The sequence below is a fragment of the Equus asinus genome, chromosome 20 (genome assembly GCF_041296235.1).
Source record: "Equus asinus isolate D_3611 breed Donkey chromosome 20, EquAss-T2T_v2, whole genome shotgun sequence".
NCBI classification, from domain to species: Eukaryota; Metazoa; Chordata; class Mammalia; order Perissodactyla; family Equidae; genus Equus; species Equus asinus.
In genome coordinates this window covers 71,934,874-71,995,821 of record NC_091809.1, presented here as the reverse complement: position 1 = coordinate 71,995,821, position 60,948 = coordinate 71,934,874, and the positions used below count along the sequence as shown (strand labels likewise).

At 38.4% G+C, this 60,948-nt stretch overlaps 1 pseudogene; it reads right to left on the bottom strand.

Moving 5' to 3' along the window:
• Window positions 1-2,788: 2,788 nt before the first annotated feature.
• On the bottom strand, window positions 2,789-32,244 carry LOC106848228 (ferritin heavy chain-like; annotated as a pseudogene).
• Between the last annotated feature and the right edge of the window lie 28,704 nt (window positions 32,245-60,948).

The window sequence follows — 60,948 nt, the reverse complement described above, 5'->3', positions numbered from 1 at the left end:
GATCATTTCAAATGCAGTCATGACAAAATGATTAACTATTAATCAAGAATCTTAGTGATTAGATGGGCTCACAGAACAAAGTAATTGTGTCATCCATTTGAAGCTGTGGGAATTGATTCTAGAAAAACCACAGTGTCTCAGGATTGAGTTGGCCTTGGGTAAAACCAGGAAAGACAACATGTTTTATCCCACACTAATGCTTCTCAAACATTGGTGTGCATCAAATCACTGGAGGGCTTGTTAAAACACAGATGGCTGGGCTTTATCTCTAGAGTTTCTTGTTCAGTATATCTTGGATGAGGCTTGCTAATTTGCTTTTCTAACAAGTTCATAGCTGAGGGTAACGCTGCTAGTCTGGGAACCACAGTTTGAGAACTACTGCCCTAGTAAACATGCTGCCCTAGAAGAAAAAATGTATTACTCATCCTTGTATATCCAAAACTAATATGCCACATTTTCAAATTAGTGAATGAATACAATGGTAATTAACACATATTGAGCATCTACATGGCGTCTACTAGGCCTTATGTAATCGGTCATTTAATTCTCTCAAGAGTCCTCTTAGGTGAGTACTTTTATTACCTCCATTTACAGATGGGAAAACTGAAGATAAAGAAAGGTTAAGTAAGTAGCTTGAAGTCACATAGATAGTAAAAGACGGAGCTTGCTTCTGGGCCTAGGCAGTCAGACCCTAGAGTACAGTGTTGACCTTTGATCTATGGATATGCCTCTCAAAGAGACATTATCACGTAGTGTCAAGAGAACAAGCTTTGAGGTCAGACAGAATTGCAGTGATCCTTAACTTTATATCACGTTTACAAACTATAAGTGACAAATTAATACCTTTTAACTTTAGTGTTCTTATAGGGCAAATGGGGATAATATCTATCTACGCAGGAATATTGGAAAATAAAAAATAATGTATTTAAAACACTTAGATAAAGGTCTTGCATGTGTGGTGATCAACAAATGGTAGCCATCATCTGCTTGCATCAACTGTAGCTCTAGACACATCAAGAATTAACTTCTCAATTCTATCATCCATCCATCTAGCCAATTGTCATATGTTAAACAGATATTATGAAACAAACATTGAAATGTTTTCCAAGAGCTGTAGCTCTGTAGCTATAGATCTATAAATCACTAACATTCTGTAAACACTAATGATGAACTGGGTTCAGATAGAGACCAGACAACTGATGGATTGAGACAGTGTTAACCAATTCAGGTCTGAGGTTTCTACTGGAGCTGTCTTCACAGCAGTCCCTTTGGCCTACCCACTTCAAGTGCGAGCCCAGCATCTGTCTATTCAGTCTTTCAGATCAAATGGCTTTTTGAATTTTGGTTATTGCCAAGACACAGGCAACGTAGCATATTTAACAGATGGCTCAACCTTTAAGATGTTGAATCTACTTGTGGAAAGAGTTTCTCCTTGCCTCCTTTGGCTGCAGTAAGTTTGCCATATGGTACACTGCAGCACTGCAGGTGTGGTGCTCCCCAGAATGTGATTCATGTCTGCAGATAGTATGGGGAGATTTCCATAGCAACAGGCCACCAAAAAATGAGACAATGAAAAGTCTATGTTATATAACAGGGTTTTTTGTTTTGTTTTCGTTCCTATGCTGTGTGGGCAACTGGTTTGTATTTCTTATGGATTTTAATGAGGTAATACACTCAATTTCATAATAAGTTTCTCCTATAGATCATGCCACAAAGAAAGGAACACAGAAACTCAAAAGTACCTGAACTTTCTATCATCAGTTAATCAAATTTCAAATTCAGATCTCTTTATCTTATCCTAATTATAAATCCAGAAATGTGCTTCATAAGTAATCAATAAAGAACAAGAAAATGTGGTTTGATATAGAATTTTCTAATATTTGTTTATCAATATACATTGCGTACCCATTGTAGCCGCCCCTGACGCAGAAAGGGTTAATAATCACTGCAAAAGGCTTGCCAACAAACTGTGACCCAGAGGTGAGGAGGCCAGTTAGCCAATGATGGGTAAGACCTCCAGGGGGAGGCAACCTAAGCCAGGCACCAGTCGCCCGGGGGCACAGATGGAGACGCGATATCAGGAGCAGGAGTGGCCGTTGCCTAGGAGGCCTTGCATGCTCCAAGATAAAATATACGAGCACAGCAATAACATGATAATATTAAAACAGAGGCCAAGGGAGGGCTCCTTGAGAAATCACTAAGAATTCTTGGCATTCGCTAATTACATTGTCCAGAACACCTGTGTATGTTTAACAGCTGTAAGCCATGTATATATTGAAACGCTGGTTATGATAAACTCAGAGTGGCCATCAGCCCGTTCCACATCTATCCTGATGCGTACATTGGACTGTGACACCGACACCCATTATAAGCAAGACACTGAGATGAACAACAGTCTTTGTCTTTGAGAAGCTCCAAGTCTAGAAGGGAAGAAAAACACAAGCAAGTACATTCACTACATTATAATTGACAGATATTGTGCTCTGAGCAGCAGCAGGATTGTTCTTATTGATAATGCAGGAGGTCAGTTTCCTGGATCAACCTTCTCTGATGAAACATCTTAAAAATCCTGAATATAACATTAAAAGTAAAATTTCAGCACTAATAAGCTCTCAGGAAAGTAAGAAATTCTCAGGTCAGTCACCGATAAAGAATAGCAATTTAACTTTTTTTTGGGGGGTGGGGGGGAGTCACCAAGTTACTTTATTTGAAGGAATGGTACAAATGAAAGAATTTAAGTAGATGTTTTGGTACAACTTACAGAAAAGATAAATGTAACCCCAACATTCATGCGCTGCCTGGTGACCAGGGAAGTCCTCTCATGGCTATGGGAAACATCCTAAGGCTCAGTTCTTCCTATCATTGTCTTCCAGGGTGTGCTTGTCAAAGAGATACCCTGCCATGCCAGATTCTGGGGACCCCATAATGGAAAAATTGGTTACAGTGGTCATCCAATTCTTTGAAGAATTTTGTCTGCTTATTTAAGTAATGACTCTCAATGAGGGCACACAAATGGGGGCTATTTTCGTCAGTGGCCAGTTTGTGAGTACAGTCCCAGTAGTGACTGATTCATGCTTTTTCCCAAGTGTAACACACACTCTGTTGCATTCAGCCCATTTTCCCAGTCATCGTGATCTGGTTTCTTGATATCCTGAAGGAATGGCCACCTCGTTGGTTCTGCAGCTTTATCCGTTTCTCAGCATGTTTCCTCGTCTTATGAGATTGGTGAAGAAAGCATTTGGCAAAATTCTTCAAAGCCACATCATCTCAAAGTAGTAAGACATGGACAGGAAGATGTAGGAGGCATAGAGCTCCAGGTTGATCTGGCGGTTGATGGTGGCCTCTGAGTCAAGGTGGTAGTCCTGGCATACCTGTGAGGGGGACGTGGTCCTCATAGCACATGGCTGAGGAGAGGTGGTGGTGGTGGTGGAGGCTGGGGTAGTCTGAGGGAGCTGTGAAGAGGCGATGAAAGGTTGGCTCTGAGCACTAGGCAGGGTGGGGGATGAGTGCCCGTTCAGTCCAAGCACTGTTGAGGCAGGAAACTGCGGGACTCTTGGTGAAGAGCTAACAAATGAATTCAGTAAAGTTGTAGGACACAAAATCAATACACAAAATTCTGCACTATTTCTTCATACTAATAATGAACTATCAGAAAGAGCAATTAAGAAAACAATCCTATTTACAAATTCATCAAAAATAATAAAATACATAGGAATAAACTTAACTAAGGAGGTGAAAGACCTGTATGTTGAAAAGTACAAGGCATTACTGAAAGAAATTGAAAACATAAATAAATGGAAAGATATTCTGTGCTTATGGATTGCAAGAATTAATATTGTTAAAATGTCTATACTACCTGAAGCAATGTACAGATTCAATGTGATCTCTATCAAAATTCCAATAGTACCTTTTACAGAAATGGAACAAACTGGTCTAACATTTGTATGGAACCATAAAAGACACCAAATAGCCAAAAAAATCTTCAAAAAGAAGAACAAAGCTGGAGGCATCATGCTTCCTGGTTTAAAATTATATTACAAAGCTATAGTAATTAAAACAGTATGGTATTGGCATAAAAACAGACACATAGATCAATGGAACAGAATAGAGAGCCCAGAAATAAGCCCAAGTATATACGGTCAATTAATTTACAACAAAGGAGCCAAGATTATACAATGAGGAAAGGACAGTCTCTTCAATAAATGGTGTTGGGAAAATTGGACAGCCACACACAAAAGAATGAACCTAGACCACTGTCTTGCACCATACACAAAAGTTAACTCAATGGATTAAAGACTTGCACATAAGACCTGAAACCGTAAAACTCCTAAAAGAAAACATAGGTGGTAAGCTCCTTAATATAGGTCTTGGCAATGATTTTTTTTAATCTGACACCAAAAGAGAAAGCAAAATATAAACAAGTGGAACTACGTCAAACTAAAAAGCTTCTGCACAGAAAAGGAAATCATCAACAAAATGAAAAGGCAACCTACTGAAAGAGAGAAAATAATTGCAAATCTATATCTGATAAGGGGCTAATATCCAAAGTATACAAAGATTTCATACAACAATAGCAAAAAATCAAACAATCTGATTAAAAAACGGGCAGAAGTTCTGAACAGACATTTCTCCAAAAAAGAAATACACATACATGGCCAATAGGTATATGAAAAGATGCTCAATATCATTAATCATCAGGGAAGTGCAAATCAAAACTACCATGAGATGTCACCTCACACCTGTTTGAATGGTTATTATCAAAAAGACATGAAATAAATGTTGGTGAGGATGTGGAGAAAGGGGAACTCTTGTACACTATTAATGGGAATGTAAGTTTGTATAATCCTTGTGGAAATCAGTATGGAAGTTCCTCAAAAAATTAAAAATAGAACTACCACATGATGCAGCAATTCCACTTCAGGGTATTTATCCAAAGAAAATGAAATCACTAATTTGAAGAGATATCTGCACCCCCATGTTCATTTAAGCATTATTTATAATAGCCAAGATATGGAAACAACCCAAGTGTTCATCAATGGATAAAGAAATTGTGGCATATATATATAGATATATAATAAATAGATAAATAGATAGATATAGATATAGACATTGGAGTATTATTGAGCCATAAAAGGAATGAAATATTGCCATTTGTGATGACACAGATGGACTTTGAGGGCATTATGCTAAGTGAAATAAGTCAGGCAGAGAAAGACAAATACTGTATGATCTCTCATAAGTGGAATCTAAAAAAGAAACAAAAACAAGTTTATAGATGTAGAGAACACACTGGTAGTTATAAGAGAAGGGTGGGTAGGAGGGAGGTGGGAGAAATGAGTAAACTTTTTTTTTAGTTTAAATGTATTGAATATGATTTTTTAAAATAAATAAATTTGAAGCATTAATAAACTCTTGGGAAAGTAAGAAATTCTCAGCTCAGGCACTGATAAAGAATGGCAACTCACGGGCCGGCCCATGGCCTAGTAGTCAAAGTTCCACCTGCTCCACTTCGGCAGCCCAGGTTTATGGGTTCAGATCCGGGGTGTGGACCTACTCCACTTATCAGCCATGCTGTGCAGGCATCTCACATACAAAGTGGAGGAAGAGTGGCATGGCTGTTAGCTCAGGGCTAATCTTCCTCAAGGGGAAAAAAAAAAGAGGAAGATTGGCAACGGATGTTAGCTCAGGGGAATCTTCCTCACACACACAAAAGAATGGCAATGCAAAGAACTAAGTAAAGCTTTGCAGGTGGAATTCACTCTAAGGACAATCACCAAACTATAGGAATTTGAGTTCAGGTTTTCATGGACTCATGGAATGAAGGAGACAGGAAGCAAAGCCCAAGGCCTGCCAAAAGCAAGGAGTCAATAGATTTCTCTGTTCAAGTTAGGGCCTCGAGTGTATAAGGACCTCTTTAGTATAAGGATGATGTAGAACCAAAAACAAAGGTAATAAAATCTCTTTTGGTGGATTGAAAGATTGTCTTGAACCTTGAGAATGGGTCCCAAATGAAAAATGACCAGCAAGAATTGAGAACCATAACAGCCCTGACTCAGGTTTGCAATCTATAATCTCACCATCTGATTCAAAAGAAACCCAGTCACATCTTTAAATTACGGTGATCCTGTATTGGCAGCACTTGGCAAAAGCAAATTCAAATTGCCTCTGTAGTACTCACCTTTATCCAAGGCCTCAAATAATTCCCATGAATAAAACTCCAAGGATAATAGGCTCATGAAAAGAAAGAAAGACAATAAACTAAATTCACAAGGAAGCAAAGTAACATAAATAAGAACCAGCATGAAATAGACAGCAGACATTGTCTTACAAAAACAGATAATTAAATAACCAGATACAGATCATAAAATAACTATTTAATATGCTTAAAGAAATAAAACATGAGCTTGAAAATATGTATAGAAAAAAAAAGGAACTAGAATCAATGACCAGATTAAAAATAGTTTAAATGAAACAATTGGGTTCAGCAGCATATTAGAGAGAGAAGAATAGAGAATCAGTAAAGTAGAAGAAGGATCTGAAGAAATTATCTCAAGCCAGTATGGAGAGATGACATGGAATGTACAAAAGAGAAGCAAAGGGACATGGATAGTGGAGTAAGAAAATCTAACATACATCTCAGAGTTCCAAGAGGATTAAAGGGAGGGATAGAAGCAATATTGGAACGAATTTCGGCTAAGAATTTTTTAGTACAAATAAGAGACCAATCCACATTTCTAAGAAGCCCAACAGATCACAAGTAGGATAAACAAGAAGAACTTGGATAAATTATAGTGAAACTACAGGACAATAAAGAAAAAGAGAACATCTTAAAAGCAGACAAGCAGAAATATTAGAAACATTCAAAGAAGTGAAACAAGGGGAGCCAGTTTCTCAGGAATGACAATAGAAATCAGGATGACATAGTCAATGTACTGAAAGACAATAACTGCAACCTAGAATTCTAAACCCATTAGAATTATCTCTGAAAAACAAGAGTGGAACAAAGATGTTTTCAGACAAATGGAACCTGAAAGTTTTTACCAGCAATTGCCCTATACGAAAAAATTCTTAAGGGTGTATTTAAGGCAGAAGGAAATTCCTCCCAGATATAACTGCAAACAGCAATTGGAAGCAAAGAGAGTAATAAAAATGTGACTAAATATAAACAGACACTGACTATAAAACATAAAAAAATACTGGGGATTCAGAAAGTAAAGGCAGAATATATGATAATGACAGCATTAGCGCCCACCCTAATCACCTTATTTTAACTTAATCACCTCTTTAAAGGCCCTATCTCCAAGTAAAGTCATATTCTGAGGTACTGGGTGTTAGGGTTTCAACATACAAATTTTAGGGGGACACAGTTCAGTGCATAGCAGAAGCCTACAAAGGAAGCAGTCCTGGGTGAGGCTGGAGGACAAGGGGTCAGGGAAGGATGTCGCCAAGAAAAAAAAAGAGATTATTGGATGTATTTGCTATTGAGAGGTAATTGACTCTTCCATGGGAGAGTTTGGGAAGAAAGAATAATAGATACATAATTTTTAAACAAATCATGAGACAATTATTAATTCCAGGGAACCAAAATGTACAAAATAAACACAAGAAACTGCATAGTTCAGCTGTGAACTATATTTAAATAGTTATAGCAATGCTGTATAATGATTTCATGAAAAATCCAGTGATATAACTATATTGGGAGGATGGAGAGGAATGCTGGGAAATTGGGTAGTGGTACAAGACACAAGTTTTTATCTTCCAAAGTAGAAAGTCAATAGACGTTTAAAATGGAAAATTTGAGGACTAACGTATGAATGTTATTTAGAAACATGAAGGCATATAACGGGAGAAACAATGACAAGATTTGAAAATGATATCCTTTGGGGATCAGGATTGAGTTGATAGGAAGTGGCAGGAGAGGGGTTGTGTATATATGTTACTCAGATAAAATACATTTAATGTGGATTGTTAGAAGAGTACAACATTGTTTTATTTCAGATTATAGAATTAATGCATGTTCATTGCAGAAAATTTGAAAAATACGGAGGTGCCAAGAGAAAATACTTCACTGTTAACCTGATTATCTCAACACATGCTGCACCTGATACTGAGCAACAGCTTGATCTGCTCACTGCAAGATAAAAGGCCAAGCAGGTGGTGGTAGAGAAAGAACTTTAATAAGCGATAAGCTAGCATATTGGAAGATGGTGGACTATCGTTCTAAAAAATCCATCTTAAAGGGAACCGATTTGGAAATGAGGTTAGGGAAGGGGCTAAGGAGTGTCAGGTGATGGATGACTGCAGCAAGTTGGGTGCCTCTCCATGGCAGATCTGCTGAATGCAACATTCCTGAGGAATCTAAGTAAACCTCAGTTACTACTTTATCTGGGACAGAAGGAACAATTTGGGCAGAGGACATAAATTTTCTGCTAACAAGTTATTCTTTCTACCGGTTACAGATTAGCTTGCCTACATGCAGTTCTAAGCGTTTGTCTAAAACACATTGTGAGAATAAGCCAGGGAGGGGAGCATGTGGCCTTGGGGGCTGAAGTTCTAAGAGTCCTTTGCGCAGCGGTGACTGTCTTTCATATTTCTTAAGACGTGAGAAGCTCACTATTGGTCACGTTAGCTTCTCAATGCTCCTGCGTGATGCTTAGTCAGGCGGAGGGCTGTCAGCAAGCTACTCTCCAATCAGTGGCCCTCCTGCTGTTCTGCAAGGCAAGCTCAGGAATTTTGATTCCTTTGTTTCCCATGTTAACCTTGTGGGTACAGGCAGAGTTTCATCCTAATCCAGGGAAACTTTAACTCATTTGTCCTCGGTTTCACACCTGCTGTTTTATAATCTTATTACTTAAAAGCATATGAAAATTTTCCCATGACAATCCTTTCTATATTTAAAAAAAATTAAAATGTGAAAGGAAATCCAAAGAAGGTGATCACTAATTCTCCATGGAAATGAGAGGAAGACTCCACAAAAGAAGTAACATTTGAACTGGGTCTCAAAATAGTAGAAGTAACAAAATAATTGAGCTCTTACTATGGGTCAGACAGCTAAATGCTTTACATGCATCATACCATTTAATTCTCATAATAAATCTGAAAGATAGCTACTGTTATCAATCTCAGTTTTACATAGTTGGAAATTAAGGCTTAGTGAGGTTTTTGCTCAAGGTCATTTGTCTAATGTATGGCAGTGTGAGAATTTTAAATACCATGACCACATGGTAAAGAGTGCCCTACATGTTGCTCTACAATGGGCCAGATGCCCAGTCTCCCTGCCTCCAAGGCCTGTGTCATTAACCTCTTCACCATACGTAGGAATTGGCTAAGTGAAGAAACGGAGGAGGATACTAAAGACAGAAGGAACCATACATTTATTAGTATAGAAGCATGAAGACTTAAGGCCTGGATTTGAGACAAACTTTTTTTCTGTGTGGAAATCATGCTATTTGTAGAAAGAGGTTTGGTTGAAGAGGTTAATTGGGGCCACAACAAAAACACCTTGATAAGCACAGACTTCTATCAGCAGGTTCTGCTTGTCAAACAGGGACATCCATATGCCCGACCATCAGCAAGAAAGGAGGCTTATGACAGCACGACATAAACAGGACTCAGTTTTGACTTGTTAGTAAGTCATTTAAAACACTAATTTCATATGAAAACAAATGCAAATATATCATGGAGTAGAATGCAAAACTTATATGAATTCTTAAGTTAAAGCTGAAGACTTCAAAGATTCTTTTGCTTTTGGCAGGCTCCTATGACAAGCTGCTAAATCTCAAGGGTCTGAGTTTGATTCTCTCTCATTAGGAGTCTTTAGTGGAAAGTTTTTAAGGAATACTCTATGGAAAATATAAATCTAATTGAGAATGACATGGTTGATCAGATTACTTAAAATGTTATTTATCCCTAAGGAAGTATCATAACATATAACCATAATAATAAAAGAAATGCAATCATAGTTTTTCTTCCTTTTACTGACTCTAAACTGGAAATATATTAACCTGCATCAATGGTAGTGTTGATTTAGGAAGAATGTCAGCAAGTCAGAAGCCATAGCCTAATTTGAGACATAAAAATCTCTAAATCTGTATTACTGCCATATACTGATCTGACTCAGAAAATTTCTTGACACTCAGTCTGTCTTCCCACTACCAAAATAATCAGTTCACCTGGAGACAAGAGTTATTTGGAGAACTTTAGACAAAACCATCAGTAGATTGAATGTATCTCTTTTCAAATAGAAACTCAGAAACTGATGCAAACCGCACCTTACAAAATGGAGAAAATAGGTGTCTGCTGTAGTTAGCTTTCTAGAGGGAAAAGATGAGATTAAAACCTAGCAGCTTCGAAATGCAATGTGGTGTCCCAGATTGGATTTTGGAACAGAAAAAGGACAGTAGTGAAAAAACTAGTGAAATTCAAACATGGCCTGGAATTTAAGTAATAGTAATTTACCAATGTTGGCTTCTTCGTTTTGACAAATGTACCGTGATAATGCATAATTAACATTAGGGAAAAGTGGGTGAAGGATATATGGGAATTTCCTGTGCTATCTTTGCAACATTTCTGTAAATCAAAATTATTCCAAAATAAAACATTAAAAACATTTAAAAACCATTAACTTCAATATTATGAATTGATGCCAAGTCCACAAAGAATTCTTAAAACTGTTGTAAGGCATGCTTAAGGCTTCCAAAATTTTCACCTTGTTGTTAGATTAGCTATTCAGAATGCATTGTTCGTTCATCATTAACAACTTTGTTATATTTATTAGAATTTTAATCTAGTTCCATCTGGATATTCAAGTCAGATCTCCATTTTTAAATCTCCATTCATCTATGCTTGGCAGTTAAAAATGTTTAAGATCTATGACTGTCTCCCGTCTGTGCTACAGACAGTAGGTTTGCATCCCTCTCTGCTGGCATAAAACGTGTAATTATGTGTGGAAAGTAAAGGTGGGGAGAGGTGCTCTCTGCCTTCTGACTGTTTAGCTTCAATAGTTTCTGCTTGTAAATCACTCGAGACCTGGACCACAGAACATTCTCAGAGAATTCAGCTTGGTTAGTATCCAGACTGGAACCTCCTAGGGCATACAAAAGCAAGGCTCTTTGAGGACTGGGTGATGCTAAGTGGGACGCCCTGAGTAATCCCTCTGAAGACCCCTGCACCTAAAAGAGCCATTGCTCCAGCTGGTCTCCCTTGTCTTATCTGGCTGTTTCAAATAATTCTTCTTCCTAGATGTCCCCAGATTCCTAGATTTGGACACAACTCTTTTTTAGAGAACTGACTGTTTAATCATCACTTCTTTATCCTCTTTCTATGCTCCTTGAACTCACGTTTTCTAGTTCCCTGAATTCTCCATGGTGATTGGACTCTCAGAACACCTGTTCTAATGCATTTGCTGGAGAATTGCAGTTTCACCAAACATGCATAGCCCTCCCCTGCCACACACACAATTACCATCTGTGGGAAAAGCTGGGGGCATTCCAGTTGTTCCCTCAAATTCCAAGAGGGAAAGTCATTGACAGGTAAGAGGGTTCCAGGACCTGTAGTGAACAAGAAAGACAATTACCCAGAGCAGGCGGAAAATCAACATCTCTGCCAGAGAGAAGCCAATGACCATTTCTGTTTAGAAGCCTTTGCAAATAGCATAATAATTATATTATTGAAGTCTCAGATTGCTCATCAATACAATGGGATAAACATCACCTATGTCCCAGAGCTATTTTGAAGATTTAAAAAAACTGCAGCATTTAGTGGTACAGATACACCATAAGTCCTAAGTACTCAGTAAATGGTAGTTATTTTTCATGTTTTTATTTTTATTGTGTCAGAATGATATTTTAAAATATTAACTGATTTATCTTTCAATCAATCTTGTGCCCTATAACTTATTCATTACTCGTTCATGTGGATCATATCCTCCAGTACATCAAGGAAGGAAAGTTCTAATCAACTTAGAGAAAAGTGCTTTGAGTTTCTAAAGTCTAAGTCCTGTAGAAAGGTGGAACACAGAAAATACAAGAAGTCTCAGAGCTCTGCATTGTACAGTGATTAGATAGCATCCTGAGGCAGGAAGGTTGGGGAAACTCTAAGGAAAAGCTAGAGGAAAAGTTGGGTCCTTGATACAGGGGAATTTTTATGCTGCCTTCCAGACACAGTCAAATGAGGGAGAACTATGGAAATCACAAACAGGTGAACACCAATTTTCCAATGACTGGTCCACAAAAAGCTCTTTAAGCTCAGAACTGAAAGAAGAAAAGGAGGAAATAAGACAGGTTGTAGCAAGGGGGTGGGATAGTGAAGGAAGCATCCTAGGCAGAGAATTCTGGATAGACAAAGATGGGTGAGAAAATACTGGTATTTCTGAGGGACTACAAGTAGGTCATTGTGATTGCAGCCTGGTGAGAAAGGGTAGAGCAACGCAAAGAGAGGCTAGAGAAGAAAAAGAACATGGGACCTCACAAGTCCCTGTGGTCAGAATGAGGAACTTAGACATCAGAGCAATGGAAGCTATAGAGTGACATGACTTTAACACACTTTAGAGGATCACACTAACTGCTGTGTGGGAAGGGTCTGGAAGGGGCAGGAACTAAAGCAGGGAACTGGGTTAGAAGTCCATTGGGACAGTCCACATAAAAGACTGCTTTGGGGCAATGGAGACAAGAGTAATTGAACATCTTGAGAGATATGTTGGAGGCTGTGGTAGGCTGAATAATCCACCCCACCCCCAAAGGTGTCCATACCTTAATTTCCAGAATTTTTGAATATGTGATGTTACACGGCAGAAGGGACTTTGCAGATGTATTAAGGTTATGTGGCTTCACATGAGAAGATTGTCTTCGATTATCCAAGGGGACTCCAATCTAATCACATGAGCCTTTAAAAGGAGAAGTCTTAAAACTCCAGCTGGAAGCTAAAGAGGACTTTAGAAAGATGTGGTATAAAGAGAAAGATAGTCAAAGACTGAGAATGATTTGACAGCCTATTGCTGGCTCCACAGCACAGCACAGGCTTTGCCTAAACTGAGGGGTCTAACACAGCTCACAGGGTCCCCAGGGCCCTGATGTGGGCAGGTGCAGTAGCATGTCTCCTGTGTGCCCAATAGCATCTTGGAAATGGTAAAGGGTCAGAGAAAGCCCTGGTGAGTTTTTTATTCTCCGACGGCTAAGGAGTATCAGAAGGATCCTGCGATCTACAAAGAGGAATAGAAGTTTGGTTGAAAGAATGACGAATCCCAAAGGCCATGCTGCCTCTACCCCACTGCCTTGTCACTGTGTGACAACACAGATACAGCCCTGGGGGAAGAATTTGGGGAGATTATGAGTTTCCTTGGAAGAACTGAAATGAAATATAAATTCAGCTTAGATGTAGAAAAATAAAATAAAGGTACATTTCTTGCAGATGTGAATTTCTGGACTGTCATTCATACTCATATAGTTAAACCACTGTCATCATCACTAGCATCGCCACCACAGTCATCATTATCATCATCGTAGAAGATTGAGAGGCAAATCTGGAGTCTAGAGAGTAAAACAGGGTAGGAAGAGGTGAAGATGTGCGGTGGAAAAGGAAAGCTATGGAAGCGCATTTTATTCTGTGTCTGGCGTATGTTGCCAGGGGAGAGGGGGCCAGGGGAAGATCATTAGGTTGTTCTTACTCAGAGGCAAGTGCTGGGCAATGACACTACAGAGGCTCATCCTGCGCACACAGGCGTGGCCTCCATGCCCTACTTCCTAATCTATCCCTTTGTTAACCGTTCTCCAGTAATTGCTTATTCATTGACTTTTTCTGTAATTATGTTTTTTCAATTTGTTCATCAGCTTTTCTGATTACCAAACAACATGCTTTAAATTTGGCAAGCTAGCTGACTGTGATGAATGATTATACATGCACATATTTATTTTCTTTCTTAACAAACACTTTTAAGAGCTAATTCATCTACAACTTCCTATTTGAACAATGCAATCATTTAAACAGATTTAGGAAAGGTCATACTCTATAGTAATCTTTAGTTAAGAATACATTAGAGGGGCTGGCCCCAATGGCGTAGTGGTTAGTGGTAAGGTTTGTACTCTGCTTCAGCAGCCTTGGGGTTCGCAGGTTTGGATCCTGGGCATGGACCTATCGACCATTCATCAAGCCATGCTGTGATTAAGTCCCATATACAAAATAGGTGAAGATGGGCACAGATGTTAGGGACAATCTTCCTCAAGCAAAAAGAGGAAGATTGGCAACAGATGTTAGCTCAGGGCCAATCTTCCTCACCCCCCACCCTCCAAAAAAGAATATATTTGAGACAACACCTTCAGGAGAATTAATCTGTGATTCACCTTGAAAGTTCTTTGACAAATCTTCGCTCTTTGGCCTCTATGCCTAGAAAATTATGCTGTTCTCTGATTGACTTGGGATAAAATATTGCATGCTTTGTTAAATTTTTGGAACACTCATACAAAGGAGTTGGTATTAGATTCATTTTCAAAGTGAGGAAATAGAGGATTAGAAAGGCAACTAACTGCACACATAGAAAATCTAGGGATGAGCAGACAAGAAACTTTTCAGAGTAGGTACCTGTAAGCAGAGGGAATAGAGATGGGTGAGGTTAGAGGCAAGATTACCTCCCTTCTCCATTGCTGGAATTTCATTTTTATTAAAAGCACACATTAATTTATAATTTAAAATTTTCAAAAAATGAAATTACCTGATGATTATGACTTCTCTGTTCCTTATTTCATATGATTTATTTACAACGGAATAATTAGTGGCTATCTTCACTTCCCAAATTATTTCCTGGTTTCTAATTGAATTCTCAAATAATACTACTTTGAACCCTTTTTCTGATTTTCCTCTGCTAGATTAGCCATGTAATCTAGCCTATTTTTCAACAATTGTTTATTAAAGGGTATTTATCCAGCACCTACTGTGTGTCTAGCCTAGTGCTAGACATTGGGGAAGGTATAGAATAGTGGTAAAGGTAATGATAAAAAATAACATTGGACAACAGTTACTGATCGCTTACATTCCAGAGAGTATTTAAAGAGCTCTATGTAAGTTAAATTCTTTTATTTCTTACCACAACAATCCAGTGAAGTATACTATTATTCTCTCCATTTTATAGATGAGAAAATTAAGTTTTAGGGAAATTAAGGAAATTGCTCAAGGTCAAAGAGGTGCATATGAGTGACAGCCAGGATTTGAATGTAGCCTATTTGACTCCAGAGCCTGATGCTCAAACTCTTAGGTGGCTGTGAGGGGTTTACTGTAGAGCTGGAGAGACAAGATTTACATACACACACACCAACCTACTAAAAGCCATCCAAAACAGTATTGGGCAAAGGTCCTAGTTTATGCCTAGCACAATGTCTGTCACATCAAAGACATGCAGTTTAGAATTGTGGAATAAACTAAATAGATAAATTCAGAAGAGCACGGATCAGAGTTCAGTGCTCTAGGAAATCAGAGAAGGAGATCAACAGATTGTGTAGTTAAGGAAGACCTTGTAAGAAGGAGGTGGGCTTTGAAGTTGGGGCAGGGGCAATATTTAGAATGGGAGGCCAGAAAGAGCACAAGGAAAACCTAGGGTAACAGTGAGTTGCGTATGTTTCTCCGACAGAAAGGAGAGAGCTTGGCTTGCACAATGAGTGTGTACTGAGGAATGGTGAGAGAGAAGTCAGAGAGGACAGGAAAAGTGGCTGTGAGACAGGCCCCCTGAAAGCTTGGCTCAGCAGTCTACATTTTATCCAGTATGAAATTGGGAGTGATGGTAATAATACTAACAATACAGTTGGCCATGTTCTTTGAGAGACAGTATCTCACTTAACGTGTTTGTGGAATGTTAATCTGGCAGGAGAAAGATTGGAAGAGTGAGTGAAGCCCATCAGGACATGACAATTAACCAGAAGTGCAATGAGAAGCTTCTGAACAGGGGTCAGAATACCTAAGGGGAAACAGAAGACATAATGGCTATTGAACGCCTACTATGTGTCAGAGACTTTATACATACTCTCTTAATGTTCAAAACAATTACATGTCATGTGGTATTCTGGCATGAACTCAAGGCCTGGTTCAAACACTTACTAATTATGTGACATTAAGCAAGTTACATAAACTTTCATTGTCCTATTTTTTGCGACAAAATACTTTTTGAGCACCTACCATATGCTAGGCATTGGGCTAAGTCTCAGGCATAGAGTTGTGAGCTAAACAGACACAGTACCTGTACTTATAAAACACAGTCCATGAGGGAGACTGACATCAATACGTAAAGGTATTAGTTTCCTATCGATGCCATGACTAATTACCACAAATTCAGTGGCTGAAAACAAAACAACAAATAAATTAAAAACCTAAAAAAGAGTATTTTCCACCAGTCTGTAGTTCAGACATCCAGGCTGGCTCAGCTCTTTTCTCTGCTCTTGGCTTCATGAGGCCAAAAATCAAGGTATCAGCCAGCTTGGCTCTTACTGGAAGGCTTTGAAAAGAATCTGCTTCCAAGCTCATTCAGGTTGTTGGCAGAATTAGTTGCTTGTGGCTGTAGGACTGAGGCCCATTTCTTTGCTGGCTGTCAACTGGTGGCCTCCCTTCTTCTCTTAAGGTCTCTCTCCAGTCCTAGCACACAAGCCTCTACATCTCAGAGCCGGCAATGGCATGCCACACCCTTATCACACTTGGAATCTGACCTCCTTATACCACCTCTCTCTGAAGTCCCCTTCTGCTTCCAGCTGGAGTAGTTCTCTCCTTTTAAGGGCTCATCTGTTTAGATCAGACCCACCTGGATACTTCAGATACTCTCCCTATTTTAAAGTCGGTAACCTTATTACATCTTCAAAGTCCCTTTTGCTATGTAACACAACATATTCACAAATTCCAGAGATTAGGGCATGGGGATCTTTGGAGGGGGTAGGCAGACCTCATTCAGCCTACCACAACCTCCAATGTATATCTCAAATATATTCAATTCTCTTTATTTCCATTGCCCTACACCAACCTTTCATGTGGACTGTCCCCATGGACTTCTAATCAGTTTCCCTGCTTCTGTGCTTGCCCCTTCTGGTCCCTTTCCACATAGCAGTCAGAGTGACCCTCCAAAGATGTTACTCAAGTCATGCCACTCTATAGCGTCCATTGTTCAGTTCTGAGCTTAAAGAGATTTGTGTTGACACTTGTTAGAAAATTGGTCTCCCACCTGTTTCTTATAGCACACTTTTTTCCTTCAGAATAAGTATCAATTTGTAATTATACAAATATATAATTTCATATTATAGACAAGATTGAGCATAGCACTTACTATCTACCCGGAATTGTTCTAAAAAGATAGATATAGTAATGCATTTAATATTCCCGAGAATCCTGTGAGGTAAGGACTATCATTATTTCCATTTTAAAGTGAAAAAACTGAAGCACAGAGAGGTTAAGTAACTTGTTCAAGTTGATAGCCAATAGGTGAAAAAGGCCAAGAAGTCCAGCTCCATAGACTCTGCTCTTAACCAATATGTAACATTGCTCTTATCTGTGTGTAATGAGATATTTATGTGTTTGCTTAGGCAGAATAGTGTCCTCCAAAAGAAGTCCATACCCTCATCCCAAAACTTGTGAATATGTTCCGTTACATGGCCAAATAGGTTTTGCAGATGCAATTGTGGTCATTACCCAGCTGGCTTTAAGATAAGAAGAGTATTCTAGATTATCCTCTATCTAATTACATAAGACTTGCAAAGCAGAGACTCTGGCTGGACGAAGGGTGATGCAGCGGAAGGGGAAGTCAGAGGGAGTCAAAGCATGAGGGGAACTGGGGACACTCACTGGAGAAACCCATGGAAGGCAGGGAAAGAGATGCTGTCAATCTCTAGACTCAAAGACCAGCCCCCAGCTGCCAAACAGCAAGGAAATTGAGACTTCAGTCACAACCACAAGGAACCGAACTCAGTCAACAATCTTAATAATCTTGGAAAAAGATTCACATGCAGAGCCTCCAGAAGGAAACACATCCCCGCCAACATCTTAATTTTAGCCTTGTAAAACCCTAGGATGGGAACCAGCTGAGCCATGCTGGACCCAGACGTCTGACCTCCAGAACTGTGGTCATTTAAACTGCTACATTTGTAGTCATTTGTCACAGTAGCGATAGAAACCTAATATAGAGGCTAACTAATCAGGGTTTGGGTATGACTGGAAGTGGGGGAGGTGAAAAAATGAGGGGTACTAACAAGAACAAAGGTTTTAGCCTTGAGAAACTTTGCTGTTTTCATTTATTGAGTAGTTGGGAAGGAATTTGAGCTCGAGAGTTCATTTTTAATATATTAGCTTTGCAATTAGTCAAGTTGGCAGTTGGATATATTCAGTTAAGAGCTCAGAAGTTAGGTCTTGTGTTTGGAAGAAGCATTTGGGAGTCACTGACATGTAGCATCATTTCTTCACCTATAAAACTGATATTAATAATAATAATACTAGTTATGGTAAGGGGTTGTTATGAGAAGCAAATGGCATAATGTACATAAAACCAGAACAGTGCCTGGAATTTGAAAAGGGACCAATAAATGTTTGGCATTATATATCATGATTTAAAATTTACTTATGAGGAAACTAATGCTCAGTTTCAGAAACTATCCTGTTTCTGGTAAATAGTAGAGCCAAAACTTAAACTAGATCTGCCTACTCTGTGGTCTGTTCTTTTCCTTCTGTACCATAAGAAATAGTTAAGTCTCAATTCAACATGTGGAAGAATCTCTAGATGCTTTCTTTAGCTGTCAGGGTTTTTGGTTAGAAATGTGAGAAACCCTATCTGACTAATTGGATCGGAGAAAGTAAAGCATTGGGGGCCTCTTAGAATCCTGGAAAAGCTGGAGAACTAGGCTAGGAAAATGGGCAGAAACAACTGGAAGCCAAGCAGCAGGAAGCAGCCAGAAGAACAATCAGGTGGGTGAGCCTACCTCTGCCACCAACTGGAACTAGGTCGTGTCTTTGGCAGTGTCACCAAAGGCACTGAATGTTGGGCACACTGGCTGTTAATACCGGTCTGGATCCTGGATGTTTGACACCATCTCTGATACCTTTGGAATGGGTTCCCTACTGTCTCTGCTGTCTCTGAATCACTCCCTTCATATTAAGTTCTGGCTTAGGGCATTTTACCAAAGGTACTCTTATGGGCTGAATTCTGTCTGCCTTGCACCTAGTTTCATAGGTTGAAATCCGAACTCCCAGTACCTCAGAATATGATCATATTTGGAGAGAGGGTCTTCACAGAAGTAACAAAATTAAAATTAGGTCATTTGGTCAGGCCCTAATCCAATATGACTAGTACCTTTTTAAGAAAGGAAATTTGGTCACGGGCATGTACGGAGGGAAGACGACGTGAAGACACAGGGAGAAGATAGTCATCTACGAGCCAAGTGGAGAGGCCTGGAACAGATCCTTCTCTCACGGCCCTCAGAAGGAACCAACTCTGCCAACACCTACACCTCAGACTTCCAGCATGCAGAACTGTGAGAACATAAATTACTATTATTTATGCCACCCAGTCTATGGCACTTTGTATTAGCAAACCAACACTGCTGTGAAAGTGGTTGGGACAGTAACCCACTGCTTGATCTGCTGCGTCCATTCTCCCCATTGACATCAGGACATCTATTCTTCTCCACGTTGAATCAAGTACAGGATACCAAATATGGTTTTTAACCTGCACTTTTTCTTCAACAAGTCTCAAAATTCCACATAATATACAGCTGTGATAAAGTGGGGACAGTTTCTACAATAACGCAATTTCCCTATAAAAGGAATGATTAACAAGCAGATTGTTCCCACTGACTTTTTATGAAAGACTTGAACCCTTTAGACAAATTCACCTCTGAAAACTCCATTTAAAACCAACTTTTGGTATTGCACAGATAATCATGCAATTATATAACTAAACTCAATATATTTCTCTTTATTCTGTCCTTTCTCTGGCATTTCCTTTTCCAACAAATGAAAATTCTGTCCACCTGGTTTCCTAGTCCAGAAACCTGTGAGATATTTTTGACTACTTTCTCATTCAACTTCCTCCTTCAATTAATCACCATCTGCTGTTGACTCAACTACCTAAAATAGTTGTCTACCCCATCCACTTCTCTCATCCTCTCTGCTGCTACCCGAGTCCAGTACATCATCTCTCCCCAAAATTGCCACCATAAAATCCTAAATGTTCTCCTTGACTCCAGCCTCCATTCCTCCACTCTTTTCTCCGTATTCTAGCCAGAGTTTTTCTTCCATACTGTAAGTTGGTTGTGGCAAGCATTTAAATCCTTCACTGGCTTTCCATGGCCCCTAGAATAAAGCATGGGAACTTCTTTGCATCGTTCACTCAATTCTTGAGTATCTGGTCTTTGCCTCCCTCTGTGGCTTCACCTCTTCTCTTCCCCCCGTTCCCATTCTTCACTTCCACCACAAGACCAACATTTAGATTCTCTTTTTGTGCTGTTTCCAGGCCTTTGTACTCGGGATTCCCTCTGCCTTTGCCCCTCCTTTCTTCCCAGAATTCCCCCTTTAACTACTAAAAGTTTCTGTTTGGATGCCAGATCTCAGTGCCTTATTAACTGTGTCATTATAAAAGTTACTCAATCTCTGTACCTCAGCTCCTTCATCAGTAAAATGGGGATAAAATGGAACCCTCTTTACTGAGATACTGTGTAGAACGACAGAGTTAACTTTTACAAAATGCTCATAACAGCTGAGTGACCATTGCAGCACTCAACAAACGGCAGTCATCACTATTCTTACTATCATTCTCTTTTGGCAAGATTTCCTTGGTCACCCCACTCCTGAACTCAAAACTGAGCTTGGCACCCTCCGTCTCCATAGCATCCTATGTTTTCTCATGTTAGCACATACACCTTGCTTAAAAGTCTTGTGTGCTTGTCTCTGAGCAGGATGAGGGCAGATTTATATTCTTAATGACCAGCACAATGTGGATACCTAATACATTTTTCAGGAATCAGTGAGATTCTTCTATCATCAATTCTTCCAGCAGAGACTTCAGTCTTGGTCTAGAATTTGCTTTGACAGTTATCACTAAAGCTCTGGAATGCCCTTCTGAGCTTCTGCAAATGCATCAGTCATAAGTTTAAGCATAAGATGAGAGGGAGACAGCAGTGGTACAGTATAAGTGCCATGAGAGATAGTATAATTGAAGAGGGGAACAAATTAAGGTTTACCGAGAGTCAAATTGGAACTAACCAACAATTATGACTCAGTCTTCACAACAACCAAATGAGTCAGGCATTATTTTCCCCATTTTACAGATGAGAAAATTGAAGACCAAGTAAACTAAAAATTTTTGCTTCCGATCACACAAATAGTGTTAGTACCACTCACTTTGAAACTAATTTTTGACTAAAGCTTTTGCACTTTCCATCTTACAGGGTTGGGTAGTCACTCCCCACAGGTGAAAGCAGTGATGAAAATATGAAATATTAAGCACATATACAAAGATATTTGAAGATACTGACATCTAGGATTACAAATTAATTGTTCTTTGTTGCAGTCTTTTGAATTGATCTTTCTGCAAATTACCTGCCCTTAAGCAATCAGAGTTTGGCCTTTAGCAAGTTCTCAATAAGTACTTGGTGAATATTCCTTGTATAAGTATTGCTGAAACACTGTGATATGTGTTCAGCACTTTCCAGTGAACCAAATATAGGAAGAAATGCTTCTGCTCATTTTATGTAACAGCCAGACTCAGGAGTCGATAGCTACTTATTAACAGAAATCATCCTTCACTCATGAATTCGAATTCATGGTGTATATTTCTCCCATTGGTAATGAAACTGGTCTATGAGATCTGACTTCTTTCGGAAAAAAGTAAAATATCTAAGAGGAATTGAATTACCCCAAGAAAGCTGGGTGTTCTTCGTGCCTTTACCAGGGAGCAGCATCCCAGGTAGCACAAACCTTGTCTGGGGTAAAGAAAATACCAATGATGTGAGTGCATCTGAACCTCATGGTGGGCGTTTGTCATTTCATATATCTCTGTCTTAATTCAAATACTACACTATGGAATCAACATATGACATCCTGAAATAGTTTTTCCAGCTCATCCTCTGCTAACTTTAAAAATAGCTAACATTTACTCAGTGCTTACTATGTGCTGACACTTGTAAGACTCATTACCATCATCATCTTGCTTAATCCTCATAACAACTCTGGCAAATTTTAGTATTTTCTCCATTTCACAGGTAACTTGTTCAAACTCCATCAGCCAACAAGAGGCATAGCCAAAAGCCTGTGTTCCTAATCATTATGCTATGTTGCTTTAGTAAAGTGTGCTACTATCCATGGGACACTAGAGAGATCTCAGAGGAGAATAAATTTATTCTAGTCAATAGCCTAGCAAAAGATCATTTATTCAATGGCTTTCATACATTTTGCTAATAGCAGGCAAATTCCTAGGGCTTTTATTGTCTCCACTTCTTGCTTTTAAATGCATTTAATAGATTTCTATCTTGTGTCCTTTGATTGAAGACCACGTCTTACCCTTTGTTGGTATCTCCAACTATGTAATACAATTCTTTGTGGTTCAAAACATGCAATAAATATCTTGTTAATTAAAGTAAATGACCAGAGATACTGTAGAAACCTCGTGATTCAGGCAGATGGTGGTCTGCATGTCTGGGCTTTGACCTGTCATTATCAAATGTACAGGAATCCCAGACCATAGTTCATACTTGGTTGCTTTCTAATTATAGACTGCCTGGCTTTTCAGCAATTGTTTTTCAGCAAAAAAGGATTACTAAACTAGCCACGCTATGATTCCCTAATTGCATCTTACCAAGACCGTCTTGAGTGGAATGAATAAAATTACATGATTTAGTTACTTTATACACGCAGAAATAAAACTATTAAAGTTTCTAAGTGACAAGTCTTATCAGCAGCACAATTTTTATGTACTTTAGGTATATTTGGACAAACTCTCTTAATATGATGTATTGGAAAAACAGTGAAATAGAAGATAGGGGATGCCTCTGACTTAGACACTAATAAATTTGGGGCAAGTTTCTCCAACATCATCCATTCATAATAATTTATCAATAACTCAGTTGATGCCAGAAACTAGACCAAACTCTGAGTATGCCAAGAATAAATCTTCATCTAGCCAGTAAAGAGAAACCTTTGTATTCCGTGTACCTCAAATTAGTATACTTTGCAGGAGTTCCAATAGAGAGAAATGTACTAAAATGTCATTACCATCAAAAGTAATGGAAAATGTACTGATCACATGAATATTTCTTATGTATAAGGCAAATGGAAGTCTGACATAGCTTTATAGACACATTTCTATTAGGGTGTTCAATTAAAGCATTATCATTTACGTACATTTTCATTTAATTACAATTTATTATTTTCTTTTCCTTGCTCATATTAATAATATCTTTTACTTGCTTGCCAGGGAACAGCTGTAGAGAATAGTGACTAAGGTCATGCTTAACACCTATAACAAGAATAACTCCAAAACCAGCCAATCTGGGTTAAATCCAGATTCCATCATTCTTGGCCCCTGGGTTACTCTGAGCCTCAGGTTCATCATCTGTAAAAGGCTAATGATAACAGTAGGTTATCTTCTTAGGGTTCTCATAGGGATTAAATGAATTAATATGAAGTTCTTAGAATAGCGCTTGGTACATAGTAAGCATTTACAAAATATTAGCTATCTTTACTATTTTGTACAAATCATTATACTTTATATTTAATCATTTTAACTCCTAACGTCCATATCTTTGTCTCCATATTATTAGTCTATTTTTATAGATGAGAAAACTGAGGCTTGGGGAAGTTCCATCATAACCAGTAAGTAGTAGCAGTGTGCCCTCAACGCAGACATACCTGATTCCAAAGTCCTTCCCCTTTCCACTGCACTGCATTAACCTTGTTGCCATCCACATTCCCGCTGTTCTCAGCCACCCACCCTCAAACGCACACACATTCTTCTAAATAGGAATGTCTTGATCTCTTCTTTGGGCTTGGTTTTGTTCCTAAATTCAAGCTGCCTGACAAGTTCTCTGGATACCAGGATGGTATCTCTTCTAGAAGATGACTGAGTGTTCGCTGTTTAGAACTTATTTCCTTGATAAGTATTTCTGAACTTGGATGTTTGTCTGAAGATGAGGCCTCCCAGAGACCAGAAACAGTCTTGAATTTCAGATATTCTGTGCCTATTTCTCAGAATGTGTAATCCAACTTGGACGTGAAAAAACTTATTATCTATTGGTGAACAAATCTAGACACTTCGGAGGATAAAAGGTGGTGCTAACTGAATTGGATGTGAGGACAATAAGGACAAACCAAGATGTCCTGGGAAACATGGGATGTATAGTCATCCAACCTGTAACTTACTTATGTTTTCTGTTAGTTGACATTTGAAGAATGAGATTCACCTGGCTATGTGTTATCTTTTCCTTCCTTCCTTCCATTGCTTTCTCCTTTCTTTTTGTTGTTCTTTGAAACATTTTGCCACAGGAAGCGAAGTGGATAGGGCCCGGAGGCTGAAGAATGCAATTATCTTTTTTTTTTTTTGCTCTCCTATTAAAGTGAGATTTGAGAAGTGCCATGAGTGAATAAAGAAGAACATGTCAGAGAGCCTGTTCAAAGAAAGAAAAAGGAATTTCAACTTACTAGACCAGAGTAAATGATGTGAAGAGAGAAGATGACATGGAACCTGCAGCCCTAGTGAAGGTCAAGAATTTCCCCAGAGAAGAGACAGTGGAGCATCATTAAGCTGTATTAATGAGAGAGAAAGGGATGAAGAATAAAAAATATGATTTTAAGTTGTTTATGCTGAATTTGGGGGAAAGGTCACCTGAGATAAGTTGAAATTATGAAATCCAAGTAAAGTCGTGCAAAGAGGTTCCTAGGCCCCCTCATTTGATGACATCCAAAGCCCAAAGGAGCCTCTTGTATAGTTGGAGAGGGGCCTCCATTCTCACTGAACAATTCAGAGAGCAATTCCTGATCAGTATCTGTAAAATTAATTCATGCCATAAACATCTTAAAAGTATGCCCATCAAAAAACGATACTGAACTGTGAACCGCACATGTGAGTGTGCTCTCTAATAATCTTGTTCTTTATTTTCTACTTTACTTTTGCATATTATCTCTACTTCAGTCTGACTCTCCTGGAAATGGGTTACTTCAGAATACACAAGTCTTCCATACTAGTTTTCTCAAAATAGTTTTCCCTCATCAGTAGCCACCCCACCACCACACACACACACACACACACGTACACAATCACCTACAATTTGAAAGACATTTTTCATGAAAGGTATGAGATTTGTCTTATTGGGAAGCTCATATTTGGCCAAGCTGAGCTTTGCAGCCATGGAAACAAGCTGTAGGAAAGAGTGTTGGCTGAAATAGGCAGAGTAGGGACTCTAGCTAAGGGGTATATGAGCTCACTTCCCTCCCATGAGATCCAGATACATTTATTATTTTCTCGGATCCCAGATTCTTTGTTTAGACAGCTTGTTTGGCCTCATTAAGATGCACTGAGAAGTGGGTACCACAAAGCTCCAGTTGATGCGCACATGTTTTGTAGACAGCTGCATCCACTTATGTCTACCTCACTGAATCCCACACTGGTCAGATGTGAGGGGAGAATCTTTCAATAGAAGCTCAGTCCACATATGTCCAAACAGCCACAACCTGCAACTTCTCTCCTTGTATAAAGTTTTACTGGCTAGTCTCCAGGTCAAATCACCTTGATTCTTTTTTTCTTCAGTTTTCCTCATTTGGAGGTTGTGATGGGTATCAAAAGTACTAAGTAATTCCACATATCTATTCAGATAAGCAGGGACCATGTGTCAGTGTTGCTACATAGTTAGTTATCAATTACTCAGAAGCGAACATTCACTTCATCTCTGCTACCTTCCCAAGGCCAGGGTGTTGTGCCTGTACATGCTTCTGAAAGCTTAATTGACCGACATGTGGATCGATAGCTCTTGGTGAGGAAGAAGGAGTACTACTCTTGGAGTCAAAAGACCCAGATTGAAATCTCAGTCCCATGGCTTATCTTTGAGATAATTTTCTGCATATTACTTAAACTCTTAAACCTAGAGCTGCTCACACAAAGTGAAATTGATATCTGTACTACCTCACAAAGATGTTGCAAAGTTCAAATGAGAAAATATTTTAGAAACTACAAAATGATATGAAAATAAAGTCTGGTTCTTCCAGTCTACTAAAAAGAAAAGTTATATTATAGGGTCTGGGTAATGTAACTTTTCTGTTCTTTCTTGAAAAGGTCAATTTGTTATAAACACTTCTCTCATTGCATTCATTATTACCTTTTAATTTTAAAGACCTACAGACATTACCATATTATTGATTGATCTGGACTTTTAATAACGTCTTTCCTCTTCTCTTAGTTGAGTTTCAATCTATTCAGGATGCTTTAATCACATTTTGTATTTTCTGCTCATGACACAATGTCCCATTAAATTCAAAGCTACCAGGCCTGCTCTGCATTTTGTGTGGTGCTCTATAGTGGTCAAAACATTGTCCCGTCGATTATTGCATTTGATCCCCACAACAATCCTTTGAAAAGAACAGAGATTACTCTTTCAAATTGACCTATGTGGAAACCAAAACACACAGAGATAGTTGCTCATTTGGATCTCGGTTTTTCTAACTCATAACACTGCCATAATTACAACTTGTTTCAGGTGTGCCTTAAATATTTCCTTACCATGTATTGGCATCTCAATGCTAAGGCCCTATGCTAAACAGTTTGCATAATTATATGGAATTCTCACGAGAACCTTATGAAAAAGGAATCATTCTTTCCACTGCAGTTGAGTAAACTGAGGCTCAGATAGGCTGAGTAATTTCCCTAAGGTTACAGAGCTAGATAGTACAAGATCTGGGACATGATTCCAGTTTGGTCAGATTCCAAGGACTATGCTCTTAACCACTATGCTATACTTCCTCTCAGATTTATCTCATGCCCCTTACTTTTCTCAAAATACACTTTATTAATTTTCTTTGGCTATTTTTGCCATTTTTATCACTGAAACTTCTATAACGCCGCATCCATACTGGCTAATTTAGAACTAAATCTAAAGTAAAAGTTCACTTTCAACATAATCAGTCTGCCTCGTGTATATGGAGAAACTTAAGGTTAATTGGCAAGCCTTGACCTAAACTCTGAACCAACATGCATGGGACAGACCCAAACCAACATAACAGAGACATAGATAACTGAACTGATATTTGAACCGGTAACACAAGACTGAGCCTAACCTCTGAAATACACACATGTGGGCAGATTCAAACTCACATAGCAAAAGTTTTGAAAACTAGACTGAGATTTGAATCACCTGTACAAGTCTTAGCATAATTTTCAAATCATGTATACCTATAATAATCATAAAAAAGCATAGCAATGATTTACATAACTGAGCTGAAGTTTCAATCATCACCCACAGGAGGCAAGAGGAACCTGGGGTCCAAATCTCACTTGTTGATTGCTTGCTAACACAAAAATACCAACATTCTACAGAAGAAGGCAATAGAGTCTAAAATACAATCCAAAATTGTTTGACATACTAAGAACCAGAAAATGTAACCCATCTCAAAAAAAAAAAGCAAAGAATGCAACTTCAAAATGACAAAGATGTTGGGATTTTCAAAGACTTTAATGCAACACTATGCTCCATGAGGTCAAAAACAAAACATACACACGTGAAATGAATTAGAGGATAAGAAATCTCAACAGGAAATAAAAACAATAAAAAAGAACCAAATGAAGATTTTAGGACTGAGAAGTTTATATGTGAAATAAAAAATTACTGGATGGACTCAAAAGCAAAATGGATATGATAGTGGAAATAATAAAGAAAGAAAAGATTGAAAAAATTGGACAGAGCCTCAAGGACCTATGGAATATTGTAGTTGTAGAATTTGTATATTTGAAGTTCCAGAAAAAAGAAGAGAAAATTAGTAGAGCAGAAAATACTTCATATAATGGCTGAACACTTCCAAACTTTCATTAGAGACATACATTTACAGATTCAAAATGCTGGGTGAACTCCAAAAAGAAAAATCTCAAAAAAACCCCACAAAACACTAGACACATTATAGTCAAATTGCTAAAATTCAAATATAAAGTCTTGAAAGTATTCAGAGAAAAATGACACGTTACTTACAGGAGGACAATGATTTGAATGGTTGTTGATTTCTCATCAGGAACTACCAAGGCCAGAAGACAACATCTTTAAAGGCTAAAAGAAAGAAAAAATAGTCTTATTAAATCATAATTCTATATCCAATGAAAATATCCTTCAGAAATGAAGGTGATAAAAAAATTTTCAGATAAAATAAAACTAGGAGCGTGTCTCACTAAGAAAGCTTTTCTATAGGCAACAGTAAAGAAATTCTAAGTAGAATGTGAAAGGTTAGGTATGTATATTGTAATCCCCAAAGGAATCACTAAAAATAAAACTAATAAAATGAACACACACAGATATATACCAAAAAAGCCAAGTAATAAATTAAAATGGAATACTAAGAACATTCCCAAAAAATCAAGGAGGAGAGAACGTAGAGACAGAAAAAAGAAAGAATAAACAAATAAGAAATCCAACCACATCAATAGCTACATAAACTATTATTGGTTTTAATATTCCAATTAACAGACAGAGATTGACAAATGAGTAAAAGCAAGACTGAACTGGATGCTGCTGTAGGAGCCACACTTAAAATATAAAGATAGAGATAAGTTTAAAGTAAATTGATGGAAAAAAACATGAAATACAAATAGTAAGCATTAGAAGACTGGAGTGGCTATGATAATATGAGATAAAATGGACTAATAAAAAGAGAATTTCCACAGATTACATTTTATAACAATGATAAGAGAAATAATTAATCAAGTAGAAATAATTTTCGATGTCTATGCACTTAAGGAAACTCAATATACATAAATCAAAAATTGAGAGAATTAAAAGGAGATAATTTTTTGATAATAGTAAAATATTTCAACAACTCTCTTTGTGTAACTGATAGAATAATGAGACAAAAACTCAGTAAGGACATAGAAGATCTCAATGGCACTATAAACCACTTATCTAATTATATTTATAGAGCACTCCATCCAATAACTAAGAAATACACATTCTTCTCAAGTACACATGATAGATTCAATGAGACCACATTCTGGAGTATAAAACAAGGAATTAACTTAAAAAAACCCCTGAGTTATACAGAGTGTATTCTCTTACATCAATGGAATTAAATTAGAGCTAACTAACAATAAATATTGAGTTAAACCCTATTCATCTGGAAATTAAACTACATCTTTTAAATAATTCGTGAGTCAAAGACTAACTAACAAGAAAATCTACAAAATATTTTGAACTTATATAATTAAAATACAACATATCAAAATTTGTAGGATGCAGCAAAAGCACCGGTAAATGAAAAACGTTATACGCATTTATTAGGAAAGAAGAAAGATCGACTATCAATAATTTAAGATTCCATCCAAAGAAACTAGAAAAGCAAGAATAAAATAAATAGAAGGGGGCTGGCCCTGTGGCAGAGTGGTTAAGTTCCCGCGCTCTGCTGCAGGCAGCCCAGTGTTTCGTTGGTTCGAATCCTGGGCGTGGACATGGCAGTACTCATCAAACCATGCTGAGGCAGCGTCCCACATGCCACAACTAGAAGGACCCACAACGAAGAATATACAATTATGTACCAGGGGGCTTTGGGGAAAAAATAAAATCTTTAAAAAAAAAAAAGTAGAAGAAAGTTAATAAAGATAAGAGTAGAACAATTCTATTGAAAAAGACAGATAATAGAGAAAATTAGCTAAGTAAAATCTAGTTCTTGGAGAAAAATCAACAAAGTTGATGATCCTCTGGCTAGGATTTTTGTGAGAAAAGGAGAGAGAACGTAAATCAACAATATCCGTAATGAACCTTTAATGTGTTGGATTTGTCACCACAGCCTCTACACATTAAAAGAATAAGAGAATACTGTAAAGAACTTTGAGCTAACAAATTTGACAACTTATATGAAATGGAGAGACATCTTGAAAGATACAACTCATAAAAACTGATACAAAAAGAAACAGAAGGGCTGAATAATTGTCCTATGTCAAGCAAAGAAATTGAATTTGTTACCCAAAACTGAAACCCCAAGCCCAGGGTTTCACTGTAGGATTGACACTGTCTTCTGTGAATATGCTTCCCATGGTGTCATCATTGTGTATTTCCTGTGGGAGGTGAGTAGGATGGGATGGTGGGAGTGTGGAGCAGGTCCTCAGGGGCCTGCAGCAGGACAAGACTCATGTACAGGATCCTTGGATTCTTGGTTAAAAAAATTCCTCTAGGGGCCAGCCAGCTGGCATAGTGGTTAAGTCCATGTGCTCCACTTTGGCGGCCTGGGGTTTGCAAGTTCATATCCTGGGGGCAGACCTAGCACAGCTTTTCCAGCCATGCTGTGGCGGCATCCCACATAAAATAGAGGAAGATTGGCACAAATGTTAGCTCAGGGCCAATCCTCCTCACCAAAAAAAGAAAAACAAAATTCCTCTATCTTGTTACAACTATCAATTTGACCTCAGCCACAAACCAAGTGGGAGAAAGGGAGACTCAAAGGAGGGAAAGACGGTCCTTTCACTGAACACCAATAATGTCAGTGTCCTGAGGGAGACACATCTACCTCACTTCTCCTAAGGAACAGGACGTAGGGCAGAATAAGAGCTAAGAGAAAAAAAAGCCTTGAGATCCTTAACCAGAGGCCAATTTCCAATTAAATAAATCTTTAAAGGTCAAGGTATACAATTAAAGTTTACTAGCAGAACTTTATTCTGTTATAATTATCCTCTAATTTTGCTATGTTTTTCCACTTTCTTATTAAAAAGTAAAGGGTAACCAATTAATCTTCAATTTCTTGTATCTATTTGTGTTTTAAAGCTAAATTTGGTTCATCATCTTCTTACCCCTTCCCTGCTTTGCAGTTTTCAGAAAACCCTTTTACCATCTAGGGGAATAACTCACCATCTACTTAAGCACATTCAGAGAAACAGGGGTAGAGAAAGTTCCAGAGAACAGCCAGCATCCAGCTTCTTCTCCCAGAGACTTCTTGCTACCCGCTGCTTCAGCCATTAAGCATATCCTTCCATGGTAGTCTACAGCCTTTGACCCTCTCCACTGATACCCGGGTCTTAGGATTCATAATAGAAGAAAAACAAGTTTTTCCTCCTCCTAAAATGTTGAAAGTTAGTATCTTTTCTGATTTTGAGCAACAAAGGAATGACAATTAAACTTAATTATGTAAGCCTAATTAATCAACCATCTTAATTCATCCCTTTTATAATATATGGTTTTATTTTTATTTATAATTTATCATTCTATTTATCTCCCATTCAAAATTGCAAACTATGTTCACATGCCTGTATTTTCCATAACAAGATATAGTCAACAAAGAAGACAAAATAATAAACACCAAATTTAGAAATGTCTTCCTTCCACATTCTAATGAATGCCCAATACAGAATAACATTTCGCGATCATTCAGCTTTGACGTTTATTTCTCTGGACTGTCAGGAAAAACAGTAAAGCTTAACAAAGGCGCGGACGCCTCAGGTCCACACTTGAAACTGGAAAAGCTTTGGATTGTTTAGAAACAAATTAACTACCAGAAAATCAGCGTATACCTTAGGAAGAAACAGAGTAACTAATTTATTGCATTATAACATGTAATTATATCATAATTTAGCCCTTTATTCTCACGGTCAGGTATTAATTTCAACACTGATGTGCCCTTATTTGTTATGGTTAAATCCTGTTTTATACTAATGAAAACAGCCCTGTGTCTCTTGCCCACTTGTTATAAGACACGCATTTTTCACTCTGGGCTCAGGAGGAAGATCCAGTTTTTCACAAGGGCTTACTTAAAGTTCAAACAGCACTTTGGATTCCTCAAAGCAAATCAAAGTGTCCTGATACTCATGACTTTTGCCACCACAGAGGATCGCTCTGAAATCGGAAAGTCTGTACATTGGCACAAAGTTTTGAGAAGTACCAGAAGTGCTATAGCAACAGGGGCATACCGCTCTGCCCCTAATTTCTTGGGGTTTGTAGCCCAGTTTGCCTAGGCCAGTCCCAATTTGTGCCTTTTTTCCTGGTTTAATTGTTAATAGTCACCGTCCCTCATACTACCACTTTCAAATGGCTCTTGATCCAGGCTATGAATTACAGACGGCTTCATGGCGTCAGTGAGACTGCCTCAGGAAGGATTTCAGCCTCAGCCACACTCTTCACCTCCCAGCAACAATATGGGCTTTGATGTTGAGCCCAGCTATCTCACCTCCTTCCTTGTTGTGAATGTCATTTGGGCGCTTTTCTTGTCCTTTTCTGCAGTTGGCCAGAGTGCTTAATGACTTTTGTCTTCAAAGAGAAGTAATTTCTGTCCCACCAGCTCTCCATCCAGAAACTTCCCTGAAAAGAACTGTGTCAAATAAATGAGTACTAGGTAAGTATCCTGGAACTTCACCTTCAAACAGCATTTAAACCCTAGCATCTCACAAAACCAAAAAAAGATCTTGTTCCCCACCTGCCCGCCCCCCCCCCCCCCCAAATGTGTGAGCATTTGCTTTGTTTCCGACAACCAAAGGCTCTTTATGATGACCTACTCAGACGAGTAACATTCTGGTCAAATGTGGCTTGATCACGCCACCATCAGCAACAAAAACAGCAAGCAGCTTTTAAATGGCTGTTCTCTCGTCCGAAAGAAAAAAAAAATCTGCCTCACTGGGGGCTTTCTTTTAAGTATACACATTCTCTCACACATACACACACACTCTACATTAAAATATTTCAAAGTTAGCACAAGAACTCACTCAACAAGTCAATTTAAGTTTTTGTCTGCAAAAGTACTGTCTTCATAAAATAAACAGTAACTAAAGTACCAAAGCGCTGATTCAGCAAAATATTATCAGTTCTGCTGCAGCCTCTTTCCTCAGAGACACCATCCTATAATAGTTGATTTTTCCTAGAAATGGAAAAAGAGCCTCTTTCCTCTTTTTTTCCTTTAACACCCAGGCACACTTTATGAACTTAGATGTTACCATTCCCTACCCTCACCCCCCTAACCCCGACAGTGTTGCTTTTTACCACACTGCCCTTTCTCCACAAATAATCCTCCTAACACAGTGTCTGTGGGGTCTTTTTGAGGGGAGAGGACAGCAAGGAGAGTCCGAGGTCCCCTTGGGAATGCCTCCTTTGGGATGGCTCATGGTTTCATTCAGTTTTGCAGTCTTTGGATTGTTAGTCAAAATCTTTTAGGTATAGCACCTGTATTTTCTTAATCTCTTCTTCCCCCTCCCAAAATATAGCACCAGAGACTGATTGAAGAAATTTACTTTTGAGGATCCAACCCAGCACTGAAACACGCACACCAGCAGACACACAGACAACGCCTGCATCCCACTACCAAAGTGTTAGAAGTTCTTCTCTGTACTTAATCTTAGGAATTTTAGCTTCATGCTTCTTCTTCAACTTATTTCCATAAGAGATCTCGCTTGCATCCTGGAGCATCAAAGGGACGCTTTTCATTGAGCTGTGTGCAATTCACCAATATTGGTAAAATTTGAACAGACCCATTAAAACCTACCTAGCTTTGAGGGCCTGCATTTCATGATTGTGCCAATAGCTTCAGACCTGGAGGGGGTCTCTCCCCTCTCAAGGAACTGGATGTCCCTCCAGCCTTTTTTCTGGAAAAGGTATAGACAGTCTGTTACAGGAATTTCCCACCCCTCCTTCAAATGAGAACAATAAGACACCCCAGACTGGCTTTAGCATCTGTTACCCTGAAGGACACTTACTTGCTCGCCTTTCTTTCTCCTCCCCACGCTACAACTAAACTGTAAACCCCTGAATGCAGAGGCTGTGTTTTGCTGACCTCGGCTTCTTCAGCATTTAGCATGGTACATATCGCATGGTACTATAGGAGTTAATAAAACCGGATTGAACTGATTTCCACATCATAGACGTCATACCGTTTAAAATGAAAGTGAATCGTAAGTTATTGTCTCCCACAGTTCACAGAGCCTTCAGACTACCTCAAGGCAGAGTTTGGAATGGCACTTCATACCTAAAGGAGCGAATGTTTGAAGGCACACTGTTTTTAGTTTGTTGACTGAAATAAAGAGTCTGAGTAAAGGTTAATTAAAGGGGTTTATCTGATAATCAAAGTGAGGAATTTGAATCCCAGGAAATAGGCCAACAGAGGATTCTGAGCAGCTGCTCCGAGGTCTCCAGATCTGAGTGTAGTTTACACACTTTTTGTAACAAAGCAGTGTACATGCAGGAAAGAACTTACACATCTAATATTCATATACTTCAAAGATAGTATAAACACGAGCTTTTTGGTTCTTCATCAAACAAGGCTTGGCATGTTGGTGTTATCTGTGCCCAGAGAGAGGCAAGGACCAGGGCGGTTACTTTTTCCCTCAATCTCTAAGAAATGCAGCTGGGAAAAGTGAGAGTGTAAGGCACCCTTTATCTTTTCCTGTTGTGGATCTGTCCAGCTGTGTCTTCAGTCATGAGGTGTGGGGTCCCAAGGTCACATAGACACAGGCTTCTGAGGCCTGCATGGCTGCTTCACAGGACAGCATGTGTTTTTACTGTGCTCACTTTAAGCCTGTGCAGCTTGCTTGCTAGATTTGCCTGTTGGAGCAGGGAGTAGGGTCCCAGTTTCGTTCACAAGTTGTTTGTTTGTTTGGTCTGAATTATCAGGGAAATTTGCTTACCTGACTCTTTCTCAGTTATTACCTGCACCTGAACACAAATTGAACGTAATGTCAACGAAAGAACAGCTAAGAAAAACTGATGCTACGTAGCTGATACATACATTAAGTTGCGATGTCTCTTAATCCCAAGATTACTCCCTACCATTTATAGCTCTGCACAGAGCTTGGATCCTTCTGGGAGCTCATCCTCAACACAGAGCCTGGGTCTTTCTAGGGAACCCTCAGTTTCAGCTCAGAGCCTAGGTCCCTCTGGGAGCCCTACCACCTAGAAAATGTTGGCTGGACTCTGAAATTCACAGACATGCATTCCTAATTATTGCACTTTTTTTCCAATTTCACAGCTGTTGAAAATAACAATACCAAAGGCAAATTTGCTGCTGGAAAGAAATTTTGTTTGAAAAGATCCTGAGCAAAATATTCTTAAGAAAATAGTGTTTGTTTCTGGCCATAATACATTCTTCTTAATATTGATCTTAAAAAAAGACCCTGAATTAAAATAATCAATGACATGCCATGGTTCAATGCCAGGCAACAGATTCCAATTTTAATAGCAAGTTTCAACATAAAAGTAAGACGTTCTTTTCCCATCTGTGCATTAAGTGTCTTTTATACCTTTTTCACAGGGCTAAAATCCAATGATGCTGGCAATAGATAGGATGGTTTACATAGTCAGATAATAACCATTGAGGGTTGGAAGGAGTGGTCTATAATAGCACAGCACACAGTCTTGCTTTGTTCCTCTGTCCCTCTGTTGGTTTGCAAACTGGCCCTGTACACAGAGGGCAAGGAGAGGCCAAAGAAAGATGCATACTACTGCATGTTTGTAGGTGGCAGTTTTGATAAACAAGTGAATTTATATACGAGGCTTATCCTAGGCAGCTACAAGATGAGATCTCTGCACCTGTCTGCCAGGATCTTGAAAGTTTATGTAGAGGCCTTGACTGGGTTCATCTCCAGATGGTCTCAACAGCACATTGCTCTCTCAAGGCTGTGTCCTTGAAAGTGATTCCCACTGTGGGAACAGAGGGCAGAACATATATTCCAAGGACAGGGGAGGGGGTAAGGAGCCTCTGATTACCTGGGTCCAGCTCGTGGGTTGACCAGCAGTCTTGTCCTCTTGATGACCTCCTCTAGCACCTTCTCTTGCTCTTCTTTTTACTACCTTCTTTTCAGATCCCCCTGGATATCTCAGTGATGCTTCTTCCACTATGCAAATAAGCCTTTTCCTTTCTCAAATGCCTTGACACTAGCCAAAATCCAGATCCTGGTGGCTACTCATCTACCTGAAATTGACTTATCAAGGTATATTTCACAGCAAAATGGAACACCTCCTAAATAAAAGGAATATTTGTAATAGTTGTGAGGTACATTTTAAAGTCTGAGTCTTACTATAAATTAATGTCTAATAGTTGCGATATCACAGAGAGAGTAAACACATCTATTTGGATTAAAATGGAGGGAATAGTCAGCTACACCTGGGAAAGTTTGTGAAGGATCTACAAAGGACATGACACTTCATTCAAGGTAGAAGTGATAACGTGGGACAAGGGATGGAAGCATAGAATAAATTCTATGGTCTGGGAATTGAAAGTGGATTGGAGCAGACATTTGTGATTTGAGAGCAAGAGAAGACGGAGCTGGAGAAAATTTCAACCTTCAAATCAAGGAAGTCTTGAATGTGGCTGAAATGCTGGTGTTTTCATTTTCTATTGCTGCTGTAGCAAATCACCATAAACTTAGTGGCTTAAAACAGCACAACTTCATTATCTTACCATTTAGTAGGCCAGAAGACTAACATGCATCTCACCAGCCTAAAATCGAGGCATCAGTAAAGCTGCTGCATTCCTTTCTGGAAATTCCAGGGGAGGATCTGATTCTGATCATTCAGGTTGTTGGCAGAATTGGCGATACCCCTCCGCCTCTTTTCTTTGTTTCTTACTGAATGTCAGCTGAGGGCCTCTCCAGTTTCTAGAGGCTGCCCAGGCTCATGTCCCCTTCCTCCATCTTCAAAGCCAGCAGTAGCAGGTTGAGTCTTCACATTGCATCTCTCTCCACAGCCAGGAAAGATTCTCTGCTTTTAATGACTCATGTATTAGATTGGGCCCACCAGGATAGTCCAAAATAATCTCTCCATCTTGAGGTCCTGAACCTTAATCACATCTGCAAGTCTCTTTTGCCATATAAGGTAACATATTCACAGATTTTAGGGACTAAGGTATGGACATCTTTGAGGGACCATTATTCTGCTGTAGGGGAGGAAGACATTTCCTCTACCCACTCTGGGTTCTTCTGGCCGGACATCAAATTAAATTCACATGAGACAGAATAATGGGAGAAAATTAAACAGAGCTTTATAACATGTATATATGGGAGAGGCTCAGGCAACCTGAGCAACTCGCCAAAATGACTGAAGCCACCACCTTAAATATCATCTTCATCTAAAGACAAAGGAGGATGTTGGGAGTGGAAGGGGAGTTGATCATGAGAGATCACCACACAAGTACAGTAAACAAGAGTCAGGTTATTATGCAGACTTGAGTCCTTGCCTTCCACATTGATGACAGTTTCTAGAGATAAGGTCGTCCCTCCCTCTTCCTGGTACAGAGAGGGAGACACCTTTACAGATGGAGATTTCCTTTACAAATGTAAATGTGTCTTAACAAAGGGTAAGTAAATTCTATTTTTTCAGAGTTTCTTTCCTGTCTGCAGTTTTTAAAAGTAACCAGCCCAAAATAGCCCTCACGTCAAAGAGATATATCTTGGGGTGGCCAATTCCAGTCCCTCACACTGCTGACCACAGCTGGTAAATGAAGAATTTCAGTTGATGCTATTGCAGATACATCAGTTGACATTCTACACAACTTAACTGACAATGCAGTATCTCATTAATATTCAAGCCTAATTTTTCCTCTGTGTACAATGAAGAGTGCTGCCATAGAGTGAGACTCTGTAGGAAATTGGAAGAATCTTCTTTCTCTTGTCTCGAGGTCTACTCTTATACTCTCCTTTCTGCAGAACAAAGTTAATATATGGTAGTGAATAGGGAAATGGTCCACTCTCAGCACATAAAGTTGCTATTGTAATATGAATTTTGAGAGAACTGAGTATCCAGTAGAAAGCCATTTATGTTCCCTTGGTCTTTTGACTTATTCCATGGTTAGCAACCATGGTAAGTGAAATATTTTCTTCCGGGAAGCAAAATTTTAGAATTGGAGTTCTGTTCACAAGACCAAATTTTCTACCATGAACATACCAAAATTGATGAAAAGTAAAGGAATTAAAAGTAAAACATATTTTTACAAATATTTCTCAATTATGTAAAAACCAAACAGTTAATATAAAAAGCTATAGGGTATTTTTTTGCTGTGGGCATTTTATGCATTTATTGGACTGGCTGCGATTCCTTGAAATATAACCCTATTGGAGTTTGGACGAAAGATTCCTTCTATTTTTCCTGAGAAATTATTCCTGTTGGTAAGGAAATTTGTATTGCTCCATTGTTCTGAAGACTCATCAAAATTAGTTATCGGTTCTCAAACTTTTCACAGTTTATTCAGCGTATGTGAATGTTTTCATAAAGTTTTTGGATGAAATACCCAGGGAGATGCATAGTTTCCTGAGTGATCTCTTTTTCTTCAATAATCTCTTGCTCTTCCATTTCAACAATATCTCTGTATGCATTTACTGGCTTACCGAGGTCATAAATCAACTCAGAACAGTGTCTATGTCAGCATCCTGCACAGTCATTAGAGAGTAACAAATAAATTTTCTTGTCTTTACACTAGAGGCATTATTTACTGTAAACCATGGTTTCAATTTGATCCACTCTAAGATATTAAAGTTAATGTGGAGAATAAAGAAGGTTACGTGAAAGTTTTAAAATATGACTTAACAAATAATGGTTTACAACTGTTTTCAAAGACAATCAGAGAAGAGAAATTACATGAAGGTGTTTTATAGAATAAATACCTAACCTATAGACTAGAAATAGGAATGAATGTGGTAGAATTTAGTCTTTTCCTACATAGAAAATATTCTATACGTTCCAGTTGTAATTGATACTTAGATTTCTTTTGTTACATTTATGTTTTGAACAAACGTGAATAATTCTGATAGTTCTACCAGTGAATTAGGATGGCCTCAGCCTATTTTTTAAGCAGCTCTATCTTTATATTTTTCTGTCGGTACTTTCTGTATATTTTGTATAGGCAAATGTATAATCTGGTATTAAAACACTCCCAGAACTTTCCAACATTTATTTAAGTGTTCCTCAAACGTTTTTAAACTAATAGATTTCCAAAAGTCTCCATAATTTTGTAGAACATCATGATTCACTTAAATATAAACATAAAACAATTAAAGACATATATCATGATACATAAGAGATCATCTGTGGCAGAGACAGTGCTATAATTCACCAAATTCATATTATTTTACTCCTGGACATACAGGGTGGTTACATATCCTAACCCTTAGAAGTAAATTTGGAGTAATAAACTGCATTTTGACTGAATTAAGAGAAAGTTATGTGCTCCACTTGTATGTTGACACATAAAACTACTTGGATAATTTTCCACATACTCTTTTCCTGTCCTATTGGAACTTAGTGTTAAAGATGGAGGTGACACGACATGGAAAGATTCTGGGTCTCTGAATAACTGCATGGAGCACAACCCTCACCAATTCACATTGGACTATGAGATGGGCAAAAAGTGAATCCTTATTATTTTAAGCCATTAAGATTTGGAGGTTGTTTACTGTAGCAGCTAGGCACACTTATCCTAATACAATATCTTATATAGATTTTAGTATGTGAAAGTAATAACCCCCAAAAGTTTTAGATAAATTCATTATTGAAAAAACCTTTTTCTTATCAAACCAAGGAATAACTGAAATAATTCAAATTCAGCATTAGAAAGCCTTGTTCCCACTAAAACATAGCTTGAGAACAACTTCTTCTAAATAAAACCAGGGTTGACTTATGTCATGAAATCTAGATCATCACAGTTTAACCATACATGACTGAAGCAAGTTTTAAGCTATATTTCAGTCCAGCAGGTGAATATCTCTTTAGACAAGGAAAGGATATAATTCAAGGAGAAGAATAAGGGTCAAGAATAGTCAAACACTTGTGAAGAATAAGAGAGGGAAATAATAATATTTCTATAAGATATCAGGATTTCTATGCTATATTAATTGAGAAAATGTGGTATTGGTGCAGGAACAAATTTACTAATGGCATATAATAGAGAGTCCAGACATAGACACATATATGAACTATGGCAGGTGATAGAGGTTGTGTATTAGATCAGTGGGGAAAAGAAAAAATGTTGAATGACTAAAAATAGAATAAACTGCTGAATATGAAAAAAGATATTAGTTCCCTACTCCATATAATTTATAAAAACAAAATCCTAGATCAAAAGTTGGCCAAGAGTGCCTCATGGGCCAAGTCCAAGCTGATGCCTGTTTTTATAAATAAAGTTTTATTGGAACACAGCCACACATTAAGTTATGTATTGCCTATAATTTCTTTCATGCTACAACATTGGAGTGAATAGTTTCAGCAGAAATCATATGGCTTACAAAGCCAAAAGTATTTACTATCTAGCCCTTTACAAAGAAGTTTTTTGGCCCCTACCATAGCTGGATTAATAAATAAAATAAAATTTTAAACTCTTAGTATAGTATAATATGTAAGTAAATATCTTTTAGATCTCTTTTGGAGAAATTGGTTTTTTTTTTTTGTCAGGAAGATTTGCTCTGAGCTAGCATCTGTTGCCAATCTTTCCTCTTTCTTTTTTATGTTTACTTGAGGAGGATTAGCCCTGAGCTAACATCTGTGCCAACCTTCTTCTATTTTGCATGTGAGTTGCCACCACAGCATGGCTTGACGAGTGGTGTAGGTCCGCACCCAGGATCTGAACCTGCGAACTCTGGGCCACTGAAGCAGAGCACATCAGACTTAACCACTACACCACAGGGCCGGCCCTCGGAGAAATATTTTTAAGCAAAATAAGATTATTGACTATAAAAAGGAAGAGAATCATAATCTTGTCTGTATTAAACAATTATGGTTCATAAACACCTCAAAGAACATGAAAAGACAAGTTATAAATGGGGATATTTACAATATACACCACTGACAAAGAATTAGTGTCAATGATTCATAAAGGATATTAAATAAAATTTTTTTCAATAACAAAATGCACAGGGGCTGGCCCAGTGGTACAGCGGTTAAGTTTGCACGTTCCACTTCACCGCGGCCTGGGGTTCACCAGTTTGGATCCCTGGTGCAGACATGGCACTGCTGGTAAAAGCCATGCTGTGGTAGGGGTCCCACATATAAAGTAGAGGAAGATGGGCATGGATGTTAGCTCAGGGCCAGTCTTCCTCAGCAAAAAGAAGAGCATTGGCAGTGGTTAGCTTACAGCTAATCTTCTTCTTCAAAAAAAAACAAAACAAAAAGAAAAGAGCCCAAAGAATTCCAAATGCATGAACAGACATTTAACAGGTGAGGCAACACATAAAGCAAACATAGGAAGATATGTTTAACATGTCAATATTCAGGTAAATGCCAATCAAGTTTACACTGAAGTATATTTTACACCTGGTTGACAAAAATTAAAAACTCTCACATTGCCAATGTTAAAGAAGTTGTGGAGCCCTAGAAGACATTGCTGGTGAGAACACAGGTTAGCGCAACCACGTTGTAAAAATGTTTGGCATTATCTCCTAATGTTGGGCATTTATATAACCTATTTTATTCCTGGTTATATATCCAAGAGAAAACTATACACATCAGTACTGCCCTGATACCCGGGCAAGAGGGGGTCCTTGCCCTGGACCCTTAACCTCAGGGAACTCCACACTTTAGAGTGACTCCCTCAAAATTTTTTAAGTTCCCCTCCAAAGCCTGGGATTAGCCTTGGCCTACAATGCCATCTACCCATCTCAGACAAGAACCAGTGGGCCCTGGTCATTGTTTCTCCCCTTTGAGGCACTCTCTGACCCTCTACTCATCATGGGGTTGACAAAAAGCTCTGAGGAGCTCTGTGTTCATGCTTGTGGGGTCCTCCAAGGGCTCAGTGGCGGGGTCCTGGTTCCAGGAGGGCCATTTAACAAGTGGATTGCTCCTACAGGCCCGATAGGTATTTCATTCAAGATCACATGGAGATTCGGCAGCCAGAAAGGTTCTGGTATACTTATTTGGAGTGATTCAAATTATTTATAGGCAGAGGTCCCACAAAAAATATTTCCCCAAGGCCCTACAAATCCTATGGGCATCTGTGGTCTCATTGTATTAAAGTTAATAAATCAAAATAAAATGTTTAATTTTAGAAATACATATAAAATTTATAAAGTACATATAGTATTTTCAAAAAAAGCAAAGCAATGATGAGTTGGCAGGAATGGGATAGGAAGAAGGGAACCAAATTGTTAGATGTAGGTCACTGTCAAGGTCCTAGATTTTGCTCCCAGTGATGGATTTGCAGGTGTTTATTAAATTGTCAAGCCAACGAAATAAATGAAACCAGGCAATTCATAAACCAATGGTGACAGTATATCATAAAACAAGTAATATGATTAATAAAATTGTGCGCTTCTGAATACAAAAACTAAAAAGTAGAATAGATCAGTGAAGTAGAATAAAGTCAAGTGGCAGAATTAGGTGTAAGACGAAAATAACAAATAATAAAAATGTGATTTTGAATCATTGAGAAAGAAAGAACTATTTAGCAAACAGCATTAGCACAACTGGCTATCCATTTTACATTACCTCACAACATATAACCCAATCTATTTTAAATGTTTTAAAAATCAAGTCATAAAATGAAAGTTAAAAATTAAGGAAAAAATAAAAATCTAAGGAGGTTAATATAGTTTTAGGAAGATTCCCCTAAACAAGACAAAAAAAATCGATCAGCTACAGAGAAAATAATTGGCAGATGTTATTAAATTTTAAAACATCTATATAAGAACACCATAAGTAACGTTTTAAGAAAAGGAGTAGAGAGGCCACCCCCTTGGCCGAGTGGTTAAATTCATGAACTCCGCCTCAGTGGCCCAGGGTTTTGCTAGTTTGTATCCTGGACATGGACCTGGCACCACTCATGAAGCCATGCTGAGGTGGCGTCCCATTTAACACAACTAGAAGGACCTACAACTAGAATATATGTCTATGTACTGGGGGCTTTTGGGGAGAAGAAGAAGAAGAAAAAAATTGGCAATAGATGTTAGCTCAGGGCCAATCTTAAAGAAAAAAGAAAAGAAAAGGGGTAGTTTGGAAGAAAATATATGCATTCTAAGTAATAAAGAATTAATTTATAGGATATATGAAGACAATCTGAAAATCATATAAATGATCTAATAGAAAAATAGGAAAATGTATGTACACGTAAGCCACAGAAGAAAAGTTATAAACAGCCAAAACATATATGAAAAGATGATCCACCTAGCTAGTTATAAGATAATGCAATTTTAAAAGTATATATTATTTTTTAATATATTTTATCAAAGGATAAAGTTATTTACAATATTCTTGACGGTTGGGGGTTTGTTGTATTTTAAGTTGGTAGAGTCTATGGCAGGGCAATTTGTCAATATCTATCATAATTTTAACTGTGTATGCCCTTAAATAGCCCGACAATTATACTTGTAAGTATCCCTCAGCAACAGTAAGATATCTTTTGGTTGACATTCACAGAAAGGCTAACTTAAAATGACTTAGGCAGAGAAAGAAAACTTATTGGCTCACATAACTGTAAAGTCTGGGGCTAGTTCTTGCTAGCATCAGAAACGTCCTGTTTGAGGGAGTGACATTAAGTCAACAGGACTCTCTGCTTCTTGGCTCTGCTTGCTTTATTTTGGCTCCGTTCCCAGATAAATTCACCCATGGTGGTGGCAGAAAGTTTGTAGGAATTTCAACACTGTGTTGTACCAGATTTATATTCAGTAGAAAATAGTGTTTCTCTTCCTTCTAAATTAAATGCAAGCCATGATGCTCACCAGCTCAAATGGGTCATGTGCCCATCACAAAAGCAAGCTATGTCTGTGGTATGGGATATTACGTCTGGCCTAGGCCTGAGCCGCACTTGATTGATTGGGATAGGATCCTCTCTGAATCACATGGAAGAGTGGTGAAGGAGATTCTGACAAAGGTCATTTGGACTCCATTATCAAAAACTATAGACAATGGGAACTGGATGGGCCAATGCCTAAAAGCGCTCACTGCACTTTACTAGAGAAAAACAGCATAAGGTTGTTCATCACAGCATTAGAGCAGGGTAAAATAGAAAATCCCAAGTATCTGTCAATAAAGCAGTCATTAAATGAATTATATGATTCTAGTTCAACTCAGTGACATCTAATGCGACTTAGAAATACCACTAACACATACTATTAGGTGAAAAGGGCATATTACAAAGCAACATAATCAGTATGGCCCTTTTATGTAAAAATTAAATTATAACTTGTGGAGTTACACGTATATGCAATGTACAAAAAAGTTACAGAAGCATAGATAAACTGTTAACAGTGATTAATTTTAGTGAAGAGAGTGGAGAATTTGGGGGAAAAGTTAGCTTTTCTGTCAATGTCAACCAAAAGATATCTTACTGATGCTGATAGATATAGATGCCTACAAGCATATTTGTCAGGCTATTTAAGGATATATACTGTTAAAATTATGATAGATATTGACAAATTGCCCTTCTATAAACTCTATCAACTTATGAAGTGAGGTGTTTCCTTTTCATTGTACATGCTTCTGTATTGTAGATCCTTTTATAAAGAAAGTCTTTAAAACTTTTTTTCATAAAATATTAAAAAATGAACTCAACCTTTTTAAATAGATATAGAGTTATCTGCTAAGTGACTGATGGAATTAATTGTTAATATAACCTGATTAAAAATTAATGCTAGGGAAATAATAAAGATGAAACAAAAACTCCAACTTATTTGATAGAAAATAAGTAACATTTGGACCCTGTATTTTCTTTTCTTATTGCCATAACATTGGTTTATAACATTATACAAATTTCAGATGCAGATAATTATATTTTGATTCCTGTGTAGACCACATCATGCTCACCACCCAAAGACTAATTACAATCCATCACCACACACATGTGCCTAATCACCTCTTTCGTCCTCCTCCCTTGTACTTTCCCCTCTGGTAACCACCAATCCAATCTCTGTCTCTATGATTTTGTTGTTGTTTTTATCTTTTACTTATGAGTGAGATCATATGGTATTTGACTTTCTCCCTCTGACTTATTTCACTTAGCATAATACCCTCAAGGTCCATCCATGTTGTCACAAATGGCTGGATTCCATCATTTCTTACAACTGAGTAGTATTCCATTGTGTATATATACCACATCTTCTTTAACCATTCGTCCTTTGATGGGTACCTAGGTTGCTTGCAAGTCTTGGCTATTGTGAATAGCACTGCAAAGAACATAGGAGTGCATGTATCTTTATGCATTCATGTTCTTTGGATGAATAACCAGCAATGGAATAACTGGATTGGATGGTAGTTCTATTCTTAATTTTTTGAGGAATCTCCATACTGTTTTTCATAGTGGCTACACCAGTTTGCACTCCCACCAGCAGTGTATGAGAATTCTCTTCTCACCACATCCTCTCCAACACTTGTTGTTTCCTGTCTTGTTAATTACAGCCATTCTGACGGGAGTGAGGTGATATCTTACTGTAGCTTTGATATGCGTTTCCCTGATAGTTAATGATGTTGAGCATCCTTTCATGTGTCTGTTGGCCATTTGTACATCATCTTTGGAGATGTGTCTGTTCAAATCTTTTGCCCGTTTTTTAACTAGGCTGTTAGTTTTTTTGTTGTTGAGATGTATGAGTTCTTTATATATTTTGGATGCTAACCCCTTATCTGTATATAGTTTGCAGATATCTTCTCCCAATTGTTAGGTTGTCTTCTTGTTTTGTTGATGGTTTCCTTTGCGTGTAGAAGCTTTTTAGTTTGATATAGTCCCATTTGTTTATTTTTTCTATTGTTTCTCTTGCCCAGTCAGGCAAGGTACTTGAAAATATGCTGCTAAGACTGAAGTCGAAGAGTGTACTTCTTGTTTGTTTCTTAGAAGTTTCATGGTTTCAGGTTGTACATTCAAGTCTATAGGCCATTTTCAGTTAATTTTTGTGTATGGAGTAAGATAATGGTCTACTTTCATTCTTTTGCATGTGGCTGTCCAGTTTTCCCAACACCATTTATTGAAGAGACTTTCCTTACTCATTGTATGTTTTTGGTTCCCTTGTTGAGGATTAACTATCCATAGATGTGTGGGTTTATTTCTGGGCTCTTGATTCTGTTGCATTGACTTGTGTCTGTTTTTGTGCCAGTACCATGCTGTTTTGGTTACTATAGCTTTGGGGTCTATTTTCAAATCAGGGAGTGTGATACTTACAGCTTTGTTCTTTCTTCTTAGGATTCCTTTGGCTATTCAGGGTCTTTTGTTGTTCCATATAAATTTTAGGATACTTTGTTCTATTTCTGTGAAAAGCGTTGTTGGAACTTTGATCAGGATTGCATTGAATCTGTAGATTGCTTTAGGAAGTATGGACATTTTAACTATGTTAATTCTTCCAATCCAAGAGCATGGATATCCTTCCATTTCTTTGTGTCTTTTTCAATTTCTTTCAACAATGTTTTATAGTTTTCAAAAGTTATAGATCGTTCACTTCTTTGGTTAAGTTTATTCCTAGGTATTTTATTCTTTTTGTTGCAATTGTAAATGAGATTGTGTTCTTAATTTCTCATTCTGCTACTTCATTGTTAGTGTATAGAAACACAACTGATTTTTGTATGTTGATTTTGTATCCTTCTACTTTACTGTATTCACTTATTATTTCTAAGTTTTTTAGTGGATTCTTTAGGGTTTTCTATATATAAAATCATGTCATCTGCAAATAGTGACAGTTTCACTTCTTCCTTTCCAATTTGGATCCCTTTTATTTCTTTGTCTTGCCTGATTGTTCTGACTAGGATTTCCAACACTATGTTACATAAGAGTGGTGAAAGTTGGCATCTTTGTCTGGTTCCTGTTCTTAGAAGGATAGCTTTCAGTTTTTCTTCATTGAGAATGATATTTGCTGTGGGTTTGTCATATATGGGCTTTGTTATGTTGAAGTGCTCTCCTTCTATACTCGTTTTATTCAGAGTTTTAACAATAAATGGATGCTGTATTTTGTCAAATGCTTTCTTTGCATCTATTGAGATGATCGTGTGGTTTTTATTCTTCATTTTGTTAATGTGGTCTATCACATTGATTGATTCACAGATATTGAACTATTCTTGCATCCTTGGAATAAATCACACTGGATCATGGAGTATGATCCTTTTAATGTATTGCTGTATTTAGTTTGCTGATATTTTACTGAGCATTTTTGCATCTATGTTTATCAGTGATTTTGGGCTATACTTTTCCTTTATTTGTGTTTTTCTTGTCTGGTTTTGGTATCAGGATGGTGCTGGCTTTGTAAAATCAGTAAGGAAGCATCCCATCGTCTTCAATTTTTTGGAAGAGTTTGTGAAGGATAGATATTAAACCTTCTTTTAATGTTCAGTAGAATTCATCAGAGACGTCATCTGGTCCTGGAATTTTGTTTTTTGGGAGGTTTTTGGTTACTATTTTTATCTCTTTACTTGTGATTGGTCTATTCAGATTCTGTTTCTTCTTGATTTCATTTTGGGAAGTTATATGATTCTAAGAATGTATCCATTTCTTTTAGCTTATCCAATTTGTTGACATATAGCTTTTCATAGTATTCTCTTATAATCCTTTGTATTTCTTTGGTATCCATGATAATTTCTCCTCTTTCATTTCTGATTTTATTTACCTGAGCCTTCTCTTTTTTTCTTAGGGAGTCTAGCTAAAGGTTTGTCAATTTACTTTATCTTTTCAAAGAACCCACTCTTAGTTTCATTAATCCTTTCTATTGTCTTTTTAGTCTCTATTGCATTTATTTCTGCTTACTTTTATTATTTCCTCCCTTCTATTGACTTTGGGCTTTGTTTGCTCTTCTTTCTCTAGTTCTTTTAGGCACAGTGTTAGATTGTTTATGTGAGATTTTTCTTGTTTCTTGAGATAGGCTTGTATTACTATAAACTTTCCTCCTAGTACCACTTTTGCTGCATCCCATGTGTTTTGGTATACATTTTTCATCTTCATTTGTCTCCGGGTATTTTTTGATTGCTTCTTTGATTTCTTCGTTGATCCAATGGTTTCTCAGGAGCATATTGTTTAGTCTCCACATATTTGTGACTTTTCCAGCTTTCTTCTAGTTGATTTCTAGTTTCATACCATTGTGTTTGGAAAAGATGCTTGATATGATTTTAATCTTAAATTTATTGAGGCTTGTTGTGTGTCTCAATATACGGCCTCTTTGAGAATGTTCCACATAGACTTGAGAAGAATGTGTTTTCTGCTGCTTTTGGTTGGAATGTTCTATAGGTATTTATTAAGCCCATTTATTGGTCTAATGTTTCATTTAAGGCCACTGTTTCCTTGTTGACTCTGTCCACTGACGTAAGTGGAGAGTTAAAGTCCCCTACTATTATTGTGTTGCTGCCAATTTCTCCCCTTAGGTTTGTTAATAGTTGCTGTATATGGTTTGATGCTCCCATGTTAGTGCATATATATTAATAAGTGTTGTGTCTTCTTGATGGAATGTCCTTTTTATCATTATATAATGTCCATCTTTGTCTCTGGTTATCTTTTTTGGCTTGAAGTCTATTTTGTCTGATATAACTATCACTACACTTGCTTTCTTTTGGTTGCCATTTGCTTGGAGTAACATCTTCCATCCCTTCAGTCTGAGCCTATATTTGTCTTTAAAGCTGAGATGGGTCTCCTAGAGGCTGCATATTGTTTGGTCTTGTTTTATAGTCCATCCAGCCACTCTGTCTTTTTTCTTTCTTCTTTTGGTGAGAAACATTGGCCCTGAGCTAACATCTGTTGCCAATATTCCTCTTCTGCTTGAGGAAGATTGTTGCTGAGCTAACATCCATGACAATCTTGTTCTATTTTGTGTGTTGGACACTACCACAGCATGGCCTAATAAGCAGTATGTAAGTCTGCACCCGGAATCCAAACTTGCAAACCCTGGGCCACCAAAGTGAAGTGTACAAACTTAACCACTATGCCACCGGGCCAGCCCTGACTCTGTGTCTTTTGATTGGTGATTCAATCCATTTACATTTAGAGATATTATTGATATATAAGAGCCAAATTTTGTTTTGTTTTCTGGTTGTTCTATATTTCCATTGTTTCTTTTTCATTGTATTTCTGTCTGCCATTTCAGTTTGGTGGTTTTCTGTGATGGTTTCCTCAGTTTCCTCTCTATTTATGATTTGTGACTCTGCTGTGGTTTTTTATTTTGTGGTTACCGTGAGGTTTGTATAAAATGTCTCACAAATGAGATAGTCCCTTTTCTGCTGATAACATCTTATCTCCATTATCCTATGCAGGTTCCACCCTTTGCCTCTTCTGCTTCTATGTTTTTGTTGTCACCAATTATCCTTTCTTTATGTAGTGAGTTTGTTACCAAATTAAAGTGGTTATAATTATTTTTGATGCTTTCTTTCCCTTTAGTCTTTATGTTATAATTATTTACTAACTTTGATTCTGAGCTGCTTCTGGTTGTATTTGAGAGCCTGAATTCTTCACCCTCCAATGTCTCTGCCAGAGGCATTGTCAGTGCCCTCCTTGTCCTGCTTGTGTCTCTGAAGTTGCTGATGTCTTGCTGCTTATGATGTTGCTGCAATCTCGGGTGTTGCCACAAGGGTTACCAGGCTGCAAGTACTTCTGCTGCTTCCAGGATTGCCTGAGGCTCATGTTCTCCCACTGGCTCTCCATAAGCTCTCCATTGGCTCAAGAGCTGCTGCCCTTTGCACCACCTGCACTGCTTCTCCAAGGTTATCTGGGGGTGCTGGCAGTACCAGTGCCAGGGTCACTGATTTCACAGGTGTCATTGTTGCTACTGGGGGCCCAGGGTCTTGTATGCAGCCCTTGTAGCTGGTAGAGTTGGTGTCAAGGGTGCCAACACTGGGGGCTGGGTCACAAGTTCTGCTGTGGCTCCTGAAGCCTCAGGTCACAGATGCTACCTACCACTGCTGGGGGAGGAGCAAGAGTTAAGATGTGAGTGCCATTGCTGCATCTGCAGCCTCTGGTTCCTGGCACACACTGGTGTGCTTTTTGAAACCTCAGCTCAGGGTATCCTTGCCCTTGCCAGTGGTATCTGAATTTTGGACGCAGCCCCTACTGCTGGAAAGACTGATATGAGTGCCAGGGGAAGGGGAGGGCGCTGGGCCACTAGCACCACTGTTTCCTAGAGCCTCAGGTCATGGGCACCACCTACCACTGCTAGGGAAGGGCAGGGGCTGAGCCATGAGTTCTGTGTCTACTCCTGCTACCTCTGATTGCCAGTGCATGCCAGTGTGATCTTTGAAACCTCAGGTCAGGTACCACTGCCATTGCTGGGAGCATCTGCATTTTGGGCAGGGGAGAGAGAAGAGGTTGTTCCCTATGTTCCACTGCCTCCCAGAGGTCCAGTACACCCACCTTCAGATGTATAAATGCATGGATCTCTCAGGTATTTTGATGAGCTGTGCAGGGAGTCCTTTGTTAGTCAATGGCTGCCCTACTGGTTGTAATTAGAGGGGAGAGACAAAAGAACAACTGACTCCACCATGATGCTGATGTCACCTGTAAGATTAATGTACTGAACATCCAAAAATCTTCAACTAAGATTGACAAATTGTTAATATTTTGCCACATTTGTTCCTCTCTCTCTCACACACATGCATGAACACACACCTCTTTTTTCCTCAAATCATTTGATAGTTCCACACATCATAGCTCAACACTGAGTATTTCAACAGATATATCCTAGAATTAATTATATTCACCTACGTAAGCATAATATCTTTATTACACTCAAGAACTTTATCATGGATATATACTCTAATATATTGTCTGTAGTTAAATTTACCCATTGCTCCAATATCATCTATTTTTCCCTCAATACATAAAGTGCAGTCGGCAGACTGAGCAGTAACAGCATCACCTGGGAGCTTGTTAGAAATGCAGAACCTCAGACTCTGCTCATCTCATTTAACAAGATCCCAGTGGTTCTAAACACATTAAAGTTTGAGAATCACCACTTTATTGTATTTTTTCCTTTCAAATCCAGGATCCAATTGAGAGAATTACACATACAATTTAGGTGTCTTACTTTTTAGTATCCTTTAGCCCAAAGATCCTGACATTTTTATTCTCTCTAATGACATTGATGTTTTTAAAGAATCCAGGTCAATTATCCATAGAATGCCCCACACATGTATTTGTCCAATAGTTCTCTTATTACTAAAGTCATGAGTCCTCTATTTACCCAAAGATACCCCAAGTCTTTAGCCAGTATTTATTCACAAATCATGCTTCTCTCTATTCTCATAATCATGTACCTTAATAGTGGCTGGCATTTAAATATGCACTTTTATACATTATCTTACTTGCTCTCTATAACTCTATAGATAGCCAGTATTATCAGCCCTATTTTAACAGAGAGGCATGGTGGTGTCTGACAACTGGTCAGAGTCACCATCATTAAGTGGCACAATGGCACAAGCAACCACTATCACACAGTGCTTTCCCCTGTGTGTTATAGGAAAACCTCCCAAAGTTCAAACTAAAAATGGAGGTGGAATCAATGACCTGACAATACATTTTAGTTACACAGTGACATTTATCCTATCTTTACTCATTAAAAAGACAGTTCAAAAGTAACTAATTGCTTAAATAACAGAAAAGACTAACCAATATCAGCATGTGGACTTTGATGGAGAACCAGGCACAATCAACGCTTTAGAACCTGGCCTCAGCAAATCTTTTCTGTGGTGTGTGTGTTTCTGGGACGTCTCCCGTGTAGAACCTCGGTAGGGTAGTCCACAGGGCAGCATTTTTGGGGCAGCTAAGGCAGCCCACGAACAGTGGGCATGACTCAGGTCAACACAACACCTGCTTTGTGACCTCATGATGAACTGAAGCTCTCCTAGCTTTAGTTTCTAGATCAATGGGGATAATATCTCTCGGGGTAATTTTTAGGATTAAATGAGCACCATAGTGGCCAAATGGTGCATATTGCCATTTTTAAGGACTAAAATTTTATCTCCACAAGGCGCTTTTAGTCTCAGTCTTTGGAGCTTGGGAGACAGTGGATATGAGACAGAAGAAAAAATGTCATAAAAAGAAAGGGCTTCAGAGGGACGGGGAAGAGTCCTCTAGGCAAGACTTGGTCTAAAAGTCACTGATCACTTTGCTAAAAACCACACCTGTTTAGTATAGTCACAGAGAGTTTTTATAAGGCTTTTCTGGAAGTTGTTTCTAAGCAGAAGACATTGGTAGAGCCGTGTGACATTCAGGAAGAATTGGACCTTATGGATATCCAAAAATTGCACAAATGTGCAATAGTGATTAAGAGCTATGGTAGTAACTACAGAATTAAAAACATAATTGACAGGGTCTGAAATTTAAAAAGGCAGCCTCTGTGCTTTATGACTATGAACACTTCTATTTAGCTAGTGCTTACCCTGTATCCGATACTGTTCTAAGAGCTTTAAACACATTAGCTCATTGAATTATCATGGAATCTTAAGGAGTAGGTGACATTATTAATTCTGTTTTACAGATGAAGAAACTGAGACCCAGTGTGCTAGATTCTAGTGAGCTAGTATATGGCGGAGATAAGTTTTAAACCCAAGTCATGTCTCTCTGCCCTGGACCTTATCCAGCACACTGCAGTGTCTCACATTTTAAAGGATACTACACTCAACAGTTATGGACAAAGGTGCTGAAACCCTCTGCAGTGGGTATGTTAAGACTGATACAGGGAAATGATCAGTCTGGCATGGAATATCTTGAAATGTAGGACATTATGGGACAAAGAATATGATAACAGAAATTACACAGTGATCCAAATCAGGGAGGGAAACCAGAGAGAGGAAAGAAAAGAAAGGCTAAGTTAAAGGGTGGGCACACAGCTAGACCATGTACTCCCAGCAGAGTAGACCATACTGAGGAAGGATGGTAGTCATAGGGACACTGTGGTGCTCCACCCTTATCCCCTTTACGGGTTGGTGCACCACCCCAGCTGCTTCAAGTATGTGCCTCCTTCTCAGGAGAATTGCTCCCTACTGGGCAAGAAAGCTCCCCATTCCAGTCCCAACTCCTTCAGTTCCATATACTGTGGCCAATGACTGATGGCCTGGGGAGGGGGAGGCTAGCAAAGGACCTCCACTGCCACAAGGTGAGACCAAGACTGTCAGACCGTTCACGCTTCAGAGTTTCCTACTGGGAACAGCCTCAAGTGAATTTCCAGCTGAGACCTTATTCTTGATTTACTTTTTCCACTGCCCTATCCTGTTCTTACTCTTCTATCGGAATCCAGGGAAGTAAACCCATCAAACCAACCATCTTCAATATCACTATTACCATAACTTACATTTTTGTGGCAGACTATCTTTGACTGTTCTCTGCTCCATGATCATTTGCTTTCATCAACCAAATCATAAAGTCAGCTACTATATTTTTAGATTATTTATTATGCTCCAGGCCCTGGGATAACCACTTGATGCGTATTATCTCATTTAATCTTCCTAAACATCATGTGGTGAGTCCTATTATCCTAAACTTAAATAGCAGAAAACTGAGATTCTGAGAAATCAAATGACCCCTCACAATCCCTTGGCAAGTATAGCTTCAGAGCCTGAATGTGAACCCTGAACACGCACCCCAAATTATTGTGCCCTGCTCACTCTACTACAAAGCCTCTGTAAACAGCTCTGCATGAGCAGAAGTATCAATCCTCCTCGGAAAATGCAATAACGTTATAGTTATCAGACATATCACAGCCGCAATGTTAGAATGCTATTGTTACAAAGTAGTTTATATTGGGTGTTTATTTCTTGTTGTTTTCAGTGATTTTTGTGAAGTTCAAGTCTTTGTGAAGGATTTACTGAAAAAACATTGTGGTACATTCAAGGTTATCTCTAATAACATCGTAATTGTTCATTTGTATTCTGTTATGCTTTCTTGAGTGAGGAGGCAGGCCATAACCTCCAACCTTCCTATCTATGCAACACAGCCCAGCCGATTGGCTGTGTTCCTGTGCACTATCTCTTCCATGTATATCACTGAGGGAGGTGTGCAGAACACTTCTATTTCTAAATTCACAAAAGCATGTGCCTGTTACCAAATCAAAGGCAACTAGACTGAGCTAATACTGTGAAAAAAAAAATGAGTACTATAGAATATGTGTTAAAAGTTAGAAAACTCTATCATTATAATATTAACGATAAAATTGCCTTTTTCCTTTCCTGAAATGATATAAAATTGTCTGTCTTAATAATACCTCTGGAACAGAAGTCTGGAAAAAATCAGACCTTTCTAAAAATATTAACTTGAGATTAACCGTGATATTCTTTAGCCTTTTAAAGTAAATATATGGGATTGATTTTATTATTCACAGGCTTACAATAAATATTTCGTATGAGTGCCTCATCAAAAAGAAAAGATTTTTGTAGGGCTATTTACTGTACTTTCTCACAAAAGCTTTTGCAGTTCTGGGAAAGAATCTGTACATGCCCGGAATGTCAGACATATGAACATCATCTGCCATGAATCATCATGAAAATGGCTCAGAAATATTGCCATACACAGGTGTATAAAACAGATTTAAGCCAAAGGTGATATAAGTCTTATGTTTATGAACCAGCTAGTTGGGCTCACTTTTATTCCTAATTCAAATTTTTAAAAAACACCCGTTGTCAAAATAAAAACCATTGCAGGGTCTACATATCTATTGTCACCAGTGCTTCATTACTTTTCTTTGCTAAAGCCTTTGGCTCCCCTGCCTTTTCTTTGGCCATACATATTTCTTTATTCTTGTTTTCCTTTTGGTGTTTCTGAGCTAAGATAGCACTCTATTTGTATTTTCTAATAACATTCGACATTAAAAAAATGCCTACATAAATTGCAGCAGGAAAATGATAACTCAAGCAAAGATATAACATGATTGCTCCTCTCCTCTGTCCAAGCTGGTTCTTAGGCTCAAATTCTGAAGCTGAGGATTAGAAAGGGAAGTAGGGGACAGAAAGTGACAGCTTTGTAGTCATGTGGGATTTTTCTCAGTCTGGTGTTTGTGTAAGGAATAACTATCATAGTCTGTATGTTTGTGCCTTTGTTCAGACCAAATAAAAACAATGGTTCTTGATCCACAAAGCAATTATTCAATCCTGTATTTTATGCAATTGAATTTTTATACCATTCATAGCATTATGTTGTGTTTTACCGTATCACACAAAACATTAAAATGGTTTTATAACCATACTTTATGTACAAACTATCCCATTTGTTCCAAACTTTCTGGATTCAAGCACTGAGTTTAATACACAGTATGTAAAAATTAAACCAAACGATTTTGAGAAAATCCTTTTTGTTTAGTTTTTTTCACCTGAGGGTCCACATATGATTCAAGTTTGTTGTTAGTCTGTTTGTCAAAGCATATCATTGTGTATTCTGATTGCCTCCAGGACAAGCTGTGGAATATCTAGATTCCAGAGAAGCAGACTGTGATCTATTCTCAACAAACCCTCCCCTCCTTCTGCCACCAGCTCCCGAAAAGCAGTGCTCAGAGCTAGGCTAGCTCAGCAGAGGTAAGATGTCAGGCTGTGTGTGTAAAAAGACTGCATCTACAAAACAAATCCCTACGTATATGATCTGTGCTAGGATTTTGAACTTGATTCAGATGTTTGTGATGCACACACACACACACACACGTTTTAAATCTTTTTTAGTGTCTTCCAATAAAAAGCATAAATTAGTCCACAAAAATCTTGCACATTTTAAAGTAAAATTTCTTAGAAATATACATACAGAAAAATGGACAGATCATAAGTATACAGCTCAATCCATCTTCTTCCAGTCTCTCGCCACCTCCCTTACTGAACGATCCTCACCTACCTGTGTGGACTTCCTAAAGCAGTTTCATTCTCATAGCTGATGTCCTCAATAAGGTTCACTCTCCTATTCAGGTCACTATAATAGCCATCTCATCAGACTCTCCTCCTGCTGCATGATCCTATAGTGCAGATTCCCTAACTGTCTTATCCTCTTCCCCAGGGCATGACTAATCTCCATTACAATAGCTCCATTCCCTTCCGTGTGTCTACTCTGCTCAGACACTCTGCCTGCATTTCCCATCCTTATAACATGATGCAAATAAGTGTTAATATTCCCATTTTGCATTTAAGGAAACTGAGCCCGGAGCCTGAGAGAATTTAAATAAATCCCCCACAATCCCGCAGCCAGCACGAGGTGGGGCTGGAATCGAGACTCATTCTAACTCTAAAACCTGGGCTTTACTCATTATATTCTTGTTTTACTTAATTGTTCTTGCATCCCTCATGCCCGACACGTACTCAAAGAAGTATTTAATTTGAATTAAATGATCTCAGTCTCTTACTTGGGAACACCCTAGTTATAGAGCTCAGAAAACAGCAGAGGGCAGTGTAAGAGCTTCGCATTATTCCATAAAGTAGACAATAAAATGCAATAAAACTGCAAAATGAAGAGGAAGTGTTCCATGGTTTCTGGAAAAATTTATCCCAATGCAATGTCGAAGAACGTTTTCATCAAGGATACTCTAGTTTTAGAAAAGCCATTTCCATTGCTGACAGTGGGGCTGTGCTAAAAATTGCATTTCCCACTCCCCGGTTTCAGCTCCTCTTTATTTCATGTAATACCACATATGAGTAAGCAAATCCCAGCAGTTAAAGCCAGCTGCGTGCCACTTACATCTGCAAAAACAGTGGGTTCACCAGGTGAGCTCCTTACTCAATCCACCTCTTTAATCCATCCTGTGGAGAGAAAAAATGTGACTTTGGCTCAAGGATGAAATTGTCACCCTGCCTCATTATGCCATTCTCATTATATCTGTTATTTCCACATTATTGCAGTGGAAAATATCCGTTGAGTGTCTTACCATAGCTGGCTTCTCTAATTTGCAGAGCAATTATTGAACCTTTTCTTGCCTTGGTGGGAAATTTATAGTGCCTAGGAATTTAAACTCTGGCAGAGGAGTGGGGGGTGGGAGGCAGTGGGGAGGCAGGTCATATTAAAGCTAGGCACAACTCTAGTTATTTTGTTTCATTTTTTTTTTACTGTGGAAAGATAGTTTTCACATTAAGAATGTCATAAATCTAAATTGTGTTGTTTCCTAATTCCTACATCAATCACTAAAACAATAAATGACTTAAGCTGTGCATAAAATTTCTCATTTACTTGGAATAGGACTGTCTGCACTCACAGGTATTTTCTGATTTGTTTACATGGATATGCAGCCACGTTGCCAGGGTATAGCACATCCCAGCAGAAGAGACACATTTCAACAGGAGCACCTGCCTCGCTCTGCTTAGCTGTGCTTGCTTCTCTGCTAGGTAGGCAGGTGGGTAGGTAGACAAGATAAATTAGATAGTTTAGGTAGGTAGGTAGGTAGGTAGCTAGCTAGCTAGGTAGATGGATATATATGGATAGACAGATTAGACAGAGAGCTAGTGTTTTGCAGCGACTGACAAGATTTTTAAGTTGAGACGACAAAAGGACAAAAAGATTCCTTTGTAAAGGTAGAACCCACACTTCGGAATGGGAACTCCTGGGCTTCATTTTCAGAGCTCCATGCAGCAGACCAAGGGGATGTAGGGTGGGTTCTACTTCACCCCCAGCTCTTCACTAAGGACTGGTGAGAATCACTGTGTGGTCACGGAATAGTCTCAATGCTCGTCTCATGTGGGTTTTTTCCTAGGTGTTTTACATTATTTTCAGTCTACATGATGCAATCTGGGGTAAAACCATCCAGTCCTTGTTTTAGAAACTTTCATTACCAAGGTCAATCATCACTTGTTCAGTTACTCACAGTACACTCATTACTGGGTGACCTTGAGCAAATTGCTGATTTCCTCTAAGGCTTAGTTTACCCATCCACAAAGCAACAACAATAACAGTGTGTATCTCTTTGCATTGTGAAAAATAAATGCAATGTCTTTAAAGTGACTGATTCACAGTAAATGCTCAAAAAATTAGGAATTATTATGATTTTAAAATATTATTATAGTTCTCCCACACGTGCTGAACTTTCTCTAACAAGGCACTCATCTTACTTCATTATAATGGCCCATTTAGCTTCTCTAGACTGTAAGCTATAAGAAAGTGGGAACACTGGTACATAGTAAGAACTTCATATATTTCTAATGAGTGAACTGATTAACATCTGATTATTGGATCTTTATTAAAGGATTACTATAGACTATTTTGTTTCCTATTTGTATTTTCTGTACCTATCAGCTATGGCTAGAAATACCACAGCACTTCCTATTTTCAAACTCAGTGTTGGAAACGTAACATGAGACAATGCCACTTGTTCAGCAAACCATTTAATTTTCCTCCTTGGCGCACAAGATGACTACACTTTCCAGCCCTCTTAAAACTTGATGAGACCATGCAAATGGAATATGGATGGAAGTGATGTACATTATTTGAATCCTGGCCATAACATGTCACACGTATCTTCCTTGCTCTCTCTATGCTCACTTAAAGACTTGAAAAGAAAGAGTTCAAGATGGTGGAGCCACAAGATGGAAAGAACTTAGATCCCCAAGTTACAGCTTATAGGAGAACTGCTCAAGGGGCTGTGACATGAAAAAGAAGTTATATTTTATTGTCTTAAGTGACGGAAATTGTGGGGTTTATTTTTAACATACTTAGCCTACAATATACTGAATATATACTTTTTTAAGTTGAAGGATTTTATATTTCATTTTGGAGAGAAGAGTCATTTCCCGTTTGGTTTGGAAACAAAGTATGTATCCTTTTTTTTTTGAGGAAGATTAGCTCTGGGCTAACATCTGCTGCCAATCCTCCTCTTTTTGCTGAGGAAGAGTGGCCCTGAGCTAACATCTGTGCCCATCTTCCTCTACTTTATATGTGGGACGCCTACCACAGCATGGCTTGCCAAGCAGTGCCATGTCCACACCTGGGATCCGAACCGGTGAACCCTGGGCCTCCAAAGCGGAATGTGCGCTGTTAACCACTGCACTGCAGGGCCAGCCCCCAAAGTATATATCTTATATGACCAGTGACACTATTCTTTCTATGGTTTATGCTTGATAAACTACCCCCCGAGATAGTAATTCAAAAGAAACTCATAATTTGCTGTTTAATCACTTTCTGCCCAATATTATTTACTCGCTCACTCATTCATTGATTCACCTATTCAACTAATAGTTGATAAGTAGGATCTACAAAGGACATTGGCAATGCAGTGGTGAACATAATGAGTGAAAGAAGTTCTTCCTATGCTTTTTCATAGGGGACATTAACTCGAGCTTGGCTTTTGGCAAATGTGAGTGTAGCATGATGCCTATAAATTTATGTATGGGGGAAGGTGTGGTTCCAAAACTTGGGTGCATGCAGAACCCCCATGTGGCTTTATGAAAATGCAAGCATCGGGGCCCCGTCACAGATCTTATTATACTTGGGAATCTCTATGATAAATACAGGGAACCCATATTTTTCAGATCTCCTCAGGAGATTCTAGGGCTACGAATCTGCAGATTGCCTTTGGGAACCACTCCCCCAGGGTACGGCAATATCCAACTGCATTCTACCAACATTTAGGAAGCACCTACCTCCTGTTAGACATTGTGCTAAATGATGCGGATACAAACTGATGTGAAATAAGTTAGTCCCTGTCCGCAAAATACAATAGAGGGTGAGGTGTGAAGTGTAAAGGGACAATTAGAATAGGATGTAATAATGAAACAGGAAGTTTCTATAGCAATCTCTACAGCTTCACTCATTTTGATCTCTCTGTCATTGTCACTTTTTGCTGTGAGCCATAAAATTTTAACATTAGGGACTATTTCCATGGAAACTGAGTTAACCCATTTTCTTAAGCCATGTTTGGGTTATTTTTCAGAAAATGGCTTTATGAATCATGGTTTTTGTGAACTTTCCCTCCCTCCCCAAGATGACAATAAGTCTGACTTGGACTAAAGTAGAATTTACTCTATTTTCCCTATTTTGTTGCTCTGTAAGACAGCTTTGAGTTCCAACACAGCTGGAGAGGGTTCATTTAATTTTCACTGATTCATTTTTTTTCTCTGTGTTTGACTGTGGTGGACAAAGTTTTGTGAAATCAGCCTACCTAAAGTCTAGAAACAATTTTGGTAGATTTTACTCTGGTTACTGCAGGGGATCACCACTGATGGGACATGCCATCCAGGGCAACTTTTATTTTCAGCATCAATTCTAGATCACTCCATACATCTCTGAGAATAAATCCCCCTCTACCACCACCACAGCAACCCAACTGTTACCATGGAAATTCTCTGTTAAACCAGGGAATTGGTTTACTGAATCCTTGATAGGGGAGACAGCAGAAGGATGTGGACAAGAACATGGACTTGCGAATTAGATGACTTCAGTTCAAACTTTAGTTTGACACTTGCTGGCTAGGTTACTTTTGGCAAGTTCATCTGTTTGAGCCACAGATTCCTCATCTACAAAACAGGGATAAGAATCTCTGCATAATGGTGTCATTGAGAGGATACGGTCATGCATAATAAATGGTAGCCATTTGTAGTAGGCAGAAAAATGATCCCCCAAAGATGTCCACATCCTGGAAGCTGTGAATATGCTACTTTACATGGCAAAAGGGACTTCACAGAAGTGCTGAAGGTTGAGGATCTTGAGAAGGAGAAAATAGCTCGGATTATCCAGGTGTGCCCAATCTAATCACTTGCATTCTGAAATACAGAGACCCTTCCCAGGCTGTGATTATGAAGAGAGATGTGCCAGTGGAAGAAGGGTCAGAGAGCTGCAATGTTGCTGGCTGTGAAGACATAAGGGGCCATGAGCCAAGGAATGCAGACGGTCTACATAAGCTGAAACAGGCAAGGAAATAGATCCTGCCCTAGATCATTCAGAAAGGAGTTCAGCCCTGATACACCTTGATTTCAGCCCCAGTGAGACCCATTTCGGACTTCTGACTTCCAGAGCTATAAGATAAAATAAACT